This window comes from Dipodomys merriami, unplaced genomic scaffold (genome assembly GCF_024711535.1).
Source record: "Dipodomys merriami isolate MVZ:Mamm:240054 unplaced genomic scaffold, mDipMer1.0.p SCAF_29, whole genome shotgun sequence".
Classification (NCBI taxonomy): Eukaryota; Metazoa; Chordata; class Mammalia; order Rodentia; family Heteromyidae; genus Dipodomys; species Dipodomys merriami.
The window spans coordinates 8,676,832-8,748,920 of NW_027204381.1; the positions used below are offsets into that span (position 1 = coordinate 8,676,832).

General features: G+C 42.2%; 1 protein-coding gene and 1 pseudogene across 1 annotated transcript; both read left to right on the forward strand.

The window, feature by feature from the left end:
- The first annotated feature begins 13,380 nt into the window (after window positions 1-13,380).
- LOC138838889 (transmembrane protein 45B-like) lies at window positions 13,381-56,573 on the forward strand. Its single transcript, XM_070038329.1, has 6 exons — window positions 13,381-13,429; window positions 50,081-50,277; window positions 52,476-52,685; window positions 54,137-54,321; window positions 54,782-54,927; window positions 55,918-56,573. The coding sequence occupies exons 2-6, from the start codon at window positions 50,097-50,099 to the stop codon at window positions 56,027-56,029; spliced, it is 834 nt and encodes a 277-aa protein (XP_069894430.1). The 5' UTR covers window positions 13,381-13,429; window positions 50,081-50,096; the 3' UTR covers window positions 56,030-56,573.
- Window positions 34,195-35,206, forward strand: LOC138838888 (serine/threonine-protein phosphatase PGAM5, mitochondrial pseudogene; annotated as a pseudogene).
- Window positions 56,574-72,089: the final 15,516 nt, after the last annotated feature.

The window sequence follows — 72,089 nt, forward strand, 5'->3', positions numbered from 1 at the left end:
GGGCCCCAGAGGTATCGCAAAGAAGCTGCCTGAGCGTGGACACTTTTGACCCGACAGCTTCGATGGAGGCAGAGACAGAAAAGAATCACACAGAGCCACCACCGCCCAACCCAGCCTGGATTGCAACAACAACTGACGACCTACACCACACAGAAACAACCAGCTCCAGGGTGAGTACCCCACAGGGGAAGTGTATCCCTCAAGGGAGACCAGAGCTGGAGGGAATCCCCAGACCCTGACCTAGACTCCCTATCCCAACACCCGGACCACAGGACCCACTAAAACTGGGAACTGTTTGAGAGCTCCACCAGCCCGTGGAGCACACTCAGCTGGCCAGGCTAGAGCAAGAGCGCCCCTGGAAGGGAGCTTAAATGCCCAAGCCAGGAACAGCACCCCTGGGTCAAGACTACCAACAGTAGAAGAAATTTGAATTGTGTCCCCCAGGCTGTATAACCTAGGTGGTATACACATCAGCACAGGCCTAACGAGTGCGCTCCAGGCTGCATAACCTAGGTGGTATACACATCAGCACAGGCCTAACAAGCACGCTCCAGGCTGGGGCCGGAACCAGGCCCGGGGATCCGGCGCCTGAACAACACAACCAACTCCTCCCAATTGAAGTAAAAAGCTGAGCATACGCCTCAACAGAGGGGAGAAAACCAGGAAACAACACTCCCCGGGAAGCACGCCTGTGACAACAAAAGACCTGGAGGCCCAGGACAAGAGAAGCCCAAACCCCACCAAAACTCCACCCATATACCCTAGACTGGGAATTGGGCAACACAGGCTGCCAGCACCTGATAGTAAGCAGGAGCTCAGACTGTTAAGGTGGCTCAGCAATAGAGTGATAGTCTTGGATGTATGAGGCCCTGGATCGGATTCCTCAGCATCACAAAAGCAAAAAGGGTCAGAAGTGGTGCTGTGGCTCAAATGGTAGGGTGCCAGCCTTGAGCTGAAAAGCTGAGGGACAGCACCCAAACCTAGAGTTCAAGCCCACAACCAGCCCAAAACAAATAAACAAAAACACATCAGGAGCCCATAGCAGACTCCAGTATTTGGGAGAGTGCATCCAGAGCATCTGTTCTTCACAAGAGCACCCGTAGGAGCAAACACAAGCAGTCTAGGCTGCTCAACCCTTCCAAAGGCGGGAACTGCCAGCAATCTACAGCAGAGAGCTGAGAATCCTAAGTAAGTCAGAATAGCAGCTGGAAATAGGCTCCCAACAGAACCCAGATCAGGCACAGACTCTCTACCAATACAGAATCAGCAACCAAGCAAAGACAGACACACCAAAACAAAATCGAAGAGCAGTCTCCTGAACCTCCATGCGAAAATCACAGAGAAAAATCACAAGGTTTACCACTGCCCAGGACAGCAAGCTCACCTCAAAAGCCAGCAGCCACGCAGGGGAGAGCCCCAGTGGGAGCAAAGCAGGAATGGAAGACAAAAGCTATATCCAAGGGTTGCTGGAGGCAATGACTCAAGAAATAAAGCGAGAAATTGATCAGAAATTGAAAGAGCACAAGGATGAACTATCCAAAGAGATACAGGGTATCAAACAAGAGATGCATGCAAAAATAGAAGCTGCACAAACCTCAGTAAGAAGTGAGATAAACGCCAAATTAGAGGTAATGCATACCTCATTGAGAGGTGAGATCAGTACTCTGAGAACCAACATTGAATCCATAAAGGGATCCATTTCCTCCATGCAAACCACAATAGAAGCCACTGTCAACAGAGTGAATGAAATGGAAGGTAGAGTGTCAGATACAGAAGACAGAATACACCAACTGGACCAAAAAGTAACAGATATGGAAAAATCACTCAAATTAAACCAAAGGGATATTCAAGAGCAAGCAGATAATGCTAAAAAATTTAACCTTCGCATAATTGGAGTGGACGAAAGTGAGGAATTCCAGAGCAAGGGAATGCAACACCTATTTAACAACATAATCAATGAAAATTTTCCCCACCTCAAAAACGACCATCTTAACTACATCACAAAAGCTTATCGAACACCCAACAAGCAAGACCCCAGGAGAAACACTTCTAGACACATTATAGTAAAAATGATAGATCTGAATAATAAGGAAACAATCCTGCATGCAGCAAAAATGAAGAAGGAGCTATACTACAACGGGAAAAAAAATAAGAATCACTGCAGATCTCTCCACACAAACAATGAATGCAAGAAAAGCCTGGGAAAGCACCATATGAGCCCTGAGAGCCAATAACTGCCAACCCAGACTGATCTACCCGGCAAAGCTAGCATTCACATTCGATGGAGAACTGAAAACTTTTAATAGCAAAGAAAAACTAAATGAATACATAAACATTAAGCCAGCATTACAAAGAATTCTAAGAGGGGGGACACAACCTGAAGAAAGCAACCAGGAACTGGGGCCTGCCCCAAACAGGCGTTACTCAAAGTCTAACTGAGCAAGCACAGGAGGAAAGGAAAGAAGAAAAACTTAGGAAAACGGAATGGCAGGGACAACAATGCATCTCTCTATACTTTCTCTTAATATAAATGGGCTGAATTCGCCAATTAAAAGAAAACGAACTGAGGACTGGATCAGAAAAAAAGACCCATCCATCTGTTGCCTTCAGGAGACCCACCTCTCAGCCAAACATACAAACAAACTCAGAGTGAAGGGGTGGAAAAGGATCTACCAATCAAACGCCCCCAGTAAGAAAGCAGGTGTAGCTATCCTGATATCTGACAAAATAAACTTCTCATTAAAATCAGTACAGAAAGACAAGGACGGACACTACATATTAATAAAGGGAACAATCCAAGAGGAGGATATAACCATTATCAACTTATATGCCCCAAATATTGGTGCACCCAGATATGTCAAACAAATGCTCTCAAACTTACAGAATAAAATAGATCCCAATACGATAATACTAGGAGACTTTAACACACCACTCTCACCAAAGGACAGGTCTACCAACCAGAGGATTGGCAAAGAAGCTACCGAACTAAGAGAGGCCATACTTCAAGCGGAATTAACTGACATTTACCGAGTATTTCACCCTAAAACAACACAGTACACATTCTTCTCAGCAGCTCACGGAACTTTCTCCAAAATAGACCATATCATAGTTCATGCAAGGAACTTAAGCAAATACAAAGGGATCGACATAATCCCCTGTATCCTATCTGACCACAGTGGAATCAAGCTAGCTCTCAATAACAAAGCATACCGCACAAATTTCTCTAATACATGGAAATTGAACAGCACACTCCTTAACAATGCCTGGATAACAGAAGAGATCAGAGAAGAAATAAAGCATTTCCTACAACTCAATGAAAATGAAAACACCTCACAAAGAAACTTGTGGGACACAACAAAAGCAGTCCTGAGGGGCAAATTTATTGCTCTCAGTGCCCACATCAAGAGAATGGAGACAGACCAAGTAAATAATCTCATGTTGCAATTAAAACAGCTAGAAAAACAAGAAAAAATGGGACCTAAAGCTACTAGACGAAGCCAGATAACCAAATTAAAAGCAGAGATTAACCAATTAGAAAATCAGAAAACCATAACCAAAATAAACCAAACAAAAAGCTGGTTCTTTGAAAAAATAAACAAAATTGATGGCCCATTGGCTAGATTAATTTAAAAAAAAAGAGAGGAAACCCATATTAATAGGATTAGGGATGCCACGGGAAACATCACCACACGTACCCAAGATATCCAAACAATTCTAACAGACTACTTTCAAAAGCTATACTCTCTAAAGGAAGAAAATCAGGCAGAAATGGATGCATTTTTAGAGAAATACAAGTTGCCCAAACTGAGCAAAGAAGAAGTTAACCAATTAAATAAGCCAATATCCTACAATGAGATACAGGAAGCTATCAAAAGTCTTCCAACAAAAAAAAGCCCAGGACCAGATGGATTCACAGCAGAATTCTATAAGACCTTTAAACAAGAACTAATACCCATACTCCTCAAGCTCTTCAGAGAAACAGAGAAGGAGGGAGCTATCCCAAACTCATTCTACGAAGCCAATATCACACTCATCCCCAAACCAGGCAAAGACCCAACCAAAAAGGAGAATTATAGGCCAATCTCCTTGATGAACACAGATGCAAAGATCCTTAACAAGATTCCAGCTAACAGAATCCAGAAACACATAAAAAAAAATAATTCACTATGACCAGGTAGGCTTCATCCCAGAGACACAGGGATGGTTTAACATACATAAGTCAATAAATGTAATCCAACATATCAACAGAGCCAAGGTCAAGAATCACATGATTATCGCCACAGATGCAGAAAAGGCCTTTGACAAAATTCAACATTCATTCATGCTAAAAGCTCTGGAGAAAATAGGAATAGAAGGAACATTTCTAAAAACAATAAAAGCCATTTATGACAGACCAATGGCCAATATTATACTTAATGGGGAAAAGCTACAACCAATTCTCCTAAAATCAGGAACAAGGCAAGGATGCCCACTGTCTCCACTCCTCTTCAATATAGTCCTAGAACCCTTAGCCAGGGCAATAAGGCAAGAAAAAGACATTAAAGGGATCCGCATAGGGAAAGAAGAAGTTAAACTATCCCTTTTTGCAGGCGACATGATACTATACCTCCACGATCCCAAAAACTCCATCCCCAAACTCTTAGAAATCATAAATCACTTCAGCAAAATAGCAGGATACAAAATAAACCCACAAAAATCAGTTGCCTTCCTATACACTGATAATGTACAGGAAGAGAGGGAAATAAAGGGAACAACCCCATTCACAATAACCTCCCCAAAAATAAAATATTTAGGAATTAACCTAACCAAAGATGTAAAAGAACTATTTAATGAGAACTATAAAAAGTTAAAGAAAGAAATTGCAGAAGACACTAGGAAATGGAAAGACCTCCCATGCTCCTGGATAGGCCGACTTAATATAGTAAAGATGGTAATACTTCCAAAACTAATATATAAATTCAACGCAATTCCTATTAAAATCCTAATGACGTACATCACTGAAATACAGAAAACAGTCCAAAAATTCATATGGAACAACAAAAGACCTAGAATAGCCAAAACAATTCCAGGGGATAAAGACAATATGGGAGGGCTATCCATGCCGAACTTCAAACTCTACTACAGAGCTATAATAACAAAGACAGCATGGTACTGGCACAAAAACAGACCCGAAGACCAATGGAACAGAATAGAAGATCCAGAAATAAATCCACAGGCCTACAGCCAGCTGATATTCGACAAAGGAGCCAAAGACATACAATGGAAGAAACACAGCCTCTTCAACCGCTGGTGCTGGAAAAACTGGGCAGCCACATGCAGAAAACTAAAAGTGGACCCCAGCCTATCACCATGCACCAACATCAACTCAAAATGGATTAAAGACCTTAACATTAAACCTGAATCTCTGAAACTACTGCAGGACAGAGTAGGAGAGACACTTGAACTAATAGGCACAGGAAGGAACATCCTGAACAGAGTCCCAGGGTCACAACAAGTTGGAGAGAGACTCGACAAATGGGACTACCTTAAAATAAAAAGCTTCTGCACAGATAAAGCTATCGCAACCAAGCTAGAAAGACAACCAACTAATTGGGAAAAAATATTTACCAGCAATATATCAGACAAGGGGTTAACATCCTGTATATACAGGGAACTCAAGAAACTAATCCCTCCCAAACCTAACAAACCAATTACTAAATGGGCAAGGGAACTAAAGAGGGACTTCTCAAATGAAGAAATAAAAATGGCAAAGAAACACATGAGGAAATGTTCATCATCCCTGGTGGTGAAGGAAATGCAAATAAAGACAACCCTGAGATACCACCTTACCCCAGTCAGAATGTCCCACATCCACAAATCAGCCAACGACAAATGCTGGAGGGGATGTGGAGAACGAGGAATGCTATTACACTGCTGGTGGGAATGTACACTCATACAACCACTTTGGAAAGCAGTCTGGAGGGTCCTTAGAAAGCTAAAGATTGACCTCCCTTACGACCCAGTCATACCACTCCTAGGCATCTACCCTGAACAACAGGAACCAATATACAAGGACACGTGCACCTCCATGTTTATTGCAGCACTGTTCACAATAGCTAGGATATGGAAACAACCTAGATGCCCCACCACAGATGAATGGATCCAAAAATTGTGGTATCTATACACAATGGAATATTATGCAGCCATTAGAAATGACAAAATAATGGCATTTGCAGGGAAATGGATGGAGCTAGAAGGAATCATGTTGAGCGAGGTAAGCCAAGAACAAGAGACAAACAGTACATGGTCTCCCTGATAAGTGGATGATAAATCCAAAATGTTAGGTGATATGACAAAACTAACAGGACTTAAGAAACAAAGAACTCCCACTCATCTGGTTGAACCACTACCAAATATCCCCATGCTGCTGATCACATATATGGTATATAACATGTGAGCACCGTTATATATTACAGACTGTGATAGACAATTTGCTCCAGGAAAGTTAGAATGAACTTGTGACTTTAAATGAGCATCATTATTCCACAATACTGTGAATTTCCTGAAATTAAGTAATCACTTAATCACAATCAAAAAAAAAAAAAAAAAGATCCTTGGGGAAGGGAGGGAGGGAGGGGATGGTAGGGGGAAAACAATGGAGGGGGTAACAATGTTCAAGAGGAAGTGTACTCATTGCCTCACTCATGTAACTGTAACCCTCTGTATGGTATCTTTACAATAAAAAAATTTTTAAAAAATGAAGTAACCATCTCCACCAAGGAGGAGGAAGTGAACAGATGCAGTGGTCACCCCACGTTCCTTAGGGTGCTTTTGAACAATTAATTTTCTATTCTTTACTAACTTCCAAGTTTCAGGAGTTTTGTTATAACAACACAAACAGACTAAGACAGTAATCTAGATGAAATGGGAAAACTCTTGAAAACATGTCACCTACCAACACTTAATGATGAAGAAGGTAAAGGTCTAAAGACTTATAACTAGTAAGATTAAATCAGCAATTCAAAAACCTCCTGGACAGGGGAGTGGCTCAAAAGATCCAGGGCCAACCTAGGAATCTCATGACCCTGAGTTAAGTCATTAGTTTCCCATAAACTTATCATGAAAGTATGATGGATTTTGTCAACTTTTCTTTTTGTTCCAATTGAGATAATCATGCAGTCTTTTTTTTTTTCATGCTGTTATTGCGATATATTGTATTGGCTCCTCTTTCTCTGTGTGTTCTGGTACCAGGGCTTGAACTTAGGGCCTGGGTACTGTCCCTTACCTTTTCCACTCAAGATTGGTCCTCTTGACCTATAGCCTCACTTTCAGCTTGTTGATGGCTAATTAAAGATAAGAGTGCCCTGGCTGGTTTCAAACCACAATCCTCAGATCTCAGCCTTATGAGGAGCTAGGATTATAGATGTAAGCCACCGGCACCCAATCCAGTCATATTTATATATTGAAACATCCTATCAGTCTAGAAATAAATCTACTTCAACACAGTAAGGGGCATATTTGAAAAAATTCAGCATTTTACCTGAGACCTCTTCTCATCCACTTGTTCAACCATTGGCCCATGATAGCTTACCACCTTAGTCATCATGTCTGAATTCTAGTCCACAAGAAATGGGTAGGAAGCCAGCTGGTACATCCCTCCCTTTCACCACACCCACTAGAATTTACCTGTTTTACTCTAGTCTCAGCTCAGTGGCCTGAATGTAGTCATATTTGACTAAGCCCAGGCAGACTAAGCTACTAAACTATTAGACTAGTTACAAGGGAGCCTGGGAAAACTAACACTGCTGTGTAAAAATGTTTCCAGCTAGCACCACAATGGACTAAGGGGAGACTGGAATGCCCAAGATCTTCCAAAAGAATAAGTATTATATTCTAATAACTCATATATAAAGTAAATCATTTCCCATTAGAATGCCACCCTCAACTGGGCACTGGTGTTTCATGACAGTAATCGTAGCTGCTCAAGAGACTGAGACTTGGAAAACCTCAGTTCAAAGCCAACTGGGGCACAAAAGTCTATGAGACTCTATTTCCAGAACAACAAGCAAAATGGTGAAATGGGGTCATGATTTAAGTGGTAGAGCACCATGCAAGCAAGAAAGCTGAGTGAAAGCATAAGACCCTGAGTTTAAGCCCTGGTACTGGAAAGTAATAAATAAATAGGTCAATACATAAATAGACAAATAAATAAATAAATAAACCAAACTGTTGTAAGGTGAGAATTCAGAAAAACACATTTTGAAAGACCAAATCCTGGGATCTGTTTTAGAGCACTAGCAACCTGCAGGCAGCCAATTGTTACAAAGGCCTGCAGCCCACAAATACACTTAATACAATTAGGAGACAGGCCAGAGAGGAAAGAAAGAACAAAAAGAATATCAACAAACCAATGTAGCTCCAATGGAGAGCTGAAGTGGGATACCATGGTGACCACAGAAGAGTCAGGAGATAGGACACAGGACACAGGACGCAAACACAGACACACGTGGCATGGCGTAATGGCCCCTATGCTTGTCCAGGCCTAAATAGGGTCAGGGCAGGGGATGGGGTCACAGGAAATTCCCAGTCCCTGACACTGGATTGACAGTTCCAGGAACCTATCAGCCAAATACTCAACCCTGTCTCCAGGGATCCAGGTATGCCCATCACCTGAAATGGGGGGAGGGAACTTTATTGTTTCCCACCATGAAAACAAGATGCTAGACCTTAAATGGACATACTCAGGTACCAGCAGAAGTTTTCTATCTAAGGAAGATAGGCTATAACCTTCCATATAGGGTCTGCTTAGAGGCTACTCAGAGGCTGGTGATTCAAGCCATTTAGGGAGTTAATTAAGGCAGAATTAGAGCATTCTCTATATGCCAAGCTTTCCTAAGGCTATGACACCTGCATTTCTCTGAAGTAGAGCTCTCCTGGCTCATTTTAAGCTAGGCATCTGCATTCACTGAATGGCTTCTCTCACTTCTAGGCTTTTCAGCATAGGTGGAGAATTCTTCACCCACCAAGAGGCACCAGGATGGCTGCAAGAAATCACTTAGATTCAATTGCCTTACTTCAAAACAAATAAATAAGTGCCATTTTGAGCTGGTGGGCCATGCTTATAATCTTAGCTATTCAAGAGGTTAAGGGCTAAGACTTGGAGAATCTTGGTTCAAAAAATATCCGTGAAACTTTATTTCTAAAATAGCAGCAAAATTCTGGACTGGCGACATAGCTCAAGTAGTAGAATAACAGTTGAGCAAGCAAGCCAAATGAAAACATGGGGTTCCGATTTCAAGGTCTGGTACTAGAAAAAATAAAATTAAAATGACACCCTTAGTTTGAGTAAGAGTACATGAAAACCCATTTCTATCCATTCATGTGTTCTACTTCTATATTAAAATAGCTTGATAATCTTTTGTTAGCTGACATAATTGTATCATTTTATAATTGAATTCCTAATTGTCTTCCTGTTGTTGACTTCCTTGAAGATTTTTAATTTAGGTTCTTTTAAATTAAAGATGGTCAAACTTGTACCTTTTTATTAAATAAGAATTTAAATCATAAAAATGTTTATTTGGTATTTTTAGTACATTCACATGCCATAGTGCATTTTGAATACATTTAAACATGTCTAAATGTCATATAGTCAATTACAATATTCAATGGATAGCTGTTGTGATTATCTATACAACAATAGCATGGAATATTTGAAGGCTGGGAAATAAGCAGAAGCTAAAACATAAAGTAGAAAGGCAATATTAAGGATTTTTGTTAATTTTTTTTCCTAAGGAAAATGGTAAGATAGTAAAGTTTCAGGAAGGTTAGATTATAGTCACATCTACATTTGTCTGGCTGCAGACAGATTGGAGAGCATACACATAGGAAATGGAACATGTGAATATGAGCGATGGCCACCTTGGCTTTGACCTTATTAACAAATCCTGAAAACGCTGACACATAAAATTATGGCAGGAGCATGCGCAGAAGGTGACTAGGGCTTTTCTGTCACTCATAGAGAATGCTAGTATTCATGATATTCCAAATTGTATTTTTACATAATTTTTTTAAAAAAAGTTTGTCTGGGTGCTTGTAGCCCACAATTGTAATCCTAACACTCTGTGGAACAAGGTTCAATGCCAGCCTGGGAAGAAATGTCTCTAATTAACCACCCCCAAGCCAGAAATGGAGGTGTGGCTCAAGTGGTAGAGGGGCAGCCTTGAGTGGAAAACAAAACAAAACAAAACAACAAAAAAAATCCAACAAAACTAATGGAGAATGTGAAGCCCTGAATTCAAACCCCAGTATTGGCACAAAAATTATTATTTCGTTTGTCCTAACAATGAATCATTACCATCTGAGGCAGAAATAATTTCTTAGTTCTGATTTTTTAATACTAAGAAGTATCTCTATCCTCCACTAATCATACAATTAACAGGTGTCATACCTTTTATGACACTAGCTTATGAGAAAAATAGTAGGCATACAGAAGCAAGTATGGTGAGACAAGGCTGTGTCCCAGCATTTCAGAGACTGAGGTATGTTAAGTTTGAGGCCAGCCTGAACTACACAGTGAGATCTTGAGTCAAGAAACAAAAACAAACCAAACAAACAGCCTCCTCGGGGTTATGGCCATCTAGGGCTCCATTTGATCCTCCACTTGAAACTCTATGCTATAACAAGCATCAGCAGGAGTGTTAAATTAGACTCAGCCAGAAAACCAGCATGGACATCCAGGTAGGAAGAACAAAGGAAAGATTTATTGCCAGTAATGTGACCTGCGTGACTCCATCTCACCAGATGAGAAGTTAGAAGAAGTGCTGGCTATTGTCTCAGGTGACCTTTTATACCTCGGGAGTTGGGGGGTCTCCCTGCCTTAAATGGTCATAGCTATCCTAACAGGGTGCTCTCTCAGGGAAAAGGTGGGTAAGGGACTGATCGTTTGCTGCCTTTACTACATGGGCCTGGTGTTGCCTAGGGAAAGAGCATGTTAAGCCATGAGGGAGGAAGCTTCTGGGCTGACAGTGAGGGCTGGTGATCTCATTTTCAAGCTAAGATGCCAGACTTGTTCCTGTACTGGCTCACACCCATGGATTTTGAAATGCAGGGTAAGGTGGAGCCCTGAGTATCTGTCACCCAAGACAGTTCTCGGCTACCAGATCCTTTTGATGGGCTTTCTGTGCATGAACTTAAAAGGTTCTCCAAGCTCCAGACTCCAGCACCTTAGATGCATGGTCCACTATCCTTTTAACTGACAGCACACCGTCCTGGCCATTATCTTTTCCATCTCTCCTCTCCATGGGTCCTGTGCACAGAGGAAGGACCTTTTCAAGTTAATGTCTCATGCTTTCCAGTGCCTTTCCTGACTGAATAGAAATGTAAGATTATTGGAACAAAAGAAGCAGCATTAGCCAGGTGCCAATGGCTCCTGTTTGTAATCCCAGCTACTCAGAAGGCTGAGATCTGAGGATGGTGATTCGAAAACAGCCCAAGAAGAAAAGTCTGTGAGACTCTTATCTGCAATAAATCACCAACAAAGCCAAAAGTGGAGCTGTGGCTCAAGTGGTAGAATGCTAACCTTGAGCAAAAGAAGCTCAGGAACATAATTCAGGCCCTGAGTTCAAGCCATTATGCACTGTGCCCCCGCCCCCAAAAAAAGAAGCAACATTGAAGAAAGGGTGACATTGTCCAAGAAGACTTGTACTTACTACCTGACTCATGGAATTGTTACCTCTCTATACAACATCCTAATACTAACAATAACATAAAATTATCTTTTTATTTTTTAAAGAAGCAGCCCTTTGGTATTGCCTAGTGAGCATTGTTTGCCTTGCTTTACAACTGGATACATGAAGCATGATCTCCAAGAAACCTACAACAATAGAATGAACTGGAAGGCATCTTAGTGATCTCCACTAGTGGTTCTTGTTAGGTTTTAAAGAGAGGTTGCCGAGTAAGAACCACACCATGCACGTGGTATTCAGGTAAGGGGTAGGTTTATTCATCATTCTGGCTGGTACCAGGCCTTGTTGGCACTCCATACAGTTGGGAAAAGACCTGGGAAAGAGGGCATCTGGCCCTGGGCTAGGCCTTGGGGGAGGAGGGAGAGGTGTGGCCACATTGAATCCAGCTATGACCTCTTCCAGGTGTGCCAGTTGCCTAGGTAACGCAGGTACTGGGCGGAGACTTTGCTGTGAGGAGGGTGGAGTCAGCTTGCCATCCAGGCGTGGACCTTACAGTTCTCATCCCTGACTTTCCCCAATCATCTGAGAAGCTTGTCTTGTGTGTGCCAATCCTGGGGCTTGAACTCAGGGCCTATGCTCTGTCCCTGAGCTTTTAGTGCACAATGCTAATATTGTACCACTTGAGCTACAGCTCTACTTCTAGCTTTATTGGTAGTTGATCAGGGATAAGACTCTCATGTCATGGACTTTCCTACCTGGGCTAGCTTCGACCCACAATCCTCAGATATCAGCCTCCAGAGTAACAAGGTTGAGCCATTGGGCAACTAGCCCTGAGAAGTTTTTAACAGCTCTGCGTTCCCTCTACTCAATTCTCATAAGTTATCTGAGGAGAGCCCAAGCTCCAGCATTCTTTTAGTTCTTTTAATGCCTCCAGGGGGTGAGGAGGCGCAAACAGGATGACAGAATAAACTAATCCCTTAGCCAGAGATAACCAGGATGATAACTACAAAGATGCAAAGCTACTTTGACAGCCAAACTGGATCATATTTCTATTCTAGATAAGAAAGCCACTCCTCCTGGATTTTGGTTCTGAGCACCTAGGCCATCCATAGGTCAGTTTGTAGTAAGAGAAGCCCCTGGCCGATTCGTTGAATGGATAGATGGATGGATGAATGGTGGGTAGATGGATGAATAGATGAGTGGATTGGTAGTCAGGTAGATGGGTGGATGGCTGACTGGGTGGGTGGGTGGATGGAATAATAAATGAATGAACTATATGAGCATAGAAGCTAACCATCGGACATTGGTACTGCGTGTACCAACTGGAAGGAACCCTCTTTGCCAGATGATCCGTGGCTGTTTCCCTGGTTCTTACCTGATTGTTTGACTTGGTAAACAGTTTTTAGAGACTGGTCCTAGTGATCCCCACCTCCCAGACCTTGTGATTACTTTGCATAGCTGCTGGTCAAAGTCCACCTGGATGGCACCAGAACTGACCACTGCTAAAGCCCACACACGAAGCAGATAGTGCCTAGGGACAGGTGACGTCTTCAAGGAAAGGTCAGGAAGGGTCAAGAGCATGGAGGCAAGTGCAGTTCTGGAGAATGCAGGCTTTGCCGGCTGGCTGGAGCAGGGAGGGCGGGGTGGGAAGGGCCCTCGATGGGCGGGGCGGGGCGGCGGCAAGCTCTGGCACCTGCTCTGCGGGGCGCAGCTGCGAATTGGCCAGACGCTGTGCTGGCAGCGGACACCTCCAAGGCACGGTGCAGGTCAGATGCAAGGGGGCAGGGGACCCTGGGAAAAGGGGCTGGAACCGGGAAGGGAGCATCATCTGGGAGGGGACTTGTATGGGGGTGAGGAGGACTCTCCGAGGAGGGGACTCAGATGAAGTGGGACTCTCAGGTTGGAAGGGGTCCTGACAGAGGAGGGACGCTGGGATGGGAAGGGGCGCTCAGCTAGAGACCGGGGTGGAGGGTCTGGGTTCCGCGGAAGCCGGCCTGGGAGCCCTCTCAGAGCTGGGGAGTGATCGCCCTCAGAGATCCAGCCTGAGCCCTTGCACCTCTGCCCCCAAACAAAGCACCCACAGCCCTGGCTCACAGCCCCAGCCAGTCAGGCTCATCCCACCAAGGGTCCCCTCATAGGACATTGTATCCCGACCGTCCCTCTTTCTTAGCTCCAATCTGCCAAGAACACAAACCAGGACGTTTGGTATCTAAGAATGAGAAGAGATTGATTAAAAAAAAAAGTTCCCCCAGCCATTATAGTTTGTTAATAGATAGAAACCTCAGGGACATGGGAGGTTAGCTAAGGATGGGCCTTGGCACGGTCGAGAATCCAGAGCTTGATGAAACGCAAATCCCTTTAAAATGTTCAGATAGTCCTCTCTCCTAAGTTAGAAATGAACATTACCCTTAACATCCTCTTTCGTGCCACACCCTTCCTTATTGCTCCACCTGGGGCTCCACTCCCAGCCTGAGGTAGCCCTAGCCTTCTGCCGGAATCACACACTTGTTTTAAAAAGGTAGTATGGCCTGGCATGGAAGTCTATAATCCTAGTTACTCTGGAGGGCTAAGATCTGAGGATCAGGGTTGGAAGCCAGCTCAGGCAAGAAAGTCCATGAGATTCTGATCTCCAATTAACAAGAAAGCAAAAAGAAAAGAAAGAAGAGAAAGAAGAGAAATGGGAAGGGAAGGGAAGGGGAGGGGAGGGGAGGGGAGGGGAGGGGAGGGGAGGGGAGGGGAAGGGAAGGGAAGGGAAGGGAAGGGAAGGGAAGGGAAGGGAAGGGAGGGGAGGGGAGGGGAAGGGAAGGGAAGGGAAGGGAAGGGAAGGGAAGGGAAGGGAAGGGAAGGGAAAGGGAGCTGTGATTCAAATGGTATTGTTCTAGCCTTGAGTGAAAAAACCATGGGACAGTGCCTAGGCCCTGAGTTCAAGCCCCACTACCAGCACAAAAAAATTTTTTTTAAAAAGGAAGGAAGGAAGGAAAAAGAGGAGAGAGGAGGGGGGAGGAGAAGGGAAAGGAAAGGAGAAGGGAAAAAAAGAGAGAGAAAATAGTGTGGCTTATTGTTTATAAGAATTGAAGTATGTTTATTTTAAACCTGACTGCAACAGCATCTGGTTTTTGTACCACAATATCATTGTGAGATATAGGCTTGGGGCCACTTCAGACTTAGCTAAGTCATGAAAGTTTCTTGATTTAATAACCAAGTGATTTGGTCATCCTTTGTTGGTCAAAATGTGGGAAAGACATGGAATTAATATTGAGGCTTTCTAGAATCTGAACCCTGGGTTTTACAATGGGGAGTGGCTGTGGTAATGGAAGGTGACCCTATTATCTCTGCACATTATTCTTTCTAATGTTATGGCAGCCACACTTGTGAGTTCCTTCTTTCTAAAGAGCTTTCATTCCTTCTCAGCTCTTCTGTGGGAAATGGAAACATACCTCTACTTAGGGTCCAACTGGGCCCTTGTCCTTGAGTTCTGTATATTCTGAGTTCTTCCCTAGCCCTTCTGATAAAGGCTAATTGTAATGTCAGAGATGAAGCTGTGGAATCTTACCTGTGGCATCAGTTATTCTTCTATTTGGGGTCTCCCCTAATATGCACATGGCTCCATGACATATTTGACCAGGGACACTGAGAAAAGAAGGAAGAAGACATAGGAGAGGATTGTTTTCTAACATTTACTAATGGAAAATGGGTCAAAGCAATTTCACCTTATGTAGAGATACTGTCATCGTCAAAGTCCTTGAAATTTCAAAACTTCTGAATTGTGAGAGAAGTCATCAGTGTGTCATCAACAAATATGCACATACATAGGCAACATTTCTTAACCTATTATGCTTTTTAGAAAGTGGCCAATAAATACACTAGGTTATTCACCATATTACAATGGGCTAAATATGAATAAAGGCCACAGGCAAAGCTTGTAAACCCCATACTTCATGAGGACCCTGCAATTCTAGCCTCTTAACCAGCTAGCCCTCTCCCCAAGACCCTCAACTGTTGAGCCTCACCAATGGCTCTCACCTGTAATCCTAGCTTCTTGGGAGGCTCACACCTGGAGAACAGAGGTACAAAGCCAGTCCAGGCAGAAAAGTCTCCAAGACTTTTATCTCTTATCTTAATAAGCAAAATGCAGGACTAGAAGCATGACTTAAGTGTTAGAGCACCACCTTTGAGAAAGCTCTTCTACCAGCACATACACAATTTTTAAAAGCTATTATGTTTCTTTCATCTATTCTTTTGTGTAAAAATTAAATAGGCATAAGGTGTGTCATTGGAGGCTAGAAAGAAAGTCCAAAGGTCTATCAGCCACCTACCTGTTATGCTGAAAATATCAAAGCCTCTTCCCAGGATAAGATACTATAAGCCACTATCCACATCTTTCTGGCTTAAAGCATAGTAGGTTTCTTTCTTTTTTGGGGGGTGGGGGTGGGGGGTCCGGTCATGGGGCCTGAACTCTGGGCCTGGGCGCTGTCCCTCAGCTCTTTAGCTCAAGGCTAGTGCTTACCACTTGAGCCACCGCACCACTTCCGGCTTTTTTCTTTTTGCTTATGTGGTGCTGAGGAATTGAACCCAGGGCCTCATGCCTGCAAGGCAAGTGCTCTACCACTGAGCCACTTCCTAGCCCCCCATAGTAGGTTTCTTTAGAGTGCAAAGTGATCGATGCTGCAGCACATGAGATTAGTCCTGTCTGTATTCATCAAGAACAAAATTAAGTCAGCCACTGGTAGCTCACACCTGAAATCCTATCTAATATATTAAATGGCAAACACGAGTCTAACCAGAATTTCTTCCAGAACTGCTTAACACCCACTAAGTGTTTTTGTTGTTGTCACTGTTGTTTATTTGTTCATTTGATTTTGTGATAGAAGATTGTGATTTATTTCTCCTGAACACATATACATCTGTTTGTTTGTTTTTGAAACAGCATCTCAGTAGCCCAGGCTGGACTTGAACTCTCAATCCTTCGCCCAGTCTCTCAAGAACTACTTTGCCCATTGTTCTGCATATTTATTTATTTATTTATTTATTTATTTATCTATTTATTTATTTATTGGGTCTGGTCGTGGGGCCTGAACTCTGGGCCTGGGTGCTATCCCTCAGCTCTTCAGCTCAAGGCTAGCGCTCTACCACTTGAGCCACAGCGCCACTTCTGGCTTTTTTCTTTTTGCTTATGTGGTGCTGAGGAATCGAACCCAGGGCCTCATGCATGCAAGGCAAGCGCTCTACCACTGAGCCACCTTCCCAGCCCATCTTCTGCATATTTAATGTGCTATATTCTCTGACTTGTACTCTTGGAGCCTAAATTTAGAACTATTTTGTTTGGTACATTTCATGCCCATCTTCATTCCATGTAATCACAGAAGTATTATAAAGCTGATAATAGCCTTGAGATGTTCAAGCCCACCCTTCATGCTCCACAATGAAGAAAACTAGGTAGTAGAAAATTTTAAGTACCCCATGCTTCTGCCTAAAATCTACTTCATGAAAAAAAAATTGCAGCTAAAACCTACATCTCCTTATGTTATTCTTTCTGGCATCTGGCCTCTTGAGAATTTCCTAAACATATAAATCAGTGACTGGTTTTGCTTTTGTGATGGTACTGAGGCCTGAACTCAAAGCCTGGGCACTGTCACTTAACCTTTTTTGCTCAAGGCTAGTGCTCTACCGCTTGAACTACAACTCTACTTCTGGCTTTTTGGTAGTTTATTGAACATGAGTCTCATAAACTTTCCTGAATAGTCGAGCTTTGAACTGCTATCCTTAGATCTCAGACTCCTGAGTATCTATGGTTATGAGTATGAGCCAGTAACACCAAATAGTGACCTTTTTGTTGTTCTTTTTATTTTTTTTTGTCGGTCGTGGGGCTTGAACTCAGGGCTTGGGCACTATCCCTCAGCTCTTCATCTCAAGGCAATCACTCTCCTGCTTGAGCCACAGTGCCACTTCCAGTTTTCTAGTGCTTGATTGGAGATAAGAGTCTCACGGACTTTCCTGCCTGAGTAGCTAGGATTACAGGCGTGAGCCACCGACACCTGACTCTTTTTAAATATTTTTGTTATTATAAAGATGATGTACAGAGGGGTTACAGTTAACATAAATCAGGTAAAGAGTACATTTCTTTTTGGAAAATATAATAACTTGTTTTATTTACTCTATTGGTTTGAGGTTTATGGCTGCAAGCTATAGCCTTCCTATTCCTGTATTCAGATACAGATGTTCCTGCTGGATACAGGTAGCTCACACAATTTTAGCCTCTTTGTAGGATGAGATCGGAAGATCTCCATTCAAAACCAGCCCCAGAAGAATTTTCTCAAAACTCTTATCTCCAATTTGCCAGCAAAGAACTAAAGTGGAGAGGTAGCTCAAATGGTAAAACTTCAACCTTGAGAGAAAAAAGCTGAGCAATAGCACAAGGCTCTGAATTCAAGCCCCAATATCAGCACAAAATAAAATAAAATAGAATTTCTTCCAAAGGATTATGTAATAGATCATCAGTCTAAAATGCTTTCCCCACACCCAAACCCACAGGCATCCTAGCTTAGCAATATAGAACACTACAGAGTGTACATTGTTTCTTACATCATTGTTTGATTGCCTGGAAGCTTCAAGTTGTCCCAACCCAGAAACAAAGGAAGTCATTAAAGTGTCACCCATGGCACGTGTGAGTAACCCAAAAGGTCAACATGTAAAACACAAAGTCCTTTGCTACCATATTGCTTTCATACTATCCTGTACTCAAACCTTGATGAGTTGAATCACCAGTCAACCGTATCCTCCATGCTTATAGATCCTATAGATTTGACTGGATTCTGTGTTCTAATGAGGCAAGAAATCTTGTCTGTCTGCTATATGGTTCCTTGTACAGAGTCTAGAGTAGACAATAACAATTACCTTAATAACAATAACAGTGCATTCATGCTGTGTTAGATGTTTGAACTAGTAAAAGATGGCATTAGAATTTCATTCAGTTGCAAGTGTCAGACAACCTTTCTAAGGTGACTTAAACAAGTAAGGAGTTGAGTTTTCCTCTGAAAGGGAAAAAGTTTATGGCTGGAAGATGTGTTTCAAAATGTTATTTGAGAGAGTCTTTTAGCTTCCAGTCTCACTGCTCTGTGTGTGGCTTAAGCCCTGAATCTCACTAAGATTCAGCGAAAAGAAGGGCAAGGAGCATGTATGAGCCTACATTCTCTGATAGCTAAGGGCTTTTCTGGACAGGTGATGGTAGCTTACACCTGTAATCCTAGCTACTCAGGAAGCTGAGATCTGAGGATTGTAGTTTAAAGCTAGCCAGGGCAGGAATGTCTATAGACGTTTTATCACCAATTAACCACCAGAAAACAAGACATGGAGCTGTGGCTTAAAGTGGTGGAACATTAGCCTTGAGCAAAAGAGCTCAAGGACAGCCCCCAGCCTCTGAGTTCAAGCTCCATCACTTCCTTATTGGCCAAGAGTATATCATATAGTTGTGTTTTACATGGACTTGTTGCCAATACAAGAAAAGAGTTCTGTCAACATGGATGAATTTAGTCACTAAAGTGCCACCTATTGTGCACCCTTGAGTCAATGACTATTTAGAAATGGGTTTGTCTTACAAAATGCAATCATAGATGAGGCAGGCACAAGATATTAGAGTTATAATTGGCTCTCTATGTATGGAACCACCTTAAATCAAAATATGAAAATAAGTGTGAATATACTAAACATATATTGGCTTTTTCTCTTGTTACTATTCCCTAAACCAAATAATATAACAATTATTTACATAGTATTTACATTTTATCAGGTCTTCTTTTTCCCCATCCTGGGGCTTGAACATCCAGGGCACTGTCCCTGAGCTCTTTTGCTCAAGGCTCGTGCTCTACCACTCAGAGCCACAGTCCCAATGAATAGGGAACAAGAGTCTCATGGATTTTCTGGCCCTGGCTGGCTTTGAACCACAATCCTTGGTAGCTAGGATGACAGCATATGCCACCAGCACCCAGTTTATCAGATCTTCTTAAGTAATCTGAAATGATTTCAGGTGTATGGGAAGATATGTATAGGTTATAGGGAAATATTATGCTATTTTATATAAGGGACTTGAGCACATACAGATTTTGGTATCCATGGGGGTTCTGGAAGTATTTCTTCATGGACACTGAGAGTAGACTGTATTTAAGACTAGGAAAAGTCTATGAACCTGAACTAGGCACTGGCAGACCAGATAATTTGTTTGCATGTTACAGATGAATGTATAGGTTTGAAATGTATTAGTTCTAGGAGCCTTTTTGTTGTGGTGGTTTATAAATTCATTTTTATTTGTTTTTGTGTTGATGCAGTACTAGTAGCTTTTTCTGCTCAACGCAATCATTCTGTACTTCCAGCTTTTTGCTTATAGCTTGGAGATCAGAGCCCTTCAGATTTGTCTGCGCAGGCTGGCTTCAAACCAGGATCCTCAGATCTCAGCCTCCTGAGTAACTAGGATTATAAACTTGATCTGCCAGCACCTGGAAGTTGTAGGTTTTTACTGGGTTTATACTGAGTTGTTTCTCTCTGCAATACTTTTGTCTCTGCCTGATATTAACCACCTCCTTCCTATTCCTGGCATGTGAATATTGGCCATCTTTTCCTTTTTTCTTTCTTTGTTTGTTTTCCTGTTCTAGATAATATCTTTGACATCCTTCTTTGTTTGATTGAGGGCTTAGCTCTTTTATACCCTTATCATTTCATCTCATCTTTACTTTTGTTTTTCATAAGCTCCCCAAAGAGGATATGTTTACTTTCAATATATTTACACAGTAACAATTGTACAACTACAGTTGCCAATCCAGGCAGGTGAAATACCCTGACCTTCCCTTCGTTTCTTCACCAATCATTTTTGTAATTCCTGGTGTTAGTAATTGCTGCATTTTCTTCAGTTGCTTACTGTTTTGACTACTCAGCACCAACTCTTGCTCAAACTTTGACAGAATAATATAATTTCTCTCAGTAAACATGAAGTCTTTAATCAATTTTGTGTTGGGGGAAGTGGTACTTAGATCTCTATTCTCTGGAACTGGATATTCTTGGGTCTCTAGTTACACAGGGACCATCCCCATATTGCGACCCTGGGGATCATGCTGAATTCTGGTTTTGTTTGTTTGGGTTGGGTTGAAACAGACTTATCCCACAGCCAAGGAAGCTCATGGCACCTTTCCAAATACTGAGACTTGTTTCTAGTTGCCTAGTGGAAGAGAGAAGCCAGGTCATCATCAAGAAGCATGTGGGATAGGTTTTTTTTGTTTTTTGTTTTTTGTTTGTTTGTTTGTTTTCTGTTGTGTGGCTTGAACTCAGGGCCTGGGAGCTGTCTCTGAGCTTTTGTGCTCAAGACTAGCACCTACCAATTTGAGCCACAGTGCCACTTCCAGTTTTCTAGTGATTAATTGGAGATGAGCCTGATGGACTTTCCTATCTGGGCTGGCTTTTGATTGTTGATCCTCAGATCTCAGTCTCCTGAATAGTTAAGATTATAAGCATAAGTCACTAGTGTGAGGCAAAGGTAGGTTTTTCTACCTTGAGAACATTTTAAGGGGCTGGGAATGTGGTTTAGTGGTAGAATGCTTTGCTAGCATGCATGAAGCCCTGGGCTTAGTTCCTCTGAACCACATAAATAGAAAAGGCCGGAAGTGGCGCTGTGGCTCAAATTGTGGAGGTCTAGCTTTGAGCACAGAGAGGCTGAGGGACAGAGCCCAGACTCTTGAGTTCAAGCCCCAGGACTGACCAAAAAAAAGGTCTCAGGATCATAAGAAAAAGTTAGGGACCCAATGAGTCATGTTTTCTTTTCTCATTCTAAATATATACACATTTTTTCAATTTAAATTTTATTATAAAAGTGATGCACAGAGGCATTACAGTTATATGTCAGGTAATTATATTTCTTTTTGAACAGTGTCGCCCTTTCCCTCATTCTCTCCGTTTTTCCCCTCTCAACTTCCCTTGCTCTAAGTTGTATTGTTCATTTCCGAGGTAGTGTAGAATGAGTATCACAACTGAGTTGGTTCACCCTTTGTCCCACTGTTTCTGTGCTTACCTTCCCCTCTCCAAATCAGATAAACTTATATACAAGACAAAGGGTACTGAAATTTTAAAAAACACAAAATGGAATAAACAAAAGAAAAGAAGGAAGGAAGGAAGGAAGGAAGGAAGGAAGGAAGGAAGCAAAGAAAGAAAGCAAAGGAAGAAAGCAAAGAAGGAAGGAAGACAAACTGTTAATAAATCCAATGTTTATTACACTTAGACAGGATTAATTAAACAGCATTCTAAACATTCACTCAGTGAGAAAAGGGATAATCTTAAGAGAGGATCACAAAGACTCAATAGCTATGTGCATATGATCATATAAAATGATGCTTATGGAACTGAACTCCAAGAAATGGAAACAAGAATTTTTCTTTGGACTGGGAAGATGGCTCAAGTGGTAGAGTCCTAGCCTTGAGCTGTAGAGCTGAGGGACAGCGCCCAGGCCCAGAGTTCAAGCTCTACACCCCCCCCCAAAAAAAGAATTTTTTGTTTTTATTGTGCTGTTTATCATACTCACTTCTATAGCTCATTTTGTGTTAGTAATTGTATGCCTTTTTTGGAAGGTTGGCTTCCCAAATTATAGATGACTCAGTTGCTGTTTGAGAACTTGGAATTTAGGATGCACTTTAATCTGGCTTAATAGCTTGGAATATCATTTGGAAATAATCTCCTCCCTGAATTTTGAAAGCAATATTCTGTTTTCTTCTACTTTCTTAGTATATTGGTTTATTGCTTGATTTTTTTGGGGGGGCTTACAATACTGGGATTTGAACTCAGGGCTTTGTGCTTGCTAGGCAGGCGCTCTATCACTTGAGCCATACCCCAGTTCCTTAATGTGCTACTGAGAAGTTATTGGCATTTTAATTCCAGATCACTTGAACTTTTCTTTCATCTATGGAAGTGCAACATTTTTTTTATTCCTCATCTTCTAATAGTTAATAATATTCCTAGTTGGTGGTTTTTTTTTTGTCATTGTATGGTATACTTTTATAGACATTATTTTTTATTTTATTTAATTTTTTAGAAATATGTAAATTATCTTATCTATCTTATCTATCTATCTATCTTGACAGTATCTGAGTTTGAATTTCAGAACTTGAGCCATGCCTCCAGCTTGGCATTTTGCTGATTTGTTGGAGATGGAGTCTTGTACACTTCACAGCCAACCTTGGCTTCAAATTGTGATCCTCAGATCTCAACCAAGATTATAGGCATGATCCACTCGTGCCCTGCTTCACATTTATCCATTTTGTAAATTGCCCTTCTACGTGTCCCTGTAAGGTATACTAAATAGGTAGGTTTCATTAGGTAGCTGATGAAGAGAACACCATGCCCTATTCAGGCAGGAAAAGAAGTTTATTTACTGAACTCTTGTCCCTTCTGTGTATGGTGAGAGACATGGCCAAAAGAGGAGACCTACCCCAAGGCCAGGATTTATCTAGGCCAGGGATAGGAAGAGGTGTGGCCACACTGTATCTGGATGTAACCTCAGGGTCTGGGACTAGCCTGTGGTCACAGAAGGCCTAGGGCAGATGGAAGGGAAGGCCAGGGGCGACCTAGGCTGTAACCTAGCAGGAGGGGGAGGTGACTGCTTCCAGGTGTGCCAGTTACCTAGGTAACAGATACTGGGTGGAAACTTAGCCAAGAGGTAGGGAGGTGTCCACACAGGGCCTGCCTATTCCTGGATAGACCTTACAGTCCTTATTATTGTCTCACTGACATATTTTATGTCACCATCCTAGGGACAATACTGGCTCTTTCTCAAGTTTAAGGGAGTATCACAGCTATAAGAAAAATAGACTGGGAAGTTCTCAGAGGTGAAAACTCTTATACTGCCTTATTAAATGCTTGATTATTTCTCAGGTTCTTATGGAAAATCTCCCATTATTAACCTTAGTTCTGCTGGATTCCTTTCTGTTCTTGGCTTCTAGGTCCTGAAGGTGATGCCCTTTGTTTTCTCCTACTCTCTTGATCCAAACTTTGTCTTTGGTCTGTTGTAGTATTGGTTTTCTTACCCACTCCTCCCCCACACACATACCTTTATCTGCCTTCTGATATAGTTCCTAAAGTACACTGTGTCTTAGGTTCTGAATACCTGCCTTGTCAATGGTGCAGTCCATTTCTCAGAGTAAGTCAGACTCAAGTAAAAGTGTCTCTTCTGGGTGTTTCTGGCTTCAGCAAGGAGGTTAAATTTTATAGGAAGGCTCTAGCACAATAAACTAAGCTATGTTAAATACGAATGGTATTTCTCTATTTTTACCATTCACAATCGGATCTTGCAGGGTTCCAAGACTGAATACAGCTTGGCATAAATCAAAGTCTCTCCCAATGCTAATAAGTGTATGCTACTCCAAACACATCTGTATCTGTATCAGCTTGAAAGTCTTTTTTCCCCCAAAATCTTTAGGGGAAATGACTGTGCAGGATGAGGTACCATGTTTGGGAAGAAGAGCTCACCTATTCACCAGTAGATGCCACTAAGTAGTACTTCTAGATGATCAAAGAACTCCCCAAAGTCTTCAGGTTAAGTGAGAAAATGCTGGCCCCTGTAATTCACCAATGAGAGTTCCATAATATGGAACAAAGTCCCATGAAGGAGAGCTAAGCTCCTACCTTTATTTGGCTTCATCATGGGCAAATCTGCTGTCATTCCTGCCTTTCATTTCTGTTGGTGTGTTAGTGAGAAGCACAGACATCAGCGATTTTAAAATTAGAAACTGCCACAGAGATTTCTTCTTGCAACATACCCATTTCAAAAACAAAACATTAGCCAGGTGCCAGTTACTTGGGCCTGTAATCCAACTGTTAGGAAAATGGAGGAGAACGGAAAAGGAATAGGCCAGACTCGATCATCAACAGAGGAGGACTGTTTATTGAGGAAGATTGAGGAAGAGCGAGGGGCACAGACCTTCCTGCAGGTTTGGAGGTTGTGCCTGAGAGTTGGGACAGGAGATGGGTTTTATAGGAGGTCCAAGCAAGCAGGCAGAGGTTAATGAAAAAGCCACTAAGTCAAGGAAGGTGGGGGCCTTTCAGTTGGGCCCACAATGGGATGTTTACGGCTGGGCTTAGGTGGATTGCCCTGCCTGCACTTCAAACAAGTTCACACATACCTGGGATTTTGCCTGGAGTCTGTATGGGCCTGGGACAACAGGGTGGTAGTCAATCCTTCATATTCCATCTTTAGATACATAAAATGATTGGGCCAAGAGGAAAGAGGCAAGACCTTCACTATCTACTCAGGAGGCTAAGATCTGAGGATCTTAGTCCACTGCCAGCCTGGGGAAGAAAGAGACTCTTATCTCAAATTAACCACCAGAAAACAGGAAGTGGTACTATGGCTCTAAGTGATAGAATGCTAGTCTTGAGAGGAAAAAGCTCAAGAAATGTGTCCAAGCCCCGAGTTTAAGCCCCACAACTGAAAAATAAAACAAAAATAAAAAACATAAAACACTACAATCCTAAGCTGGGTTTGGTGGCTCGCACCTGTTTTCCTATCTTATCAGGAAGCTGAGATCTCAGGATCATGGTTCAAATGAGCCCAGAAATAAAAGACCTTAAATTTTATCTATCTATCTATCTATCTATCTATCTATCTATCTATCTATCTATCTATCTATCTATCTATCTATCTATCTATCTGTCTGTCTGTCTGTCTGTCTGTCTGTCTGTCTGTCTGTCTGTCTGTCTGTCTGTCTATCTATCTATCTATCTATCTATTTATCTATCTGTCTATCTATCTAGCCAGTCCTGGGGCCTGAACTCTGGGCCTGGGCACTGTCCCTCAGCTCTTTAGCTCAAGGCTAGTGCTTGAGCCACAGCACCACTTCTGCCTTTTTCTGCTTATATGGTGCTGAGGAATCAAACTACAGGGCCTTATGCATGCAAGGCAAACACTCTACCATTGAGCCACCTTCCCAACCCCTCCTTGAAATTTTTATCTCTAATTAACCAGGAAAAAAGCAAGAAGTAGAGGTATGGCCAAAGTGGTAGAACACCAGCCTTGAATGCAAAAGCCAAATGAGAGCTAGTCTTCCAACTCAGAGCCTAAAGTTTTGTAATTTAGGATTCCAGTAAAACTGCCTAATTTTCAGAACAGTCTGGAAGATGCTAAAAAGAAAAAGAGATGCTGATAAAATGCAACTCTTTTTATGAGGGCTTCTCAAGGTCTCTTGTGAGCATTACTTCTTTTTCTATGTGCCATTGCTATTTGTAAATCACATAGCATTCTATCTTTCCCAGTTATACATTTCTCTACTAGATGATGAACTCCGTTGGGTTAGAAATCATTCATATTCATGTTAAAAATTCCACAGAATTTAGCAGAATCTGATAGCTAATTGGCTCACAAGATAAAGAGACAGAGAAAGACAAAAAGAAAGAGTGAGAGACAGAAAGAAGGAAGGAAAGAAAAAAGAGAGAAGGAAGGAAGGAAGAAAAGAGGAAGGGAGGGAAGGAGGGAAAGAAGGAAGGAGGAAGGAAATAAAAGAAGGAAAAAGACAGAAAGCAAGAAAAAAGTAAGAGAAAGAGAAAGGAAAAAGAGACAAAACTTAAGACTGAGGCCATCTGCTTAGAAATCCAAACTGGGGTGGGATGTAATTGAGCTTTTGTTTCTGGTGATTTTGCTCCATGTCACCTTGAGGTCACACTAAACAAGATTCAGACTCTTAATAGGAATAAGAGTCTGAATCTTGTTTGGTGTGCTGTTCCTGAGACTTACCTCTATAGGAAATAGCAAGGATGCTAGCAGTTGTCAAATTTTAAAGAGAGCTTTGCACTCCACACCTAGTAGTCCATCTCAGCCTATTAGAAATCAGGTCCAGGCCATAGCTGTAAGTTCAGGACCATGTCCATAGTCACATACTCTGTTAGCAAGAGAAGACATTCAACCCCTTATCTACATTCTCTCAGTGGCTCATAGAATAGGAAGAGATATTAACCTTGCTATTTGCAAGGTAACAAAAATGTAGTCAGGCAGGGTTGGCTATATTCCAAAGGAAACTCAGACAGAACCAATCTGGGTACTCCTCCTACAGGAGCATTCTAGGCAGACCTAGAAAATATTTTTTGAAAAAATAGGCAATATGCTTTAAAGCAAAATAATATACTATTGAACAAAACACTCACTTCTATCAAGAAGCTAGGTTGAGTACAAATACCATTGTTTACAAAAAAGATAATATGCCATATTCACTTTACCATGGACCAAACAAACACTTCTTCCCATAAAGAAGATTGGCTGAGCCCTCTCTAGAATCAGGTGATGTTAAACAGCACTTTTTTCCCTTCATGGAGTTAGCTACTCAAAAACAAAGGGCAGTAGTTTAAGCTCAATAGATATAATCTTTCTGGAAACAAATCCAAGGTTCATCCCATTGATATTGAGACTGGACACAAGGGCACCAGATTACAGAAGAAAATTTATAAAATACTTATTCTAGTTTCCTATTTGCTCCTTTCAATTGATCTTCATCAGAACCCCTAAAGGTAAGTATCTATGCCCCTACTTTAGAAGGAGTACTGAGATTCAGAGCAGTTTAGAAACCTGACCAAAACCAGAACTAATTCTAGTTCTGACACTTCATAGTTTACATCCTTTCTATTATGTGACTGTATTCCTCCTTAACAAAAAAAATTAGGAAGCATATTTCTTTTAAAAATCTAGGAAATAGACTGAAATGTAACATTTGATTGAAGTTTGTACCATCTCTGCCTTCCTCAGGACTAAAGGGAAGTTGATAGATTTTCCAGGAAATCTCAGGCACATACCAACATAGGGCCTTATCTGTTCAATTGGCTTTAGAGGTTAGTCCCAATCCAACACAACTTCAAGATTTAAGATATGATGTACCCACGGAAGATAATGACCCCTGCTCTTCTTCAGTAAAGGAGATCAGGGGCAGGAGAACAGGTGACATTATCCAATCCAACTATGCCATGACAATTATTGACTGTCTGACATTTTGGTTTTAGCATGCAAGATTCACTCACACTAATGACTAATTCTCACTTGTTTTGCAAAACAACCTTGGTGACACTTCCCTTTGCTATGTTTGCTGGCATTTTGCCCCAGCTAAACAGCAATCCTCCATTTTCATAACACTCTACATACTCTATTGTTTGTGTCATAATAATTGAATTAATCTATTGCTTCATCACAGCTTGAGGAGGTTTAAGGAAGTCATTCTTTGAAGATTTATGAAGTGTACTTTCAAGAATAGACAGGTATGATGGCTTAAACCTCTGCTTCCAACTCCTAGAGAAATAGAGATTGGGAGAATGGTAGTTGAAGTCTAGTCCAGACAACAACTTATTTAGACCCCAATCTCTACTAATTAGCCAGGTATAATGCTAGACACATATGGTCTTAACTACATAGGAGGACTTAGGAAGGAGTATCTATGTCTGAGGCTGGCTCAGACCCTTCCTGGAAAATAAAGCAAAAAAGAACTGGGGGTATGACTCAAGTGGCAGAGCACATGCCTAGCAAGCGTAAGGCCCAGAATTCAAACTCAAATACTACTAAAGAAAAGAGAGAGGTCAAAGAGAAAGAAAAGAAAAAGAAAAAGAGGGTAGAGAAGAGTCTAGATTAGACAAGATGTCAAGGTAATTCATTGGGAGAAAAGAACACTCTTTCAACAAATGACTGGGATACTTGCTATTCACACTCGAAAGAATAGAACTAGATCCCTCTCTCATATCACATAAAAAGTTATTCAGCAGGAAGTGGCGCTGTAGCTCAAGTGGTAGAGCGCTAGCCTTGAGCTGAAGAGCTAAGGGACAACGCCCAGGCCCAGAGTTCAAGCCCCACGGCCGACAAAAAAAAAAAAAAAAAAAAAAAAAAAAGTTATTCAGCAGGGGGCTCATGCTTGTAATCCTAGGTACTTAAGATGCTGAGATCTGAGTATCATGTTCGAAGCCATCCCAGGCAGGAAAGCCCATGAAACTCATATCTCTAATTAACTACCAAAAATCTGGAAGTAGAGCTGAGGCTCAAGTGGCAGAGCACGTTAAGTTAAGAGATAGTGCCTATGCCCTAAGTTCAAGCCCCAGGAACAACACAGCACAAACACACAAAAAGCTTATTCAAAATAGACTATTGATATAAATAAAAGTCCTAAAGCTACAAAATTCTTAGAAGAAAACAGGAATAAATCTTTATCACTTAACCTTTGGTTAAGTGATAATTTCTTGGATATAACACTGACTATACAAAAAATACATAAGTTGAACTTCATCAAAATTAAGAGTTTGAACCAGATGCCTAATGGCTCATACCTATAATCCAAACTGCTTTGGAGGCTGAGATCAGAGATCAAAGTTAGCTTGAGCAGAGAAATCCAAGAGACTCAATCTCAATGGAAGAAGAAGCTGGGCATGGTGATAAATGCTTATCATTTCAGCTACAATGGGAAGTGAAAAATAGGAGGATTGTGTTCCCAGCCCATGACTGGGGAAAAAAATAGGTATTTATCAAAATTAACCATCACCAAAAAAGAACTATAAGTATAGATCAGTGATAGCAGGCCTGCCTGCCAACCATAAGGCCCTGACTCCAACCTTCAGTGCCACCAAAAAGAGATGAAAAGCTTCTGAGCTCCAAGGATGTCACCAAAAAACTGTGAAAAGTAAAGGCACAGATAGGTGAATTAAGATTCAAGGTCAGCCCAGGCAAAAAATAAGGTGGTGAAAAGAGGCAAGACAACAGCAGTGAGGCTCATGCCTATAATCCTACTCAGGAGAGTGACATCTGAGGATCACAGTTCAAAGCCAGGCTGGGCAGGAAAAGTCTATGAGACTCTTATCTCCAAAAATCCACCAGAAACCCAGAAGTGGAGCTCAAAGTGGTAGAGTATTAGCCTTGAGCAAAAGAACTCAGGGACAGCACTCAGGCTCTCAGTTCAAACCCCACAACCATCAAAAAAAAAAAAAGGAAAAAAAAAATAAAAAGTAAAAAGGAGCCAAATGAGAGTACTAGGTTCTGAGTTCAAGCTCCAGGATGAGCACACACACATACCATACATACACAAACACCCTATCTCAAAGAATAAGCCAGGCATGCTTTTTCAGATCTGAGGTCTCAACTACCCAGGATTCATAGGTAGAGGAAGATCACCATTAAAACCCACCTAAACAAAAAAGCATGAGACTCTCTTAAAAAAAAAAAAAACCCAGGGTAACAAAGAAGGGTCCCGGTCATGGCTCAGGAGGTAGAGCTTCTACCTAACAAGCATGACTCCTTAATTTCAAGAACTGGTGCTGTGGACAGAGAGGAAGTGGAAGATGGGAAAAGAGGAAAGGGTGGAGAAGGGAGAAGAGGAGATAACAGGAGAGGCATACAATACAACCTGATACTACCATTGAGGGGGGAATTATAACATTGGAAGTAACATTTTTAACATACAAGAAAAGTGTTTGCAGACAGCATGGTAGAGAAAACCTTCAAAGGAGGCAATGATTACATTGTAAAAATAAACAAAGAGTGTCTACACATGACATGGCAAGTATTTAGGTGCAAGGGAGTGGGCAGCTTAATTTATGAACAAGAAATTATTGCCAACTTCGAACAACAAAGACAGACCTGCAAGACAAATAGCATTGTTTACTGAGACATTCAAAACATCCGCTAGCATGACTCCCTAGATATCTGCAGGGCCTGCATCCTGGTCCTCACCAGCTGGTGTTTGCTCTTGCCAAAAACAATATGCTGCATAGTAACCTTAGCACAGCTGCACAGTAACCTTAGCACAGCGGTCTCAATGGAGGCTGGTCACTGTTTGGTTCACGGTGGACCCAGGCGTCCTGGTGAAGGTATGCCCGGGCTGCCTTTGTTTCCTTGAATTATCTTTGGCCACTGCAGTCATATTTTTCACTACTAACCACTCACATGTAAACAAGTTTAAGGAAATCACTGCTTCTCTAAAAGCCTGTGAACATCAGTCAGCAGAGGTGTCCTTCTGGGGGAGCTAAGAGAGTAACACCATTGCTTTCTGGTGGTTCAGTGTACACAGATAGTGTCTTTATGTGTGAAATTTATTATCAATAGTGTGTGCAACTGCTTTCAGGCTATGTATTAGTTATATATTAAACATTAATGAATTTCTCAATTAAGCTTGAGTCTCAGTCTCAAGATACACTTAATATGGAAGTATACTCTAGCTGGGGGCCAGGGGCTCACACCTTTAATCCTAGCTATTGGAGAGACTGAGATCTAAGGATGGAGGTTGGAAAGCAGCCTGGGTAAGAAAGTCCATGAGACTCTTATCTCCACCAAAAAGCCAGAAATGAAGCTATAGCTCAAGTGGTAGAGCACCAACCTTGAGCATAAAAGCTAAAGGATAGTGTGTAAGCCCTGAGTTCAAGCCACAGTACTGCCACCAAAGAGAGAGGAAGAAGCAGAAGGAAGAAGAAGGAGGGGGGGAGGAGGAGGCGAGGAAGAAGAAGAAGAAGAAGAAGAAGAAGAAGAAGAAGAAGAAGAAGAAGAAGAAGAAGAAGAAGAAGAAGAAGAAGAAGAAGAAGAAGAAGAAGAAGACGACAAGGAGGAGGAGGAGGAGGAGGAAGGGAGGAGGAGGAGGAGGAGCAGGAGGACGAGGGGGAGAGGGAGAGGGAGGGGGAGAGGGAGGAGGGAGAGGAGGAGGAGGGGGAGAAGGAGGAGCAGGAGGAGGGGGAGGGAGAAGTGAGAATGTAAATTGAGAAAAAAATAAAAATAGAAGTAAAAGAAAAGTCAGGTCAATGGGCTGGGAAGGTGGCTCAGTGGTAGAGTGCTTGCCTTGCATGCATGAGGCCCTGGGTTTGATTCCTCAGCACCACATAAGTAGAAAAAGCCAGAAGTGGTGCTGTGGCTCAAGTAGTAGAGCACTAGCCTTGAGCTGAAGAGCTGAGGGATAGTGCCCAGGCCCCATGACCAACAAACAACAGAAAGAAAGAAAGAAAGAAAGAAAGAAAGAAAGAAAGAAAGAAAGAAAGAAAGAAAGAAAGAAAGAAAGAAAGAAAGAAAGAAAGGAAGGAAGGAAGGAAGGAAGGAAGGAAGGAAGGAAGGAAGGAAGGAAGGAAGGAAGGAAGGAAGAAAGAAAGAAAGAAAGAAAGAAAGAAAGAAAGAAAGAAAGAAAGAAAGAAAGAAAGAAAAGTCAGGTCAAAACTTCCACTCCAGTGATTTCCCCAGATATGAAATGAAAAGGGCTGGGTGTAGTTACTCAGGAGATTGAGATTAGGAAGAACTAAAGGAAAATGTTTCCTTCCGAGACCTCTTTGCAACCAATAGCTGAGTGTGGGGGTTTGGACCTGTAATCTCAGCTACAAAGGTGAGAAAGAAGAGGAAGAAGAAATGGAAAGGAATTGGGTTGGTGGATCCGACTCAAAGTTACCAACTCTGGAACATCTAGTATTCTTCCCTATTTCTGTCAAAACACATAGTCACATCAAAAAAGAATAAACAAGCCGAAAGTGACTAATACCTGTAATTCTAGCATATTACTAAAGCTGAGATCTGGGGATGGCAGTTCAAAACAAACCTAGACAGAAAAGTCTATGAGACTCTTATATCCAGTTAATGACCAGAAAGCCAGAAGTGGAGTCGTGGCTCTAGTAATACAGCATCAGTCTTGTACAAAAACACTTAGGGGCAGTGCCCAGTCCCTGAGTTCAAGCCACAGTACTGGCATACACCCACATACACAGAAAGTAATAGATTGAAATTAGGAGAAAAGGAAAAGGGTTGGTATAGGCTTCTTTGTGAAAGCTATTTGATGTTTTTGTCCTGGTTTGGGGATTTTCATTAGGTTGGAAGTTTTCACGGTATACTGGCAACACTATCTTTATATTAGGGAGAATGTCATTGGAGCACCTACTTAATTATGCACTATTTCTTTCAAATCAGTGTTTCAGCTCAATTATTTTTAAACTAAACTCATGGGCTTAGCTTATTTGATTATCCATATTCATATATTGTTTGACGTCTACATTTTATTGTTCTATTTTTAGTTAATTATGGCAAAATTCTTCTTAAACCTAAATCATCCTAGCTGGGTGGGGTGGCTCAAACCCATAATCCTAGCTACAAAGGAGGCAGAGATTAAGGAATACAATTCAAGACCAACTCAGAAAACCAGCAACAACAAAAAGGTCATGAGCACCCATCTGAACTGATGGTTGGATGTGATAGTGCATGCCTGTCATTCCAGCGACATAGAGAAACACATAGATTGCAGTCCAGGCTAGAACAGGTATAGGTAAAATCTCTATTTTAAAAATAATTCCTGCAAAAAGGGGGCTCAAGGTGTAGCACATGTGGTAGAGTTCCTGTCTAGCAAGTGCAAGTTCAAAACCTCAACACCACCACCATGAAAACTAAAACAAAACAAAACAAAAATTCACATAAAACCTAACTCATCTACAATGTGTTTCCTGATGTATTTGTGAGTAAAAGAAATCTACCTCACCTCCCTTTTTTATCCACTAAATCAAGAACTCAGCCATACACGGATTTGTAAATTAGGCAGTTATTGCCATTTTCATGATGTTAATTCTTCTACTCCAGGAGCATGGACTTTTTTCCACTCATACTAGGTATGAACTCAGGGTCAAGGAGTTGTGTCTTAGGTTTTTGCAGGGACTTTTTACAGGGACTCAGGCTTTAAAAGCACTTCTCAGAATAATGAGTAAGGGCAGAAAAGAGGAGAAGCCAGTTAAGGCACATTCAGGTTTGATATGCATCTGCAAAGCTAGTTTTGCTGCACTTTTGCTTAGGAGTATAACAGGCTGGATCTTGAAAAGAATCTGTGTTAAACATAAAACAAGAGGAGAAGTAGGTTTTCTAGATACAATAGTACAAAGAGAGCAATTTCTTCCTGTAAAACTGGATTGAAACTCGACAAAATTGTCAAAACTGAGAAGTTTATGGAATTTGAAATTGACCAACATGAACAAGAAATTGAGAAGAATTTCTTTATGAAAAGATCCTATCTTCAGGTTGGGATGGTGGAGATGGTGCCTAGGGAGGCTTTCAACAGCTTTCTCTCTCAGTTAATGACAATGTGAAAATGTAGCCACATGAGAATAGGTCAGAAGGGGACTGGGTGTTGAAAATCCTTAGCTTTGATGGCAGACATGTGAAGGATAATTGGGGATGAGCAGAAAGCATCCATGGTTTTGCTAACCTAAGCTTGTAGACCGACTTGGAACCAGCTTCAGATTAACTAGGAATTCAACAAGGAGAGCTTAGAAATGAGAAAAATCATACAAAGGATAAGATAACCTCTCCATATATTACTAGTCAACCCAAGACCTATGCGGTCCCTAGTACCATCAGAGACAGAGAGAGAACTACATTTACTTGTATTGTAGCCATACAGAAAAAAGAAAGAAAGAAAAACTTAACTAAGAGATCTTGAAGGAAAATGACTCATAATAGATTCCTCCCCTAAGTCACTAGAGCTGATCCTAAACTTTGGCAAAGTAGCAGAGCATAAAATCAACCCACAAGCCCCGCCGCGGGCCGTCCTTCCGCGCGCGGGGCGGCATGGCGTTCCGGCAGGCGCTGCAGCTCGCGGCCTGCGGGCTGGCCGGGGGCTCGGCCGCCGTGCTCTTCTCGGCGGTCGCGGTGGGCAAGCCGCGGGAGGGCGGCGACGCGGAGCCGCGCGGGGGCGAGCCGCAGGCCTGGGCCGGGAGCGCGCGGGCGAGGCCCGGCGTCTGGGACCCGAACTGGGACAGGCGAGAACCACTTTCTCTAATCAACCTGAGAAAGAGGAATGTGGAATCTGGAGAAGAAGAACTAGCGTCCAGGCTAGACCATTACAAAGCCAAGGCCACAAGGCACATCTTCCTCATCAGGCACTCCCAGTACCATGTGGATGGCTCCATGGAAAAGGACCGGACTCTGACCCCCCTGGGCCGGGAACAGGCTGAACTTACCGGACTCCGACTTGCGAGCTTGGGGTTGAGGTTTAATAAAATTGTCCATTCCTCCATGACACGTGCTGTCGAGACCACAGACATCATCAGCAAGCACCTGCCAGGTGTCTGCAGAGTCAGCACAGATCTGCTGCGGGAAGGCGCTCCCATCGAGCCCGACCCTCCTGTGTCCCACTGGAAGCCAGATGCTGTGCAGTATTATGAAGATGGAGCCCGGATTGAGGCTGCCTTCCGGAACTATATCCACCGGGCAGATGCCAAACAAGAAGAGGACAGCTACGAAATCTTCATATGTCATGCCAATGTCATTCGCTACATTGTATGCAGAGCCCTACAGTTTCCTCCAGAAGGTTGGCTCCGTCTGTCCCTCAACAATGGGAGCATCACTCACTTGGTGATTCGACCCAATGGTCGTGTTGCTCTCAGAGCCCTTGGGGACACAGGATTCATGCCCCCCGAGAAGATCACCCGGTCCTGAGGCTACCTGTGAGATCCTTTTCAAGTGGCATCCTGACTCGAGCCTTCTTTCCCTGTCCAGGCAGCACTACAGTGTCATTTTGTGTTTCAACGAAGAGGCTGGCAGGAAAGTATGCAAATGTCTCATGCTGTATTTGGGTGCTTATTTTTAGCCCACGCTAAAAAGGGAAACCATTCTGGCCAGTGGCTTCTCTACCCTATGTGCCCTTTCAGAACAACCCTGTGGAGTGTGGGGCAAAAAATTCTCAGGCAAAGGCAGGCTTGTTCTAGGGAGAGCTGGCTTCATTGAGATTTGCACTAAGGTCTTAACCACAGCTGCCCAGTAATCCCGGGTTTGATAGAAAGCCTGTCAGACAAGATGGCCTTTTGTTTCCACCTCATCTTGCTTCTTATACTCTTCATTTCTGAAAACTCTTGTCATTTAAGTATTTTTGATTTCTTTACCTGGGGTCTTGGTATATATCTGTGCAGGTAGACCTGAATCTTGAGGGAAGGAATAAAGCTGTGGAAAAGCTACGGCCTGCTCCTTTGAGAAGTCGTAGGTGGATAACTGTCCTGTAGGGTGTTTTCTGGAGCCAATAAAGTATCTTGGACTGTGGGAGCATAGGGACTCACACTGTAACCCTAGCACTCAGGAAGACTGGGACAAGAGGATCTCAAAAGGAAGTATCCAGGACTGAGCTTGCCACTGGCTTCTGTTAATCTTGTGGGTTAGAGTACTTAGAAATGACAAGTTTACCCCAAATGTTAAGAAAAACAATTCCTATATGGTAGAAATGCTCTCATAAGCGTGTTTTCTATCAGCAGAATTGGGATATTTGGGTGGCTCCATTTTCTTTGTAAATAACCATGTAATAAAGCTTCAGTGGTGTTTTCTAAAAAAAAAAAAAAAAAAAAAAAAATCAACCCACAAAATTCAGGAGCTTTTCTGTATTCTAACAATGAAAAGATTGTGACTGAAATCAGGAAAGCAACCTCATTTGTAATAGCTTTAAAAAAACACGTAGGAATTAATCAAATGTGTGGAGACTTCTATTATGAAAACTTAAAAAGGGAATTGAAGATTTAAGGAAATGGAACGACCATCCATGCTCCTGGAGTAGAAGAATTAACATCATGAAAATGGCAATAACTGCCTAATTTATAAATCCAGTGCAATACCCATCAACATCCCAACAATATTTTTCATGAAGTAGAGAAAGCAAGCCAAAAATTCATATGGATTAATGAAAGGTCCCCAATAGCAAAAGCAATCCTTAGTAGGACGAATAGTGTTGGAAGAATACCAAAACCAAACTTTAAATTCTATTACAAAGCTGTAAGAATAAAACATCTTGATACTGGTACAAGAATGGGCCTGAGGACCAATGGAACAGAATAGAAAAACCATAAATAAACCCACCAATCTATATCCAAAAACACTGGTTGGAAAAAAGACAGCCTTTTTTGCAGTTGTTGAAATGTGGCAAAGTTGGCTATCCACATTCAGAAAACTGAAGCTAGATCCTTATATATCACCTCACACCAGAATCAATTCAAAATGGATCAAAGACTTCAACATAAGGCCAGAAAATATTACAGTAAGGGGTAGGGAAAACTTTATAGCTCCTAGGCATAGGTTGAAATTTTCTAAGTAAAAATCTAGAATCAACAAATAAAAGAAAGACTGGATAAATGGGATTGTATCAAGTTTTGAAAGTTTGCAAACTTAAAAGTATGGCAAAGGACATAGCTAACCAGCTAAATAGAAAGCCCACAGGGTGGAGTTGTTTTTTTTTTTTTTTTTTTTTTTTACCAGCTATGCATCAGTCAAGGGCCTAATATCCAAAATATGCTTAGAACTCAGAAAATTAAACCCCAAAAATGTAAACTCTCCAAGAAACAACCAACCAATTAACAAATGGGCTAATGACTTAGAGGGCACAGAAGAAGAAAGAATAGCCAGTAGACACAAGAAGAAATGTTCAACTTCACTGACTGTGAAGGAAATGTGAATTAAAACAACATTGAGATTCCACCTAACTCCAGTTAGAGTGTCCAATATCAAGAAAACTAACAAAAATTGCTGGGGCAGATGTGGCCAAAAGGGAACTTTATTACATTGTTGGTGGGAATGTATACATGTTCAAACACTCTGGAAAGCAGTATGGAGGCTCCTCAAAAAGCAACACATAGAGCTTCCCTATGACCCAGCAATCCCACTCCGGGGCATTTATCCACTCGAACACAAAAAAGGCCACACTAAAGCTACCAGAACAACTATGTTCATAGTGGCATTATTCACCTTAGTCAAGCTATGGGATCAACTCAGATGCCCCTCAATGGATAATGAATTCATCAAGAAAATGTGGTGTATATACACAACAGAATTCTACTCATCCATCAGAAAGAATGACATTGTACCATTCATAAGGAAGTGGCAAGACTTGGAAAAAATTATATTAAGTAAGCCAGACCAGAGAAACAGGGTTCGTAGTTTTCCCTCATTGGTGGTAGCTAGAATGTGCCTATAAATCTACAAGTAAATACACTGGATGGTTATGTAAAATACACTGGCACATGATAAATTACATAAGACTCTAGGAATTCATAAACAGTGAGTCCAAAGGAGGTTATTCTTAAGGGAAGAGTACAAAAGCAACTGATCATATGAAATAATATTTATCTAAATGAACTCTGGGAAATGGAAACAAAAGTTTCTTTGTTGCTGTTTTTGTTTCCTTTTTGTCTTTTATATCTGTTCGGGGGAGGGTAAGAGGGAGCACAGAAATGGAGGGAAAAAGGGTGAACTAATGCAGCAGTAGTAGTGCTAGAAACTATGTTAAAAACGAACTATACAACTTGTGAGTGAGGACAAGGGGGAAAAACTCAGAGCAAGGGAAGGGGTGACATTGTTCAAAAAGAAATGTACTCGTTACATGACTGCTGTAAGCCTCTCTGTATATACCTTTATAATAACAATAAAAAGTAGAAAAAAATCTTGAAAGCAACATGAGAAAAATGATTCACAGCATATGGCAATATGACTGACTGACTTCTTTTTTTAATTTACTTCATTGTTATAGAGGTGATATGCAACAGAATTACAATTACATGAGTCAGGTAATGAATACATTTCCTTTCACACGGTGTCTTCTGTTTCTTCATTCTCTCCCAGTCCCTTCCTCCTGTCCCCACTCATGAACTGTATAGTTCACTTTCATCAGTGAGCTCCACTGCTGCACTTTTTACCTTTTCCCTTGAGTTCTGTACCCTCCCCCACCCTTCTGAGGATATACTCCTGACTATACCATACATATATGCACCTGACTATACCATACATAAGGCAAAGGACAGAATCATCAAAAAATTTAAAATAAAAAAAAATAAAAAAGAAAAGTGGTCTCATGTCCACATCTTGCAATTCATTTCAAGATACATAGATATTGATCTAGATTTGAAATTTTATCTAACTATGAAGAGGCTTGTAGGCTTTTCTGTTTCTCTCATCAGAGTATCCTCTTTTGATCTCACTGTATCTAAAATCCTGTGTAATTTATTATATCCCAGTGTACTGTAGATCTAATTTTTGCATATCAGAGAGAAGAGGTGTCATTTGTCTCTCTGAGCTTACCCTACCTCACTTAACATGATTTGATCTAGTTCTATCCATTTCCCTGAAAATGACATTATCTTATTTTTTTCCAATGGCTGGGTAAAATTCCATTGTGTATAGGTGCCACATTTTCTGATCCATGCATCTATTGTGGAACATCTGGGCTGTTTCCATATCTTGGCTATTGTAAATGGTGCAGTAATAAACATGAATGTGCAGGTGTCTTTATCATACCCTGGCTCATGATGTAGATGCCCAGGAGTGATATAGCTGGGTCATACCTAAGGAAGATTTAGGTTTAGTTTTTAGGTTTTTTTTTTTTTTTTTTTTTTTAGGAAACTCCAAACTGCTTTCCAGAGTGGTTGTACTAGTTTACATTCCCAACAACAGTGTAATAGGGATCCTTTTTCCTCGCATCCTCACCAACATTTGCAGTTATTCGAATTCACAATGCTCACCAACCTAACTTAGGTGGTGTGGAATCTGTTATTTTGATTTACATTTTCTTTATGGCCAGGGTTGATGAGCATTTCCTTGTATGTTTGTCATTCTTAACCTCTTTTGAGAAGTCTGTCGTTAGCTCCCTTGCCCACTCGCGATTTTTTTTTATTTTTTTTGGTTTAGGAGGGGTTAGTCACTAGCTCCTTGTATATATTGGATATTAGGCCTGTGAATGACTTCTTACCAGACATATTAGATGCCATAAGCTAGTGGACCAAAGATTCTTCATATCAATGAAGAATCTTTTTTTTTTAATTGTATTTTATTTTATTTGAGAACATACTATACAGAGGGGCTACAATTACATGGGCAGGATAATGCATACATTTCTTACCAAGCATTGCAGCCTCCTCCTTTGAAGAATCTTTAAATCCAACACAGCACTAATCAGTTAAGGAGAGAAATATAGTCTACAAAATATATTATTGGGCAATTTTATTGCTGAACAAAAACCATAATTGCTCTAGGAGCTCTTTTCTGTAGTATGAGTCTCTTGTTTGTTCTTTCAGGCTAACAGCCATGAGACACAAAAGTTGTAGGGATTGAATAAGGAAAGAGGGCTGGAGATGAAGCCTTCAACATGCATAGGAGGAAGTGGAACAGCGCCCACTGGGGGCGGTAAGGCAAAGGCTGATTCTTGGTCATCTAAAGCCTCCCTTTCCTGTTCAGGGAAGACAGGGCCTGCTCACTCACCCTTAGGCTGCACTGGGATCAATGGGCCTGAGCCTGTCTATGGAGCTGAGGCAATCCACCTCAGACTAAACTAAGCAGCTCCACTTTACAGAGGAACAGATGGAGGCTTCATTTCAACCACAGGATCAACTCTTATCCTCTAATGCTGACAGGATTTGGGGCTTGAGGACTGTTCCTCCCTCAGTTCCATGTGGCTAAGCCTAACCTGTCAGAAGGCATTCCCTGGGAGTGGAGGTACATGCCATGGAGCAAATGGCAGTGCCCTGCCACAGAACATCTGGCCTGTCACTGGTTAGAGCTACACCATGAGTTATAAGAACTGTGTTCCTCCATGTCCACAAGGCACTCAGCCGCTGGACCAATGCAGGGGCAGCCCTGAGCTCCCTCCTCAGACAGACAGAATTAACTACATGGCTCATTCCTAGTCACTAGCATTTATAATTAACCATTTCACTGAAACAAATTAAGAAAAGTAAAATACGACATAGCTTAAATGTAAAAACCAAATTTATTTTGTGAAAAATATTTAAATTAGTTTACAACTGTACACATAAATACTCTACATCTACCAGGGAGGTCAGTATGGCAGCAAGGCTAGGGACCAGGGTGGTTTTGAACATAAGAGCAAGGGGAAGCTGGAGAGGGTCCCTCTGGGGACAAGTAAAAAAGGTCTGAGTCTTCCTGCCTCCGGATACACACAGGGGATCCCCTGTAATGGGGATAGGTTTGTGGGAGAGCACCATGCAGGAAAGTCTTTGTGCCTGGGGGCTCCAGCCCTGGACTGAAATCCTTATGTCAAAACACCTGGACCTTGGGTCTCAGTCAGAACTGTGGCCATAGCAGTATAAACAGCAACAGTTCAATACTCAGTAGCAACAGGCTGCCACACGACTACTTCAGTTCTTCTGCCAGAAAATTCAACAAAGGGCAGCACATGCGAGCATCAGATAGGAGCACAGGATGAGTCTGGGGAAGTGTAGGGCTTTAGATTTGCAGCCTCACCTGTGGCAGGTTGGGGTAGGGTAACAGGATTGAGCGTCTGCCATGGCCACCTTGTGGCCCTCACCAAGGCCACTGCTTCCTACAGGAGGGACACAGCTGAAGCCAGAGATCTGCACTTGCTCCAGAAACTCCCAGGGTCTTTCTGGAAGATGCTGTGACCAGATGTGGGAAATGGGGTTGGGATGGGGAGGAGGGATGGGGATGGAGTCTACTTTTCCTCTGCTTTCTTCTTGCCTCCAGGATCTGCCAAGCATCTTGGGTCTTGGACCCCACACCAATGGCAAATGAAGGGCCACCTGAGGCAAAGGGTTGGACCTCTGGGAGGCCATTGTTGTTAGAGAGAATATTCAGAAACTGAGATGGCTGCCCACCAACCCCAAAGGGTGTGGAGACGCCCAGGACCCCACTGTGTCCAGCACCAAAGCTCAGTGCTCCAGTTGTGTTGCTGGTGCTGCTGGCCATGCCAGTGACACCGGGGAAGCTAAAGGTGCCTGTTGCCGAGGGTCTCGGGCCTCCAGCCTCACTGGCCTGGGAAGCCCCAAAGGGAAGCAGCTGGGAGGAGGAAGCCATGGTAGTTGCTCCAAAGCCAAATGCAGGGCTGAAAGCCGGGGCTGGACATAAACTGGCATTGCTGTCAACAGCCGCCACGGAGGGAGCAGGCACCAGGCCCGAGATGACAGGCGCCATGGAGGCTGCAACAAGAGGCTGCTGGGAGAAGGGTGGCTTCTCCATCACAGGGCTGGAGGTGGCCTCGGTCTTGTCCAGGAAGACCTCAGTGATCCTCCTCAGCCTGGCTCTCTTCTCCTGCTCCAGGTCTTCCACAGTGATGGGATAGCCAAGCTTGGGGGCAGGAGGCAAGGTCAGCGGGACCCCCCTCCTGGGGCACAGCAGCGGAATCTTCCTTTTGCGGGTCCCAGAGCAACCAGTGCCTGACTTTTGCTGCCTCTGAGTGTCGGGACCTGGGTCCTTGGCTCCCTGGGGCTCCTTGTGCGGTACCTGGCGTGACTGTGAGGAGCTGGGAGGGACACACAGCGCCTCTCTGGCTTTGCTGGCTGGGCTCTGTGGAGTCTGGATCCGGGCGGGGGCGGGGCTCCTCCTCCTGCACAGATGTGGCCCATGGATGCGCTGCAGAGCGCTCCTGCCATGGGTCCACCTGTATCCCTATTTAAACCATTTTTTCCCTTCCCCTCCCCAAATTATACCAACATCAAATACAGTGAAAACAGAGGTTTTACCGTGGGAAAGGGACATACAAAGCAACAAAGAAATCATCTTATAAATATGTTAGAAACAATCACAAGAAAGAAAAAACATTTGAGTCCTTATCTTGGGGTTCATTTTGCCTAACATCAACTTATCTGACTGTTTCTGTTTGACTTAGACATATACTAGTTATTGCAAATAAAGGAAACCATGAGACCTATGTTTCTTTGGGCCTGGCTTACTTCACTTATTAATTTTTTCCAAGTCTTTCCATTTCCTAACAAATGGGGCAATGTCATTCTTTCTGATGGAGGCATAGAATTCCATTGTGTATATATACCACATTTTCTTGATCCATTCATCTACTGAGGGGCATCTGGGTTGGGTCCATATCTTAGCTATGGTAAATAATGCTGCAATAAACATAGTTGTGCTGGTAACTTTAGTATGGTCTTGTTTGTGATCATTTGGGTAAATGCCCAAAAGTGGGATTGCTGGGTCATAAGGGAGCTGTGTGTGGAGTCTTTTGAGGAACCTCCATACTGCTTTCCAAAGTGATTGAACAAGTTTACACTACCACCAACAATGCAGTAGTGTTCCCTTCTGTCCACATCCCCTCCAGCTTCTGTTGTTGTTAGAGTTCTTGATTATAGCCATTCTAACTGGGCTGAGGTGACATCTCAGTGTTGTTTTGATTTGCATTTCTCTTATGGCTAGGGAGGTTGAGCGTTTCTTCATGTGACTATTGGTCATTCTTATTTCCTCTTCAGAGAAGTTTCTCTTTAAGTCTTTAGCCCACTTATTTATTGGGCCATTGTTTCTTTGAGGATTTGTTGTTGGAGGATTTAATTCTTTGAGTTCCAGGTATATTTTAGATATGAGACCCTTGTCCATTGTATGGCTAGTGAAGATCTTCTCCCAATCCATGGGCTTTCTATTGATTTTGCTAGCTATGCCCTTGGCCAAGCAGAAGCTCTGCAATTTCCTGCAATCCCATTTGTCCAACCTTTCTTTGATTTGTTGTGTTTCTGGGTCTCTATTGAGAAAATTTTGGCCTGTGACAAGGAGACCTAGGGTTTCTCCTATACCATCCTGAAATGTTTTCAGGGTGTCTGCTTTGACTCCAAGTCTTTGATCCATTTGGAGTTGATTCTGGTGCAGGGTGATATAGAAGGATCTGGCTTTAGTTTTCTATATGTGATTAACCAATTTTGGCTGGCAAAATGGTGCTGACCATTTACTGAAGAGGCTGTCTTTCTTCCGTTCTATTTTTTAGCTCCCTTATCGAAGATTAGATGGCTATAGGTCTGTGGGTTCATTTCTGGGTTTTCAATGCTATTCCATTGGTCCTGAGGTCTGTTCTTGTGCCAGTACCAAGCTGATTTGATTACTATGGCTTTGTAGTAGAGTTTGAAATTTGCTATTGATATTCCTTCAGCACTGTTCTTTCTGTTAAGGATCATTTTTTCTATTCGAGGTCTTTTATTGTTCCATATGAATTTTTGGATTGCCTCTTCTATTTCCTTAAAGAATGGGGTTGGAATATTGATAAGTATATTGAATTTGTAGAGAGCCTTGGGAAGTATTGCCATTTTCACGATGTTTCTCCTTCCAATCCAGGAGTTTTTCCACTTTGTAAGTTCTGTTTTGATTTCCTTTTTCAGGTTTTTAAAGTTTTCATCATAGAGGTCCTTCACTTCTGTGGTTAAGTTAATTCCTAGGTATGTTATTTTTTTGTGGGGCTATTATGAATGGAGTTGCTTTCCTGATTTCAGCCATGCTCTTCTCATTTTTGGCATTCAGAAAAGCCATTGATTTTTGAGGGTTAATTTTATACCCTGCTACTTTGCTAAAGTTTTGAATCAGCTTTAGTGATTTGGGAGTGGAGTCCAAGGGATTCTTTAAATACAAGATCATGTCATCTGCAAAGAGGGAGAGTTTTACTTCATCTTTCCCTATTTGGATCCCTTTTATGTTTGCATCTTATATTGCTGTAGGTAAGCATTCTAATACTAAATTGAAGAGAAGTGGAGAGAGTAGACATCCTTATCTTATTCCTGAGTTAAGAGGAAATGGCTATAGTTTTTCACCATTAAGTATAATGCTGGCTGTAGGTTTGTCATATACAGCCTTTATTGTATTGAGGAATGTTCCTGGGACTCCTAGTTTTTCCAGAGCCTTCATCATAAAGGGGTGTTGGATCTTGTCAAATGCTTCTTCTGCATCTATTGGGATAATCATGTGGCTCTTATCCTTGCTCTTGTTGATGTGATGTATTATATTAATTGATTTGCATATACTGAACTAGCTTTGAATCCCTGAAATGAACCCTGTTTGATTGTGGTGTATGATTTTTTGGAAGAATTGTTGAAGTCAATAGGCCAAAATATTGTTGAGAAGTTATGCATCAATGTTCATCAAAGAAATGGGTCTATAGTTCTCTTTCTTTGATGAGCCTCTGCCTGGTTTTGGGATGAGGGTGATGATGGCTTCATAGAATGAGATCGATAGTGAACTTTCTCTTTCAATTTCATTGAAGAGTTGGAGGAGTATTGGTGTGAGCTCTACTTTGAAGGCCTTGTAAAATTCTGCTGTAAATCCATCTGGTCCTGGGCTTTTCTTAGATGGAAGGTCTCTTATTGCTGTTTCTATTTCAGTGCTTGATATGGGCCTGTTAAGTTGATTTAACTCATCTTGATTTAGTTCCGGCATGTTGATATTTGCTAGGAAAAGGTCCATTTCTGTCAGGTTCTCAAACTTATTAGCATAAAGGTTTGAGAAGTATTCCCTTATAATGTTCTGAATCTTGGTTGTTTCTGTGGTGATGTTTCCATTCTCATCTCTGAGTTTTTTTATTTGGGTGTGTTCTCTTCTTTTTTTGATAAGATTTGCTAAGGGTCTGTCAATTTTGTTAAGTTTTTTGAAGAACCAACTCTGTTTTGTTGATTCTTTCTATGTTTTTATTTTTTGGATTCTAATTCGTTTAATTCTGATTTAATTTTAATTATTTCTGTCTACTGGATTGGGGTTTAGCTTGCTGCTCTTTTTCAAGGAGGTTCAGATGTCTCAATAAATTGTTAGTTTCAGACCTCTTCAATTTGTTGATGTAGGAACTCAGAGCTATAAACTTGCCTCTGAGTACTGCCTTTGCTGTGTCCCAGAGGAACTGGTAATTTGTGTGTTCATTTTTGTTGAATAGCATGAGCATTTGAATTTCTTTTCTAATCTCTTCCATGACCCACTGGTGATTCAACAGTGTGTTGTTCAGCCTCCATGTGTTACAGGACTTTCTTTGGTGGCTTTTGGTGTTGAGTTCTCATTTTATTCCCTTGTGGTCTGAGAGAATGCAAGGTATAACTTCAATGTTTCTGAATTTGGACAAGTTTGCTTTGTGACCTAAAAATGTGGTCTATTTTGGAAAATGTTCCATGTGCTGCTGAGAAAAACGTGTATTCTGATGCTGCTGGGTGAAATATTCAGTAGATGTCTGTTAAATATAGTTGATCTATGCAGTTGTTTAGATCTGCAGTTTCTCTGTTGAGTTTTTGAGGAGTTGATCTATCTAGTGGGGAGAGTGGTGTGTTAAAGTCCCCAACAATTAATGTCTTTGGATCTATGTGAGATTTGAGGGAAAGTAGTGTTTCTTGGACAAATTTGAGTGGTCCGTTGTTTGGCGAATAGATATTTAGATATTGTATTATTCTCCTTAAGGAGAGATCCCTTAATTAGTATGTAGTGACCTTCTTTATCTCTTCTCACTAATTTTAATTTGAAGTCTATTTTATCTGATATTAGGATTGCAACTCCTGCCTGTTTATAGGGGTTGTTTGCTTGGTATATTTTGTTCCAGCCTTTCACTTTCAAAATATGTTTATTTTTATGGGCAAGGTGTGAAGGTAGCAGATAGAAGGATCTTGCTTTTTAATCCAACTAGATAGTCTATGTCACTTAATTGGAGAGTTAAGTCCATTAATGTTGAGAGTTAAAGACTGAGAGGTGTTTGGTAGTTCCTGCCATGTTATCCACCTTCTTGGGGGCTGCAACAACTGGGTTCTTCCTATAGTTCTTGGATTCTCAGTTTGGGTGCGATTTCTTGGCCTTTATTGTGGTCTTATTGGTTTTCTATATGTAGGACATCTTTAAGTATCTTTTGTAGGGCTGGTTTGGTGGAGATATATTGTTTCAGTTCTCTTTGCTATGGAAAGTTTTTATTTGACCTTTGGTTATGAAGGAGAGTTTAGCTGGGTACAGTATTTTTGGTTGATAGTTGTTTGTCTTTAGGGCATGGCATACATCATTCCAGGCTCTTCTTGCTTTAATTGTCTCTGCTGAGAAATCTGAGGTGATTCTAATTGGTTTTCCTTTAATGGTGATTGATCTTTTCTCCTTGACAGCTTTAAGGATCCTTTTCTTGGTCTGAATTGATCCTGTGCAGATTATAATGTGATGGTCGGATGTCCTGTTCTGGTCTGGTCTATTTGAGGTTCTAAAAGCTTCTTGTATCTGAATAGACCTATTTTTTTTTTGCATGTTTGGGGAGTTCTCTGCTAGGATCCTGTTAAATAAATTTCCTAGGCCATTAACTTCTGTCTCTAGGTGCTCCTCTACACCCATTATCCTAATTAGGCCTTCTGATGGTGTCTTCCAAATATTGAATAGATCTATCATAGTTCTTGGATTTGTCTTGGATAGCTGTATGTTCTTTCTCTATAATATCTAGGCTGTCTTTAATCCCCGAGATTCATTCTTCTGCATGGTCTAACCTATTGTCAAGACTTTCTACTTTGTTTTTTATTTCTTTTCCTTCTAATTGGTCGGCTTTGATGACTTCAAATTCTTTGTTGGAGCTTTGTTTTAGATCTTGTATGGACTTCTTTACTTCCTTAATTTGGTGTTCAGGGTTTATTCTCAAATCACTTAGTTGATTGGTTATGGTTTCCTTGGACTCCCATTCCTTCTGTTGGGCTCCATTCGGCATTGCCTTTATGGGTCCCTGAATTCTTTCAGCTGTCTGTTTATGGATTCCATGAATGCTTCTATTGATTTTGTCTATTCTCATCCCACTCTCACAATTCTTGTATTCCTCTTTGATTACCTTCTGCATTCTCATGCAAGTCCTGTGTTTCTCTTTGACTGTTCTCAGACTGCTCACACAATTCCTTTATTTCTCTTTGGCTGTTCTCAGCCTGTATTAATCTTTGAGTAGCGTCCTCACACTCACGAGATTCCTGTATTAATCTTTGGTTTGACTCCTCTTGCTCCCTATCATGCTCACACTGAGTCCTTTGCAGGTTTTCAATCTTTTCATTCACCATGTTTACCAGTAGTGTTTGTAGAGCTTTTTGGGAACTCTCCTCTGGATTATTCATTAACCGTTTTGTGACCTGATTATCATGAGTGGGAGTTGAGATACCCGGACTTGCCGTTTTTCTTGTGTTTCTCTGGCTTGTTCTGCCCATTTGGTATGAAAGTAACACCAATTTTGTGCTAGAACACTATTTCAAGGCTAGCATCAACCAGAATCTTGTAGTTGCACAGTCAAAATGGCTACAGATACCACCTAGTTCAATAGATACAATCTATTCAACATCAAACAACTATGGATCAATGGGCTAAGAACAGCAAAGGAGGATTTGGCAAACCAGAAATTATTAAGTTTAGGGAGAAATGTGGGAGAAAATAGGATTAGAGGGATGTGGAGAGGTAAAAGGAGAGTGAATTTAACCAAGTCCTAATCTCAGAGAGGGAAATTGATTAGAGAGAATGATAGGAGAGAGATTTTTTTAAAAAGAAAGAAAGAAAAGTTGAAAAACCAAAATTTAAATCTAAAAAGTTAAACACAAAAATTATATAAGTTTAGGGCTGGGAAGGTAGCTCAGTGGTAGAGTGCTTGCCTTGCATACATGAGGCCCTGGGTTCAATTCCTCAGCACCACATAAGCAAAAAGAAAAAAAAGCCGGAAGTGGTGCTATGGCTCAAGTGGTAGAGTGCTAGCCTTGAGCTGAAGAGCTGAGGGACAGCACCCAGGCCCAGAGTTCAGGCCCCATGACCGGACCACCCCAAAAAATTATATAAGTTTAAAGAAATGATATTGAGAGAAGAAAATGATAGGCTGAAAGGAGGGGAGGGATAGAAAGGAAACATGAAAAAATAAAAATAAAAATTCTTAAAATTGGAATACTTGAAAATTATATAGTTATAAAGGGATAATACTGCTATTAAAGAAGTTAACCATAAGAGGTTGTGAATTGAGTAATAAATTTCTGGATTAAGTATGTACACAATGGGGGATGAGGTCTAATAATCGATAATGGGTATATATCTGGGGAGGAGCAGAGCAGCAATGAAGTCATGCAAAAAGAAAGAGAGAAAAAAAAAGAAAAGAATTTTTTTAAAGGACCAAAAGGTCAAAATAAATATTATGGCCTAAAATAAAAATTATGGCCTACCATGGCCAAGGGCCCCTGTGGCAGAAACATGATGGGGGCAGGAAGTAAGGTAGATGGGAGCTCAGATGGGTCTGGGCAGAGAGAAGGAGGGGCCAGCTGTCTGGCTGGAACTCCAGGGCTGGGAGGAGCTCACGTCTGGATAGAGCTGAGGATCAAAGGTGTGCATAATGCTTACAAGCAGTGTTTAGCGTTTAATAAAATGATTCATACAATGATTTTGGCATTTATCCAAGTTTGAACCGCATGTAACATGTTCATCTGTGGTAGATTTCCATTCCAAAATCTCTTCTAATTATTTTCAAATGAAAATTGAAAAAATGGCACTATACTTGTAGTTGTATATCTGTAGTGTTACAGATTAATCATGTTTGTTTTATTTTGTAAATTATGTGTTCATGTCTTTTGCTTGTGTTACTTTTTCATTTGTAAAAGCTCTTTGATGTCTGAGTCATTTGTCTTATCACTCCTACAGAGTTTTTCTGATTTGTTCTTGGCCTAGTGTCTTCTCTGATATTAAAAACAAAATTGCTCATGTAGTTGAGTATTTCTCAGAGTAAGTTCCTCTACATCGAGGCCAATGAATATTTACCACATTTTAAAAAAATGTTTGTATTATTGTAGGGGTGATGTACAGTTACAGAATTTGGATCATCAGTACATTTCTTTTTGGATATTGTCACACATCCCTGGCTCTCTCTATTTACCCCTCCCATCCCCATCCACATCTACAAATTGGATAGTTCATTTTCAACATAGTGTCTAGGGCATACTACTGCTGCATTTGTTCACTCTTTTTCCCTCCATTTCAGCACCCTATCCTTCCTCTCCCAAAGACAGATAAATGAACAAACAAGAAAAAAGGCAAAAACAAAAACAAAAAAACAGTAACAACAAAATTTCTTTCCATTAAATGGAGTTCATTTAGATAAAAATTATTTTATATGATCAGATGTACATTTATGTTCCTCTCCCAGAAATATCCTCCTGTGGTCTCACTATTGTGAATGACTAGAGTTCTGTATAAGTCATCAAGTCCCACTGAATTTTAGATCTAGCTTCCATATATGAGACAAAATATGAGCTATGTCTCTGAGCTTAGTTTACCTCGCTGATCATGACATAATATTATTCTTCCTAATGTCTGTGGAAAATTCCACCATGTATAGGTACTGTATTTTTTTAAATCTGTTCATCTATTGCAAGGGATCTGGGTTCATCCCCATTGTTTGTTTATTGGTCATGGGGCTAACTCTGGGCCTGGCCTCTGTCCCTCAGCTCTTCACCTCAAGGCTAGCACTCTACACTTGAGCCATAGCACCACTTCCTCATCCCCATTTTTAAAGCCTCAAGATCCTTAGTGTTCTATCCCATTACTCACCTGATGACAAGATTACTGAAATATTAGCATCAAGGCTTTTCTGATAAATACATGGATCCTTCTTGATACCACATATGATTTGAAATCCTCAGCCATCGGTTTGCTTCATGCTATTATATGCATTTATATGTCTTCCTTATTCAGCCACCTAACAGTTGTTCCCGATGTTTAGGTGAACTAGAACACTGATGGCAAACTTCAAGGGCCATGCTCTCCCCGGGAGTTTCTTCTTGATCATTGGAGTGTGGTGGTCAGTGAAGTTCCCACTAAAGCACTTTCACCGAAAGGGCAAGAAGAACAGGCTGAGCCAGAAGCAGCAGCGGGTTGAAATCATTGAAGCTGCAGTCAGGATTTTCTGTTGTGTCACCGGTAAGAGCAGAACTCATTTGGTCCAGGAACTTTCTCCACACATCAAGATCCTTAGTTCACTTCCTAGACCCTGTGAAACAGGTGTTTCACTGACAGACACAAGAGGACAAGGATTTTCAGGAGGCCACTACTTATCCTAACATTCCATTTACAAAGAACTTTGTGTTAAGAGTTAATAGTGCTATGCAAAACGCCATATGTGCTATGCAAAACTACTAGATGAACTATAACATTTACCTTAGATGGAGAAAGATATAGAGAAACATAGGAACAAAGTTCATAATGCATAAGAAAGATAAAACAGAAATAGAAAAGAAAACTAAGAGAGAATAGACTCATACACATGAGTTAAGAAAGTTCTAAACTGATTTTAAGGAAAACCACTTCCCACTTGGAGCCATGCTTATTGTTTCTCCTCCTAGCATCTCAGGGTCCTTCATACCCAATGCACTGGCCTATCCTCCATCCTCTTATCTCAAGCAACCTTTCACTGGGGACATTTATGCAGGGGGACCAATGAGGTGGGCAGTGCAAGAGATAGAAAGCTATTCTCTATATTCTGCCCTTTCCTTACTTCCATTTTTTGTTTGTCATATTCTCTATCTACTGGTGGCCTGGAAGAGCCAGAAGTGGTGAGAGTAACAATTATTTCTTCTTGGAGTAGAACTGTAGGATAACAGGGAATCTTATTGTATATTGCCTTCTGCTATAGCCATGCTTGGCCTACAGTTTTCCTGGAGGGACTGAACAGTAAAGTAGCTCAGAGGAAGCAAAGCTTGCTTAGCCTTCCCCAGTGCAGCTATTTCCCCTATCCACACAGACCAAGCTTCAGAAATCTCTTTCTGGAGTAGACTGGGATCACTTGTCCTAAATGGTAAAGGACAGTATCAACATTGCCTAAACAACGTGAGAAAAACTGTATTTGGCAGTGTGGCTGCCAAGTGAGGGAAGGGATAAACATTCAATAGCTCCAAGCCTGAGCTTCAACCACATGGCAGGCCGCACTCTTCTGAGAACTGGGGAAGGAATGGGGCACCATAAAGGGTCTCTACTTCACAGGGATTTCATTTGAGGATCAGTGAGACTTTTTCTGGGACATTTTCTCAAAGTTCCTGAACCCTTCCTTATGAAATCAGAAAAGGGGCTGCTCCACAAAACACATTTGTTTTGGGAAAGAGTCGAGAAGGGTCTAGAGGGGCATAATAGAGGGCTTCTGGGCTTCTCCTAAAACATTGTGAGTTCTAGGCAAAAAGACAAATCTGCTTTCTGAGATAGTGGTAAAAGTAGAAGGGATGAAACTGTGAGCGACCCTAAGGCATAGCTTCATCAGACTTGTGGCCAAGCACACTGCAGCCCTTTGCTTTATTCAGCCAGTATTTTAAAACAGAGGGCCAGAGGAGCTGTAGGGCTCAGAACTCTGCTAAGGAAGGGCAAGCACTCACTTACTCACTCACTCGAAGTCTACCCCAGGACACACATATGGGAGCTGCGCTGTCCCTAGAGAGGCACAGCCATCTACACCATAGCACATCTGCCTGGAGTCTTCATTTATCCTCCTTGATTCTTCCTGGGATCTCTTCACTGCTCACTTGCCAGGGGAGCCTAAAGACTAATGCATCAGCCACTCCATCACCTAAGAGGTCAAGGTCAACCTCTGCTTCATCTCTGCTGTTCAAAAATATTCAGTGTGTGTGTGTATGTGTGCGCGCACATGCACGTGCACATGCACACAAATCTGTTGCTTCTCCTTTTCTATTGCCAACCCACAAAAGGCAACAACATCCATTATACAGATTACCCAGCAAACATCCCATTTGATACTGAGGAGCAGCTCCCAAGACAGCAAAGCAGATGCTGACTCATAGGCCAAGTCACCCATATCTGGACTTTGTGTGTGCCTTTGGACTGTTTTGTGCTGTCTCCTGTTGGTCTGGGAGCAGCTCTTCCTCCTCACTCTATTTTTTTTTGGGGGGTCCAGTTGTAGGGCCTGAACTCTGGGCCTGAGCGCTGTCCCTCATCGCTTCAGCTCAACCTAGCTCTACCACTTGAGCCACAGCGCCACTTCCGGCTTTTTTCTTTTTGCTTATGTGGTGCTAAGGAATCGAACCCAGGGCCCCAGGCATGCAAGGCAAGCGCTCTACCACTGAGCCACCTTCCCAGCCCCTTCCTCCTCACTCTTGACCCTTTCTTCCCTGCAGGGTTCCTGGCAGAGCAGCTTGTTAGCGATGGGCCCTTCTTTCATCTCTACCAAGATGACCACTGGGTTAAGATGATGAATTGGCAGCACTCCACTATGTACCTCTTCTTCGGAATCTCAGGAATCATTGACATGCTCACCTACCTTTTCACCCACATCGTGCCCTTGGGGGTGGACAGACTGGTGATGTGTATGTCAATACTCAATGAAGGTAATGGAATGCAGTGGATGGAGATAAGGGAGGACAGATAGACAAGGTGAATTTATGAGAGAACAGAATACAAAAGATATCAGAAATATAAGAACCTCCTCCAGAAAAAACCAACTCTTAGGACTTTGAAAACCTGAACAGAACTTTGGCCCAGATGACATAAAAAATAAGGGAGCCCAGGAAGAGATGGAGGAGATAGATGAAGTGATATTGAACAAGATGCATTGTACTCATAACCTGACATGTTGAACTTTAAAAAAATGAACAAGAAAAGCAACCCATGGTGGTGAGGCTTGTGGGTAATCCTCAAAGCCTCTAATGCTGCACAAACCTTCCCCACAGTCCTGCTGCCCCACACGTGTGCACACACTCACACATACAGTGACTGCCCAAAGCTGCCTGAATACCTCCATGAAGGGGAATGAAACCTTTTGGGAAGAGCACCCTATCCTACCCCCTGAGATGTCATGTTTCACTCCATGGCAAACCTCAGGAGACCCACTATATGAGTTGAGTTTTCCATCATTCAGTGGAATTCCTGACAAGCTGTTTGTGAGGAGGTTTATTTGGAAATTCAAGTCCAACATCAGGTGGCCACTGTAGGTTGGCCCCTGGTGCAGAATGCATACCAGGATGGGAGCTTATGTAGGAACAAAATGGTTATGATTTGGACTAGAAAAGGAAAGACTGAAACAGGTCTCATGATTATGAGGACATGCTCCAGTGCCCTAAGCATCTCCCAGTACCCAAAACTTGTAGTTTTTCCTGCTTATGTGGTACTGAGGAATCAAACCTAGGGTTTTGTGCATGCTAGGCAAGCACTCTACCCCTATGCCACGTTCCCAGCCCCCACATACCTTTTGAAGAACCCCTTCTGATGTTGAAACCGTTGCTCAGTTGTTAAATTACCAGCCAATAAGCAGAAGCAGCAGGTATTGAGTTGGAGTCTCAGTATCACACATAAAAGAAAAAAAATGAAAAGAAAAAGAAAAACAGGTCCTTCTGGAAGGTCATTCCAATACATTTTGCATTCATAGTGCCTGAAAAAGAATGTTGTAATTCAAATACTTCACCCTTTTGAACCTAAGCAGGAAAATCTGAACAGGTTATGAGGGCAAAACTGAATTTCAAGCATACATGCCTGCTACATATATGTAGAAATCAGCACCATGACCCACCTGCCCTACTGATCCTGTATGGAATCCAACCATTTGTGGGGCCTGTAGAGATGTTAAGCTACATCCTTTAAAGCTCATATCAGACCCATAAATAAAACCCCATTTCTGCTGCTTAGTTGCCCTATCATGTTATATAACTGACTTCCTAAATACTGGCAACTCTAGCTTTGAAGCAATTAAGGAAGAAATCCACCAAAGGAGGGAAAAAATCCAGGGTGAATCCTTTTAAGCAGACACAAGCAAGTCTGATGGCTGTCATTTGGTTTATGGCAGGCTTTCTCTTCTACTACCACGTTCACAATCGACCCCCGCTGGACCAGCACGTTCACACACTCCTGGTGTTTATTGCATTTGGAGGCAGTATCACTACCTTCCTTGAGGTGCTTCATCGAGACAATATTGTGCTGGAACTCTTAAGAACCAGTCTTGCTATTCTTCAGGGATCCTGGCTCTGGCAGGTGATGTTCACAGCAAATGTTCTGCACAGGGCCTGGATTAGGGATTCCCCTTGGTGCTTGCCCAAGAGAAGTCCTGAAGGGAATTTGTTGCATGACAATGCCATCGGCATATGCTGGGGATAGGTTTACATGGCCCTTTTCTTTCTTGTACCTCTTGCCCTGTGACCTCCATTAATACCTTGTTGGTATTGAGCAACAGGGTATTGATGGTGCCTTTTACTGGCCCCATCTGCCAATCTACTCACACCAAATGTATGCCCCAACATTCTGCTGCCTTTAGATCAGCCTATTATCCAACCAAGCCCAACTTAAGTATGCTTCCTGTGTGAAAAGGGCTTTCTGTGCTAATACACATATAGGAACCATGAGGAAGGGTATGGCATGAGTTACTCTTGGTAACCACAGGACCGACTGCTTCTCAGGATAACTAACCCTAAGACCAACTTGTCTATTCCATCAGATTGGGTTTGTGCTATTCCCACCTTTTGGAACCGTGGAGTGGGACCAGAAAGATGAGCACAACATCATGTTCATCACCATGTGCTTCAGCTGGCACTGTGTTGCTGCTCTGTTCATTGTGGCCATCAACTACATGCTGGTTTACTGGTATGTCTGGGAGAAGGGAACTTATGCCAACCCTTTTCTTCCTCACCAACCCCTCAGCATTGCTGGTTCATTTCTACCACCTCATGAGTGACAATTCTATATCAAGCTGTGTGTGGCAATCTCCTCTGCCAGAGCAACACAGGTGATGAAGTTTTGAGAAGTTAAAGACTTGACTGGGTCATGGTAACCCAATAAAGTGCTCACAGTTGTTAAGCCCATGGTGTGATGGAGAAACCTGAAGTAGAAATCAGTTCTGGATCAGGAGAATGCAGTAGTCCCTGCTCTTGCTTTCACCACTCCATTCCAGATCCACCATTTCTTTCCTCTTTTCTTTGCCTACTTCCCACAGAGGGCATAACTAAGGAAACATGTGCCAGAGCAGAAAGGCCTCTCTGCAGTGCTCTTCAGAGAAATCCACTGAGAACTGTTAACTCCAACAAACTTATTGCAGCCAGACACCACAGAAAGATTTATGCTATACTGCCCCATTTATTTCTCAGTGCTTTATGAGGTGAAATTTTTACAGACAATGAAATGAAGGCTTCAATAACTTCACCAAAGTCACACAATTTGCAATTTGAGTAGGAGGGTGAATTTTAGTACATTGTATTACCATTCTATTGCTGTTAGAGCTGCCCCTACCTTCTTCCCACACTCCCTTGCAAGTCTAGGTGATGTATTTCATCCACAAGGAGCTCTCACAGGCCAATGAAGGAAAGGGCTCTTTCACTGCTACTTCCTGCTCAGTGAAAGAGCAAGCTGGATGGCAGAAGACCGAAATGTGGTCTCAGTTGTGACACTTCAGTCACCATGAGTCTATTTATCTATTGATGAGCATACTGAGAAGTCAGGCATTCAGACATGTAATCATATTTACTAAACATGTGAAGAAAAGGGTGTAAGAACACATAAATGTGTCATACCTTTGGTGAGAAGAAAAGGGATCTTTTTGGTTCATCTAACTTGGTTCTTGCGGTTTCTTGATTACAGCTTTCTGGCCAGGTCAAAGAAACAGGAGCAAGGAGAGATCATTGGGATTCAGAAGCTAAAGTCTGATTACACTGACCAGACCGCCCTTTTGAGTGGCTCAGATGAGGAGTAAGACCAAACTGTGGGGACTTGAAGCCCTCTCACCCTGTTGAGGCAGCTGTGGTCAGAGTTCTCCATCTCCTGTGCTTTGAGGACGGCCTTGATGTGCTCTGAGACCTCCATCCCTACACACATGGTCTTTTAATGCAAAGTTGGAGGCTCAAATACAGGAAATTAGCTTTGGATGGTTTGTGTGTCTGCATTTTTAGACATAATTATATTTAAAGTCTGTGTTCAAGTGTCATATCCTATAAAGAAAAAGGAAGTAATAGCTATGAGCATCAAGAGCCTGGGCATCTCCACATAGAGGACTTCTAAACTCTGAAAACCGCCAGCAGGAAGTGACCTCGCAGATGAAGCCAACAGTATACGAATGCACGGCACCCTGCTACTTCTGAAAAGTTGCCCTTACATCTCTCGAGAAAGCAAGGTCTTTCAGAAAGGAACTCACATGAATTACAGAGCCTAATTTGCATTAGAGCCACAATTGTGACTTCTGTTTTAATTCTGGCTTCTGTTTCAGCTTGTTTCTGTTTTAAGTAAAGCAATTCATAAGCTTTGGTAATTTTTTTTTGGGGGGGGGTCCAGTCGTGGGTCCTGAACTCTGGGCCGGGGCGCTGTCCTTCAGCTCTTCAGCTCAAGGCTAGTGCTCTACCACTTGAGCCACAGCACCATTTCCGGCTTTTCTCTTTTTGTTTATGTGGTGCTGAGGAATTGAACCTAGGGCCTCATGCATGCAAGGCAAGCACTCTACCACTGAGCCACCAAGCTTTGGTATTTTTAACATTACCTGTTAAAATTTTTCTAATTAATCATTCCATGGTTGATAAACAACAAGATTAAGCTAAAGGTATTTTTTTATCAGAATGCTAGTTATTAGCTGCCCAGAGTGTTGAAACTCAGTTTTAATGACTCCTCAATGTTACCATAAGATAGGATTATGAACAAAGAAAATCTCAATAATAAGGAAAAGAAAAGGAGTTTAGCTGGGCAAGGGGGCTCAAACCTGTCATCTTAGCTACTAGGAGGCAGAAATCTGAAGACAGGCTAAAAAGAGTTCAGAAGACCCTTTCTGAACTGATATGCATGTGCACAGTGGGGTACACTTTTTGTACCCCAACTATGGAGCAAGCAAAAGTTCTGGGCTGAGCCATATGCCTGTCACACCAAAAATGGGGGAAACATAAGTACAAAGTTAACCGTCTAGACAGGCCAAGATAAAAAGCAAGACACTTTCTCACAGATAACCAACAAAAATAAGACTGACAGGCCAGAAGTTGTGGCTCATGCATATAATCATTGCTACTCAGGACTCTGAGATCTGAAGATCTCAATTCAAAGGCAACACAGGCAGAAAAAATCCTAATAAACCAGAAAAACTCCAATTAACCAGGCAAGGGCCACAAATGTAGGTGATGCTTAAGTGGTAGAGTGCCAGCCTTGAGCAAAAAAGCTAAGGGAGAGTAGAAGGCTCTGAGTTCAAGCCCCAATTCCAGCACAGAGAGAGAGAGAGAGAGAGAGAGAGAGAGAGAGAGAGAGAGAGAGAGAGAAACAGAGAGAGAGAGAGAGAGAAACAGAGAGAGAGAGAGAGGAACAGAGAGAGAGAGAGGGGGAAGGAGGGAGGGAGGGAAGAAGGGAGGGAGTGAAACTGATAAATTGACTCAAATGGACAAGTCCCTGCCTAGCAAGCCTGAGGCCCAGAATTCTACCCTTATACTGCTCAAAAATAAAATCAAACAAATAAAGGTTACATTGGAAATGCCTTGAGTTTTAACATAGATAAAAACAAAATATATGAATTCTAAATTACTAATAGAAACTCCTGATACCAAAGCCTTGGTTCTGGATCTTTTTCTTTTAACTTCCTTCAAGCAGTAGGTATTAAACATCCGTTTTGGGTGAGATGGTTGTCACTGAGATGCTTGTAGGGACTGATTCAGTAAGTATGTATTCAGCAAGGGAGCAAAAGTCTGATATGAGAGAGAAGGCAGGACAAGGGGGAAAAATGGGACATCTGTTCTACAGAAGCACACTGAAGCCATGTTGAATAGTAAGTACAAAGGCAAAGAAGAATGTGGGGAAATACACACACACACAGAGTTCTATAAACAATAAAAGCAGGATGGCACAAAGTTAAAGGGTCTTAGAGACCAAATAATATCTTCTGCTTGTATATCAATTCTGAGATGGGTTCTATCTCATTTGATTCACAGAACCATAATTTAAGTACATGAAATCCTTCATAAAGGTATCCTGGCCTAGCTTACATGGCTGCCAAGCAGAAAAGCCCATATCTGCTATTGGTATACCCAGGTCGCAGGACCCCCACCAAGAAGACCACCGAGAGTCAGACTCTACAGCCGTTTTATTTAAATGGGTTGCAGCTCGGGCCTCATCCTACACTCCAACACAGTGGAGCCCAGGAGAAGAGCCCTGAGCTAAGGATTTGCATGTCTTATAAAGGCACCCAACCAGGTGGTTTAGCACCATGTGTTGCTCTGCTCTGAAGCAAGCAACAAATGGTCACTGCCTCAAGTACTTCAACCCTCCATTCCCCCCCTTCACTTATGGTCCTGAGACACAATCTTGCGGCTCCGGCCCAAACCTAAACTCCAACAGCTTTCAATCTTGAATGGGTATAGTCCTTCTCTGACCTTAGCCACACTATTAAACAACAATACCAATAACAATCAGTTCATTTTTCTTTTCTTGAGGCATATGCGGAGTGGTTGGGTAGGATGCTTGGAGACTTCCCATGTTTCCCCATGGTCGTCCAGGGCAAAGGGGTCAGCCCGTCTGGCGTGGGAGCAGTGGATCCCAGCAGCAATGCCATCCACCTTAAGGGCAGTAGGTGTAGCCAGTAGCACCATGTAAGGTCCCTTCCACCGTGGTTCCAGAGATCTCAATAAACACCCTCTCCTCGAATAAACACCCAGTCCCCTGGTTTAAACAAATTGGGGGGAGGAATAGAAGCAGAATCATATAATGCTCTAAGCTGGGGCCATATACTCTTATGTACCAGCTGTAAATAGTCAAGCTTACACAGAAATTCAGTACCATCCAAATCAGCAAGCAATTCAGTCTGAAGCCTAGGGATAATGGGTGGGGGGTGTCCATACATTATTTCAAAAGGAGTAAAGCCAAGCTGATAGGGTGAATTTCTTACTCTAAACAGGGCAAAAGGAAGGAGCGATACCCAGTTTGCACCAGTCTCCAAGGCCAATTTAGTTAAGGTTTCTTTTAGATTCCGATTCATTCTTTCTACCTGCCTTGAACTCTGGGTCTATAAGCACAGTGCAATTTCCAATCTGTCCCCAGTGCCGCAGCTATTCCCTGACTTACTTTTGAGATGAAGGCTGGTCCATTGTCCGACCCAGGATCTTCTTAGCCATGACGTTTGCGGTCTCATGCTTTGTTGGGTAGGCTTCAACCCATCCTGAAAAAGTGTCTACAAAAACTAGCAAATATTTATATCCAAATTTTCCAGTTTTAATTTCTGTGAAGTCTACTTCCCAATACACACCTGGCCTATCTCCACGGAGGCGAGCTCCTTTTGTAACCAGTTGATTGGGGGCATTGGTGAGCTGACAGGCTTTACAATTTTTAACAATGTCCTCAATGAGTTGATTTCCTTGCAAGTCCTGCATTCTTCGGGTTCCCATGTGAGAGACCCGATGGATTCTCTTAAGTATCCCCTTGCCCAATCTTTGTGGCAAGATAAGTTTCCCTTCACCACTTTTCCACCAGTCTTTGTTTCCTTCTCTGTCTGGGGGTTTATAGGCCATGGGAATTTTCTTTATCCACTCCAAGTCTTCTTGGGAGTACTGAGGCTCAGGAGGCAAAGCTCGTGGCCCTGGGTCTACTAGAGTTAGTACTTCCGCTCTGGGCTGGAGGGCTGCCTCCTTAGCTGCCTGATAGGCCAAGTTATTTCCTTTGGTTATAGAATCAGTTCCCTTTTGATGGCCAGGGCAGTGCATAATGGCAATATTTGCTGGTTCCCATATGGCCCAGATGAGGATTAAAATTTCTTTCTTTCTTTTTTCTTTGTTGTTGTTTTTTTGGGTCTGGTCATGGGGCCTGAACTCTGGGCCTGGGCGCTGACCCTCAGCTCTTCAGCTCAAGGCTAGTGCTCTACCACTTGAGCCACAGCACCACTTCCAGCTTTTTTCTTTTTGCTTATGTGGTGCTGAGGAATCGAACCCAGGGCCTCAGGCATGCAAGGCAAGCACTATACCACTGAGCCACCTTCCCAGCCCTTCTTGTTTGTTTTTAATAGTCTTTCCCTCAGCTGTCAGCAGCCCCCTCTCTTGGTAAATGGCTCCATGGACATGCATGGTGGCAAAAGCATACCGACTGTCCGTGTTAATGTTTAGTGTCTTCCCTTTTCCCATTTGTAGGGCTTTTGTTAGTGCCACTAGCTCTGCTCTTTGTGCAGATGTTCCCTGGAGGAGTGCTTCTGCCCACACTATCGCAGTGTCCGTGGTGACTGCTGTGGCTGCGTACCTTTTTCCATCTCTAATGAAACTGCTGCTGTCTGTGAACCAAGTATGCTTGGCATGCGATAGTGGCGAGTCCAACAAGGCTGGCCTGAGACTATATACTTGGGCCAGGAACTGCTCACAGTCCTGCAGGGGCGCTTCCAGGGCTGGATCCAGCAGCAGGGTAGCTAGGTTTAATGCTATAGGTACGCAAAAGCTGATCCACGTGGCGTTAAGTAACAAGGTCTGGTAATGGACCATGAGGGCATTGCTCATCCACCGGTTGGGCAGTTGTCTTAGCACCCCCTCTAGAGCGTGTGGAGTGGCTACAGTCAGGTTTTGTCCCAGCATCTTTTACTAAGAGAGCTGCTGCGGCTATTATTCTTAAGCACGGAGGCCACCTAGCAGTGACAGGGTCTAATTTCTTTGACAAATAAGCAACTAGCCACTTCCAAGGTCCAATTGGCTGGGTGAGCACTCCCTTTGCTATTCCTTTACATTCAGCCATGAATAATGTGATTGGCTTGTTCACATCAGGTAAGCCCAAGGCAGGGGCTTCCAAAAGGCTTCTCTTAATTGCCTCAAAGGCTTTTTGCATCTCTCAGTCCAATGAAATTCTGGGAGATTTTTGGTGGCTTCATACAGGGGCTTAGCCATCTCAGCAAACCCAGGTATCCACAGCTGGCAAAAGCCTGCTCTTCCCAGGAACTCTCTGACTTGTCTGGCTAACTTAGGCACAGGAATTTTTAGCACAGTTTCTTTGCATGCATCTGTCAGCCAGCACTTGCCCTCCTTTAGTATGAAGCCCAGATAGATGACCTCTGGCTTACAGATTTGTGCCTTTTTAGCAGAGGTTCTATAGCCCAGGTTGCCAAGAAGTCTTTAAGAGCCTAGCCGTTCCCTTTAAGCAGCTATTTTGGTCTGGAGCGGCCATCAACAAGTCATCTACATATTGCAATAAACTTATTTCGGGATTTTTAGTCCGGTACTCACCCAGGTCCTCATGTAGCGCCTCGTTGAAGATTGTAGGTGAGTTCTTAAATCCTTGAGGCAGCCTGGTCCAGGTCAATTGACCTCTTATCCCAATTTCGGGATCATGCCAAGTAAATGCGAAGTGGCTTTGGCTCTGTGGGGCTAAGGGTAGGCTAAAAAAGGCATCTTTCAGCTCCAATACAGTATACCACACATGGCTCGGTGGCAGAGAGCTCAACAGGGTGTATGGGTTAGGAACTGTTGGGTGAATGTCCATTAGTCTTTTGTTGACCTCTCTCAAGTCTTGCACTGGTCTATAATCATTTGAGTTTGGCTTTTTGACAGGCAATAATGGGGCATTCCAGGCTGAATGGATAGGCTTTGAGACTCCTAGGTCTAGCAATTTTCTAATATGGGGGGTGATCCCCTTCTTTACTTCTAGTGACATAGGGTACTGGCGAACTTTTACTGGGTCGGCCCCAGCTTTGAGTTCCACAAAGATTGAAGGCCGGTGTTTTGCCAGTCCCATTCCTCCAGTTTCTGCCCATGCTTGAGGAAACACCTGTAGCCACTCATCTTCTGGAGGTTCAAGCTTAAAATGTTGGAATAGCCTATATTCTTCTTCTAACTTACTGGTTAGCAATATACTAACGGGCTTTCCCCTGGCATCCATCACAGAAGCTCCACTATTTGTGAACTGTATCTGGGCTTGCATTTTTGTTAAGAGATCACACTCAAGCAATGGAGAGGGGCAGTCAGGGATCACTAAAAATGAGTGAGTTACCTGGCCCACTCCCAAGTCCACTGTTCTTTGGGTAGTCCATTTATAGGGTTTGATGCCAGTTGCACCTTGCACCCATGTTGTTTTAGTGGACATCGGCCCTCTCGGGACTAGTAATACTGAGTTTTCTGCTCTGGTGTCTACCACGAATGTGACTGGATTGCCCTCCACTTTCAAAGTTACTCTAGGCTCATTGAGGGGGTCTGAGCCCCGACTCCCTCAGTCACTGTCCTCAGCCAATTCTAAGGCTGACAACACTCTTGATCTTGCCTTTAGTTCCCTCTCTTCTCTCTTGGATACCGTTGGGCAATTCTTGACCCAATGCCCCTCCTCTCTGCAATAGAAACACTGATTTTTCCCCACTTGCGATTGGGGTCTAGGTTTCTGTCCCTTACTTGGAGAGGAGGACTGATTAAACTTTCCGGTTTGCATGAAAGTCAAGGTTTCCCTGAGGTCCTTCTTATATCAAACTCTTTTCCTTGGCCCGGTCTCTCTTTTCACACTCAATTTCACGTTCTCTGTCCTTCCTTTAAACCTTTTCTGCCATGGCTACTAGATGCCTAATAGACTTTTCACCAAGTCTGTCTAGAGCCTGCAACTTTCGCTTTATGTCTGGCGCAGCTTGATTTATATAGGCAAACATAATCATCTGAGCTGACTCCTGGGTCTCAAGATCGTATGGGGTACATTGACTAAAAGCTTCCATGAGCTGCTCAAGATATGCTGGCGGACGTTCACTTCCTCCCTGTCTTACATCATCAACCTTGGCCATACTATCAGGTTGGTGAGCTGCCGCCTTGAGACCTGCCAACAGAGCCTGGCGGTAGACGAGGAGTCACTCCCTACCTTCAACCGTATTGTAGTCCCATGTTGGTCAGATCTCAGGAAAATAGGCAGCAATCAGGGCAGGATCTGTGATGGGTGCTCCTGTGGGGCCAGGAATATATTTCCGGGCTGCCTCTAAGATACGATCTCTCTCTTCATTGGTAAAAATGACCTGTAAAGGCTGACTGTAATCGTCCCAAGTGGGCTGATGAGTAAAGAGAATAGTTTCAAGCAAACGAATTAAATCCTGGGGTTTCTCAGAAAAGGGGGCATTTTGGGTGCACCAATTGTATAGATCACTGGTAGAAAATAGCCAATATTGGAGCTGCTGTTGACCAAACACATCCACAGGACCTACAGCGCATAAGAGAAAAACAGCTGCATTAGATGGGAAGGGATGGGAAGGGGAAAGGAAGAATAGGCTACAATGCTTGATAAGAAATGTACTCATTATCTTGCCCATGTACTTGTAACCCCTCTGTACAGTATTTTCACAATAAAAAATAAATAAAAATTAAAAATAAGAAGGGAGGTTGATCCCATGGCGTCGTCGAGTGACTCACTCCTTAGAAACTTTAAGGGCAGGTGCCGAGTGTTCTATAGCTCCCTCCTCCTCTTGATCATTCTCAGGTTCCGCAAAAAGAACCTGGGAATGGGAGATGGGGGAGGAAACATTTCTTCTTCCAAGTTATCACCCTGAAAAACCGGGGGGGTACCTCTTCTTTTCCTCTTTCTCAGTTTCTTTTTGTAAGTCTAGGGGGCTAGATGGAGTGGTGCCCATGGTTTCCAGTTCTGTCAGTCGTACAGTCCAAAAAACAATAAACAGTACAAACAAAACACACACAGGCCTAACAGTTCTTATGAAGTGGAGATCTCCCGAACTGGTCCACTGACGCCCCACAGCAGAAGGAGTAGACCCACAGTGGGCGAGTTGGGCCTTGGTTAGGAGGCCCTCTTGGTCAGTTCTGGCCCAACACCGAACCGACCCCCACAGCACAATTCACACAGTGGTGCTCCAAGGAACCTATGCACCACACGGTGGGGTTCCTCCTGCCCCACACGGCATGGTTCAAGGACCCCACTCTGCCCCACACGGCGGGGTTCCAAGGGCCCCCCCACTCCAAACGGCAGGGTTACCCCCACCCCACAATGAAACGTCTCCCATTTCCTCCAGGGTTGTCGTACAATCGCATCCGCTTCAAAAACCCTTTACGAATCGGATCGGCCATCCTCACAAGGGAAAATGAAAGTAAAACAGACAAATGACAGGACAAGACAAATTAACAAAGACAGCGCTGTTTTACCTTTGGAGTCTGAGGTCTTGGGTGTCTTTGGATCCCGGATGAGCCCCCACTAATATGTTATAGGCAGGTCGCAGGACCCCCCACCAAGAAGACCACCTAGAGTCAGACTCTACAGCTGTTTTATTTAAACAGGCTGCAGCTCAGGCCTTGTCCTACACTCCGACACAGCGGAGCCCAGGAGGAGAGCCCCGAGCTAACTAACGATTTGCAGGTTTTATAAAGGCACACAACCAGGTGGTTTAGCACCATGTGTTGCTCTGCTCTGAAACAAGCAACAAATGGTCACTACTTTAAGTACTTTAACCCTTCACTATGACATGGATGCCCAACATCTCCCTCGTTCTTCACCCTGCTTCTTCACATACACCCAGTAGAGATGCTGCCCATTCTAAGAAATGCTGTACTTATGAGAAAGCTGAGCAAGCCCGTCAGAGTTCCAAGTCAAACTCCAGAACTGAGAATAAGCTTCTAAGAACCTTAGTCCTTCAAAAACTTCTGGATTCCCTTTTAGGATACACCTTGAGTTGTCAGCTGCACAAAAACTCACATGTTCATTGAAGGCCTGTAAGATCAATTAGCAGTAATGGAGATGTAGTTTGGTTTCTCTTTGTGACTGGATATGGGAAGAGGACATTACTTTCTCTTTGATTTTTATAGTAAAGATCCACATTTAAGGGTTTTGTTTTGGATTTTTGGATATACTATATAGTCCAGGATGGAGTTAAGCTCACAATCTACCTACCTTAGTCTCTTAGGGATAAGATTATAGGCATGTGCAACCAAGTTTAACTTCATATTTGATAATGGTACATGTATACACACATACATATATGCACACATACTGATATGATACATAACTGATATAATAATGGAGTATATAATAACACAGTTTTTTCCAGAGTGAGGGGTTAAGGTGTGAAGATAAGTTATAAGACATTGAAATTATTTTCATTCCCTTTGCATCATGTATTGAAATGCTTGGCACTTGTGTAAAAATTTTCAGCTGGGACATTAGAGTACAAGCCAATCAGAATCCTGTTCACTTTACCATTACCTGTCTTGAAACATGGTCTTAGTACTTTTGCCAGTCACTCTCCACTACTGTCAGAGGCTCAATGGCTGCCACCAGAAGCTCCTTAGGAATGAGTCCCTGTAAAACACCTACCAGAGATGCCCCACTATGTGAATACTGCTGCTGTCACCATGAACACCTTCTACTCTATGCCATCTCACCAATAATTTTGCTGCTGGGGAGTGATGAAATGGCATTTCCAGGGAATGAGCTGCACACTGGCATCTTCAAATACTCATATGTTACATCTCATAGGATTTACACATCCTCATGTACAAACAGACAGGCAATCAGGTAAATTTATGACATCAAAGCAGGGAGTAAGGTTGAGGCCAGATGCCAGAGTTACTTCTGTTGGATTTGTTCAATAAATTCAGAAGGGGTTTAGTTTTAACCAGCAGTAAATAGCAGAGACAGGGCATCTCACATTTCATGCTTGAAAACTGTCTCGTGGCTTTCTGTGTGAAATGTGACTCTCAGAAGTAACAAAAATGTACAAGATCAGAGCATTGGAAAACACAGATCACCTGTACTCACAGCTCATAGCTGTCTCTATGTCATCATTCTCAGTCTACACACCCACCAAGGGCTCCATCTCACCTCGGCCTGTGATCAGTGATCTTTGTGAGCCAAGCTTTTCATCTCCCCATTGATCAATCCTCTGGGTCACAAGGACAGATCCCAGGCAAAGAACTTGACTTGCAAGTAGAAGGCTTGCTTCTCATCTGGAGCTGATTCATCTCAAACTTACTTTTTCTGCAGGTAAAGGGGGATGAGAGTGTCTATTTGGCAGGCCTGCTGTGAGGATCAAAAGGAACTGTGAAAGCACCACATAACCCATAAGCCTCACCCTTCTCTGCCCCTCTAGAACTTACAAACCATCTCACTTCAAACCTGCTGCCATCTAAACCAGGCCACTTCCATTACATGCTCTCCAGCTACCTGTCCTACCCAGGCCCCTTAAAAGATAAGTAACTGAAGTTTTGCTGATTAAATATAATTTTTTAATAATTTAGGCTCTTTTGCAAGAGACAGGGAAGTCCTACTGCAGAAAAGGAAGTGCTACTACTGCCATAGACACTGGTATCTGGGGATAACTGGATCCAAGTGGACTGAACCTGAGGAAACACCACAAATGCTCAGGGTGCACAGATAAAAAAGCACTGATATCAGCATCCATTCAAAATCGATCAAAGACCTCAATGTCAGATGGGAAAACATGCAAATTTTACAGAAAGCAGTAGGGGAAACATGAGGGTTTCTTTACAGATCAAATCTTTCTAAGAAAAATCCAGAAACCCAATGAATCAAAGAAAGAATTGAGAAATGGCATTATATCAAACTGAATAAAAGTTTCTACACAGTGAAGGACATAACTAGCAAGCTAAATACAAGGCTCATGGGATGGAAGATTTGTTACCAGCTATATATCCAACAAGAGTCTAATATCCCGAACATACCTTCCTCCTTGGTCACTGTTAGGCAATCTGTCCCATCTAGTGTAGTTGTAAAGATTCAATGAGATAATAAATGGAAAGTGCACAGGCTGCTGGCTCCACATAGAAAAGGAAATGTCTCCTACTTCTCTTTTCTTTGAGTTCTTTTTGAGGTGTGTTGTTCTTGTTGTCTGTCTGTTTGTTGTTTATTTGTGGCACTAGCAAACTAGTTGAACTCAGGATGTGGCGCTGGTGAGGTGCCCTTTGCCTCTGGAGCTACACCTCCAGCAGCAAATTTTATTTTTAAGACAGGATCTCACATTGTACCTCAGGCTAGCCTTGAACCTGCTATGTAGCCCAGGCTGACCTTGGACTTAAAATCCTTCCTTTGGTCTCAGCACTAGTGGTGGGTACCACTGTACCCAGCCATTCTACTTTCAGCATTGTTTTTCTATGTTAAAGATAATTTTAAAATAAGTAATTAATTAAAAACAAAAAACCCACACGGACAATGAAGGACCTAACACAGAGTTCCCATCAACTGAGTTGTGCAATGCATGTATGGGAATTTCAAAAAATCACACTGGGTAAAACCCAGCTGGAATAAATCCCCACATAAGGTGGCTTAGTGTATGGGTGATTTTTAGTGCTTTATGTACTTGGGATATTTTAAAATGACATTCTGGGCTCTCGTCTGTTAGTAGGTGCTGAAAAGGGTGACATGGCCAGGAATAAATGACCTCAAATCCAGACAGACCAGTTCTAAAGCTGGCACTGCCAGTTAGTGCCTGGCCCCGCATGGCTACTACCTTCACCCTTCATTTCTCTGCTGGAGCAGAATCAAAAAACTGTTTTTTCAAGGGCTATAAAGTTTGGGTTTATGGTCCATACAGTCTCTATGCCATCTAGTTAACTCTGCCTTCTAACTGAAAAGCAGCCATAGATACTATATAAATGAATGCATAGGGACCATGTTCCAATAAAACTTTATTGACAAAACAAGTGTCAAGTCCCAAGGGCCTGGTTCCCATCTCCTGCTCTAGAACAAAACAGGAGACACAATCTGAAATGTGACAAATTCCATGCTGAAAAAGTAATGTCTTTGCTTTCATTCCCCTACTTCCTTGCCTACCAGTGCTGAACTTTCATGTGAACAAGTCTGCAAAGGAGGACAACATTGGCAGATACAATCTAGAGCCCCACATTCATCTTTAGGACTAATGACTAAATAATCCCTCTGCTACGAACCACATGACCTCGTTTCCTAAATTTTATTTTTTTTTAATTTTTATTGTAAAGATACTGTATAAAGGGGTTACCGTTACATGAGTAAGGTAATGAGTACATTTCCTAACAAACATTGTTACCCCCTACTTTGTTTTTCCCCTATCATCTCTTCCCTCCCCACCTACCCAACTTCTCCCTCCCCCACCTCAAGCTGTAAAGTTCATTTTCAACATAGTGTCTGGTACTTCTCATTGTTACAATGTGTCAATGTGTATCCTATTTCAGCATTTTGTTATTTCCCTTCCTCTCCCCAAATTACAAATAACAAGGGTTATACCGTGGAGGAAGAACATACAAAAGAAACAAAAAAACACATAGTACAATATAAGCACATTAAAAACAACAGCAACAAAGATAAAACGTCTTGTGTCCCTATCATGGGGCTCATTTTTCTTGGCATCATCTTATATGATCATATGTACTAAGCTGAAGAGATGGTTCTGTTGAGAAATGTCTTCATAAGAGATGTTTCTTGTTTGTGTGTTTGCGTGTGTGTGTGGGGGGGGTGTGTCTGTTGGGGGTCTTGAACTCAGAACCTGGGAACTTTCCCTTAGCTTTTTATCTTAAGCTGGTGCTCTGCCATTTTATTGGAAGCTTCATTTTATTGGAAGCTCCACTTCTACCTTTTGGTAGTTACTCAGAGATAAGAGTCTCATGGACTGTCCTGTCCAGGTGGATTTATTTATTTGTTTGTTTGTTTTGTTTGTTTGTTTTGTCAGTCGTGGGGCCTAAACTTTGGACACAAGTGAGCATTGTCTCTCAGCCGTTCTGCTCAATGCTAGTGCTCTACTACTTGAACCATAGTGCCACTTCTGGCTTTTTCTGCTTATGTGATGCTGAGGCATTGAACACAAGGCCTCATGCATGCAAGGCAAGCATTCTACCACTGAGCCACTTCCCAACCCCAGGCTAGCTTTAAACTTTGGTCCTCAGCTCTCAGATTCCTCACTAGCTAGTATTACAGGCTTGAGCCACCAGCATGTCTGTCATTTAGACAATTACATATATCATTGCCAAAGTCTGAATTTGTCTCTTGCCCCTCAAAAAAAACAAACAAACAACAAACAACACATAAACAAATCCCCAAAAATGTATGTGTTAGAAACTTAATTCCAAGAAGAACAGTATTAAGAAGGAATCAAGTGAAATAAAGAAATGTTCACTATCTCTGGCCATAATATAAATGCAAATCAAAATATTGAGATTTCATCTGACCCCAGTTAATATGGTCATAATGAAGAAAACTAATAATAATAGATGCTGGTGGGGATGTGACCAAAAAGGGAATACTACTACACTGTTGGTAGGAACATAAACTGGTGCAACCACTCTGGAAAGAAGTATGGAGGTTCCTCAAAAGACTAAATATAGATGGGGGGGGGAGGCTGGGAAGGGATGGGAAGGGGAAACAAAGGAGGATGCTACAAGGCTTGATAAGAAATGTACTCATTATCTTGCCCATGTAATTGTAACCCCTCTGTACAGTATTTTCACAATAATAAATAAATAAATAAACAAATAAATAAAAAGACTAAACATAGAGCTCTCCTATGACATAGCAATCCATTCCTGGGCATTTACCCCAATGATTACAAACAAGGCCACACTAAAGCTACCAACACAACTATGTTCATTGCAGCATTACTTAACATAGCTAAGATATGGAATCAACCCAGTCATCAGTAGATGAATGGATCAAGAAAATGTGTATTTATGTACAATGAAATTCTATGCTTCCATCAGAAAGAATGACATGGCCCCATTTGTAAGGAGATGGAATGACTTGGGAAAAAGTCATATTAAGTGAAGTAAGTCAGACTCAATGAAATATAGGCTCCATGATTTCCCAGTATATGTCTAGGATAGTCCTAGCAGAGATGCACAATAGCCCTATAGGTATGTACATATGACCACATAAAATGATGCTAATTGAAACAATAATGCTAATTGGAAACCAGAGGGCTTTGTGTGTGTGTTCATTTTGTTTTTCTTTCTTTCTTTTTTTTAGTGAACTATTTGCAGTTATTTCTTTTGGTTTTTGTTTTTTTCTCCTCTAGTTTATTCCTTATGGTCACTGTTTCTGATTTCCATAACTTTGTCTTGTATATAAGTTCATCTGATTTGGTGAGGAGAAATGGAATCATACAAATGGTGGGACAAAAGGTGAACCAATGCAACAATGATACCCACTAGACACAATGTTGGAAATGAACTTTACAACTTGGGGGGGGGGGAAGGGGAGTGGCAGGGGAAGGGAAAGTGAGAGAAAACAAAGGTGGGAATAATACTGTTTGAAAGAAATGTACTCATTACCTTACTTATGTACCTGTAACCCCTCCATGTATCACCGTTACAATAAAAAAGAGTTGAGAGAAGACTTTTATTAAAAGATGATTTAGTCATGAAAAATCAACCCTTAGGAATCAATTTATGCAATTACTGTGGCAGTAACTCTTTACTGACAGAGAGGTTTTATTTTCCAAGGATGAGTTCAGGGCCCTGACCTTACCCTCTCTTTCTCCGCACCCCCATATCCATTCTTCTGCTGTGGAAAGACATGGGAAGACTGCCTGTGCTGCCAGGTATGTAACACATCAGTATAATACCAGCACTAGAGAACATTTGTATTCATTAAAACAAGATAGCCTCCGAGGGGAGTAGGATTAGAATTATTATATTATTATTAGAATTAGTAGGATTAGAATTATTATAGTTAGTTATTGGTATGGATTGTATTTGAAGTGTTTATATACACTAAGTAAAACGTATTAAGTCTAAGCATGTTACTATAGATATGCAAACTTTTCATGCACGCGCACATGGGCGCATGTCCTCACACACACACAATACTAAGAGAGAGTGCCAAAGTCCTCACCTCAACTCCACTGCACACACACATACACACACACACACACACAATGCTAAGAGAGAGTGCCAAAGCCCTCACCTCACCTCCACTGCGCACACACACACACACACACACACACTTCTAAGAGAGTGCCAAAACCCTCACCTCAACTCCACTGCGCGCACACACACACACACACACACACAATCATACACACACACTCACACACACATATTAAGGGTAATAGCTTGAAATAAGTGAAGAAAGGGAAACCATATATTGTGAGAAATCTTGGGGTTTTTTTGTGGGATATTCATTAGGTTGGAAATTTTCATTATGTAATGGCCACCCTATTTGGATATATTAGGGGAATATCACTGAAGCACTGGGCATACCTGAATCCTTGCACACAGGCTTGGGCACTTGGCTGATAGGTTACTAACCTTGTCAGTCCAGTGTCTGGGACTGGGAGCTTCCTGTGTCCCTGTCCCCTGACCTGACCCTATTTAGGCCTGGACCAGCACAGTAGCCATTATACCATGCCTGGTGTCTCCGTGTTCCTGTCCTGTCTCCTGTCTGTTCGACTGAAATGGATCCTAAAATATGGGACCTGAACTTTTGTAATAACTCTTTTATAAAACCACATCTTAGTTCTAAAGGGCCCATTTCCTGGAATGGAGGATACATCTGGTCCCTATCCCCCTAACATCCTAACCCACACCTTTATTGTTTCTGTTAAAGGCTGACCAGTAAAGTAAATACATTGTAATCTTGCTCAACTTGCTCCACCACCCACTTGCTCTCCAAAAGGTGGGGAGAGATCCAACCTTTTGCCTGCCAAAATATAAACCCTGTCTTTAGCCCACCAAATTCATGCACCAATTCAAACCAAAATGATAGGTTAGTTTAAACAGCTACTATAAGGCAGACTGTAACTCCATTGGCCACCTGCATGTGGCCTAACATGACTATGCAATCCTTTGTGTGTGCTGTGAGTGCTGTGAACCCATTGGTCACCTGTGTGTGACCAGGATAGACCACATGGATTTTGCCTTTAAAAACCCTATCTT

Excerpts from the sequence above, each read along its gene's own strand:
- LOC138838889 (XM_070038329.1), top strand. The coding sequence starts at position 50,097 with ATGGCAAACTTCAAGGGCCATGCTCTCCCCGGGAGTTTCTTCTTGATC. Across the intron at positions 54,322-54,781 it reads AGGGATCCTGGCTCTGGCAG|ATTGGGTTTGTGCTATTCCC; the intron begins GTGATGTTCACA and ends CTATTCCATCAG. Across the intron at positions 54,928-55,917 it reads AACTACATGCTGGTTTACTG|CTTTCTGGCCAGGTCAAAGA; the intron begins GTATGTCTGGGA and ends TCTTGATTACAG.